The 72,089-nt window shown below is 36.5% G+C and overlaps 2 protein-coding genes, 1 long non-coding RNA gene and 1 other non-coding gene across 4 annotated transcripts; 2 read left to right on the forward strand and 2 right to left on the reverse strand.

Annotated features, from left to right (window-relative positions):
* Positions 1 to 21,964: 21,964 nt before the first annotated feature.
* LOC110756079 (uncharacterized) lies at positions 21,965 to 24,382 on the reverse strand. Its single transcript, XR_002526612.2, has 2 exons — positions 24,032 to 24,382; positions 21,965 to 22,388 (listed from the first exon to the last, which is right to left on the reverse strand). It is a non-coding gene; the product is annotated as an uncharacterized LOC110756079 (long non-coding RNA).
* Positions 24,383 to 29,009: 4,627 nt separating this feature from the next.
* On the reverse strand, positions 29,010 to 35,193 carry LOC110756060 (serine/threonine-protein kinase BSK2). Its single transcript, XM_021957444.2, has 10 exons — positions 34,808 to 35,193; positions 34,446 to 34,669; positions 34,217 to 34,352; positions 33,699 to 33,832; positions 33,380 to 33,485; positions 32,411 to 32,496; positions 31,092 to 31,280; positions 30,814 to 30,972; positions 30,313 to 30,426; positions 29,010 to 29,663 (listed from the first exon to the last, which is right to left on the reverse strand). Exons 1-10 carry the CDS (start codon positions 34,875 to 34,877, stop codon positions 29,412 to 29,414), a joined length of 1,470 nt encoding a protein of 489 aa, XP_021813136.2. The 5' UTR covers positions 34,878 to 35,193; the 3' UTR covers positions 29,010 to 29,411.
* Positions 35,194 to 44,756: 9,563 nt separating this feature from the next.
* LOC110756036 (protein NRT1/ PTR FAMILY 7.2-like) lies at positions 44,757 to 50,672 on the forward strand. The gene is made up of 5 exons (XM_021957406.2): positions 44,757 to 44,944; positions 46,059 to 46,185; positions 46,915 to 47,132; positions 48,623 to 49,185; positions 49,445 to 50,672. The coding sequence occupies exons 1-5, from the start codon at positions 44,906 to 44,908 to the stop codon at positions 50,322 to 50,324; spliced, it is 1,827 nt and encodes a 608-aa protein (XP_021813098.1). The 5' UTR covers positions 44,757 to 44,905; the 3' UTR covers positions 50,325 to 50,672.
* An 18,101-nt stretch (positions 50,673 to 68,773) lies between these two features.
* TRNAE-CUC (transfer RNA glutamic acid (anticodon CUC)) lies at positions 68,774 to 68,847 on the forward strand. The gene has a single exon. It is a non-coding gene; the product is annotated as a tRNA-Glu (tRNA).
* The last annotated feature ends 3,242 nt before the right edge of the window (positions 68,848 to 72,089 follow it).

The raw sequence follows: 72,089 nt of genomic DNA on the forward strand, positions 1-72,089 counted from the left end.
CTTCTTCCAACTACATTATTAAGAAACCAGTCAAACAAGAAGAAAATAATTGAAAATAAAATAAAAACTGAAAAAGCAAAAACACAAACATCAGAAAACAGGGAGGCAAAAGTAAGTGAAAGTGTAGACATGCTCCCTTTTAAAAAAAAAACGTGCTCGCAATTTGCGCCAGAAATGAAGGGATCCGAGAGAAAAGAGCACAGGATAGCACCCTCGAGATCCGAAGTGCTTTCGGCTCCCTCATCTGCATAAGTCTATTTAAACTCATCTCGGTGAAGTAGAAGAGCACCCCGTATTTCTTCCTGCAAATTTAGAGAAAACATCAAAAAATCCAAAAACAAAACAATGGCATCCTCATGCACTCACCTTGATGATCTTAGCCTTGAACTGTCCCTTGCACCACCGAATACGCAGATAAGGGCTCCTCAAAACCATGTCTTCCCAAACTCCACATATCATCACGGTACGGCCTCAAACTTTGCTGAGGTAATACCGAACTTTTCTGAGGCAATACCGAACAGAGCAGCGCTGCTTGGAGGCATGATTGGCAGCAAGCTCACACCGACAGATCATCTGCATGTGGCACAGAGGTCTGACAAAGCAGCGGTGGAGGAGTCCAATAATTTAACTGTTCTCCATGCGGTCTCGGCTACCAATTTGGGTATGCGATTGCTGGCGAGAACACGGGAGTGTGCCGCGATGAGCGAGGAAATAACTTCCTTGAAGGCTATGGTGGCGGACTTGCAGAAGCGGCTCTACTGTGCCAATCAGCACGTGGAAGCACTGCAGAGAAAAAATGAGGACCATGTGGAGCTGCTGCAGATTCTGCAAGTAAGAGACAATAGAGGCATGCCATGAAGATGAAGATGAAGATGAAGAAGTTGTTTTTATTTTTAATTTACTTGAATGTTTTTTTTTGTTTTTTGTTTTTTTTGTTTTTTTTGTTTTACTTTTTTTTTTCTTTGTTTGTAATGTTTGAAATGAAATAAAAATGGGTTTTTAACACTCAGAAATAAACTAACTAATGACCAGTTAAGGGCCTCAGAAAACATAGCCAGGGGATCCGGGAAGGTTGGAGGGGTCACAAAGGTCCCACTTAAAACCCAAACTTCTTAGACACCGAAGGTGTCGCCTAAAGAACTCCTAGACACTGTATTGACGGAGACGCTCACTGGAGTTACCACGAGTCAGCTAATATAAAAAATCTTTTTTAATTTTTTTTTTAATAAAAGAAATAGAAAATTAAAATTACTGAAGTAATAACAAAACAACTAAAGAGAAAGGATTGGAATACTCCCCCTTGAAGCGATTAGGTCGAGCATGATGCATTTGGAGGTCGCGACTTCTCCCACTGCTCCACACTCCCCATTCTTATGATTGAGGTTGCCATCTCTCTCCATTTTTATTAAGCTATCATAAATTGCTAAAACGAACACAAAAAACTTGAAACAGAATTAAAGGATTACGAAATATAAAAAAAAAACTAAAAATGAAAAGGAAAAATCAACACATGTCCAATTCCATGCTTCAAAGCAACAAGCACCAATGGGTTGTGTAAGCTGGGACTTAAACCCAGTTCTCTTGCTTGTTGGGCAATTGTCCTTTTCTGTTGGACTACAAACACAACTTGTCCATTAATGTCATTAACTTTAAAACTTGAAATTGTCCAGTTAAGAAAAAAAAATAAAGTAGGAAAGCCAAATAGAATCAAACAATGTTACCGATCCCCGGCAACGGCGCCAAAAACTTGTTGCGTAGATTTAGCTCCACCAAAATGGATTAAGCTGCATCCTCAACTTGTGATACTCGCAAGTGCACGAACCGTTGGTAGTATAGCATATGTAAGTGCGAGGTCGATTCCACAGGAATTGGTGATTGAATGATCCAATTTAGTTTCCCTACACAAAATAGAAACAAAAACAAAGAACATAAAACAAGGAAGAAAGAAATAAGTAACTCAAGCAAATAAGTTCCCAAGTTCAATTTAGATTAATGGATTGATTCTAGCTAAAGTATGATTAAGCCATGGTGTGTGGTCATAACCTTGTGTTCCTAATTCCCTAATTTGATCATTTGTTGTCTAACCTAAAATTAAGCATTAGGAACCCATTAAGCATAGAAGAACATTTTAAACAACCAAGTATGTATCTAATCCCTGTTGTCGAATGTCCATACATACTCTTCCTATTCATAGTTCAATTCGAATTAAAGCATGGTGTATACTCTTAATTCAAACCAAGATAGCTAACATGCAAGCCTAAATGGTGATCAATCATTCAAACTAGCATATTAACTTATAAGCATAATGAATAAGAACAAAAACCATAATTGAAACTTGGAAACTAATTCAACTTGAAAACTTAAGAAAAGAATTTACATAACAAAGAAAAATAAATTACAACTAAGAAAACATTAAGGAAACTAAGAGAACTTTGAGGAAGAAAGGAAGTGTTTGAGAACTTTGAGGAGGGAGAAGAAAGTGTTTGGGAACTTTAGAGAATTTTGGAAGAACATGTGTTTGAGAGCTTTGAGGATTTTGGAAGGGAATGTGTTTAAGACATGGGGAATTTGGAAGAGAGTGTTTGAGAACTTGGAGGATTTGGAGAAGAAAGTAGAGAGGTGTTTTGAGAACTTTGTGGATTTTGGAAGAGAGTGTTTAGGAACTTTGAGAATTTGGAAGAGAGTGGTTGAGAACTTGGAGGATGTTTGTGAACTTGGAGAATTTGAGAACTTAGGGAAGGAAGAGAAATGTGTTTGTGAAGTGTTTGAGACATGGAGACTTTTGGAAGAGAAGGGAAGTAGAGAGATGTTTGAGAACTTTGAGGATTTTGGAAGAACATGTGTTTGAAAGCTTTAGAGAATTAGAAGAAGAGAAAGGAAAAGTGTTTGATATTTAGTACAAAGAAAATTTAATAGAATGATCTTATTACAACAATTGAGAACTACAAAGGGAAACTAAGAGAATTTGAGGGAGAGAAGGGAAGGGAGCTCTAGAGAAGTGTTTGAGAGCTCCCCCCCCTTGGGGTGTTATTACAAGCTTAGAGAACTTCCCTATTTATAGGCCTAGGGGAAGTGAAAATCAGAATTCAATAAGACTAATGCATACAACACTTGAATTATAAAATCTGAAATGGTTGATGCACTTGTATTAGAAAATCTGAAATGGGTGATGCACTTGTATTAGAAAATCTTGAATTGGTTGATGCACTTCACCACTAAATCCCACCAGCAGCCCTAGCTCATCTTCATGTCACCATGACCAAGCTTCCAACCAGAAATGATAGCTCATACCTAGCTCACCATGACCAAGCATCCAACCAGCACATGCTGAGGTCAGCATGACCAGCAACTTCAAGGGCTTACAACTTGGGCTTCTCTTAATCAAATTAGGACTTTAAGCACTCTAAATTGAAGTTCAGAATGTCTTCTTTCCAGCCATATGTTATTTGGGCCAATCCAAGGTCGGAGGAAGAAGTTAAGGCCGAAATAAATTGCTAACTCATTTTCCGCGCTGATAAGATCCATCCTGAGCATGGTTCTGTGTTTGCTAGGTAACGGACTCCAGATTTATCCAATGGGGCTGAAGTTTGGATATGTTATAGTACACACCAATTGGAGCAACTTTCATGAAGAATGTGGCCTCATCCGAGCTATGTAGGTTGCTGAAACAAAGCTTGCAATATGACCTACGGAACTGGACTGGCAGGGGGCTGTAGCCATAATGAATTTGTCTTTAAGCTCTTCATCAATTCATCCAAATTAGGCCTTAACATGCTTGAATTGCATGAATTATGTTCTCCAAAGCCATCATTGTTACCTAAAGCTCAATTAACTGAAAGATAAACACAAAAAGGATTAAAAGCACAAGTTTAACTCAAAAACATAACCAAATCATAAGCTAGAAGGGTAAGAAATAATATACAATTATGAACCGATCAAACCCCAGAACAGATACAAAGGCCAGCCTATAGGTTTGAACAAACCCTTCCAAACCTAAGAATTAGGAGAAATCCACCTCAACCCGAGCCTACCTTTTCGGATGTAGAATTTGAAATAAATATTTTAAAATCGTTTGAAATAGAACACGAAAAGATAAAAAGGAATTATCTGAGTATTGAAAATGGAAATAAAATAATCTGGTTTGAAACAGCCTTTCAGAAGCATAGGCAAGATCATCTCTGGAGAGCCCATACCGCCTTTATGAAAGAAAAAAAATTCAACTGTTTCTTCTTTACGTGGTTAGATCGGTGTGCGCGGAAATATAACATTCCTGAATATAGGAGTCATATAGAAATGATAGGAAGCTCGTTCTCGACTTACACTTCCAAAGACGGGAAGTCAGTAAAAGCCGTACATCCACCCGAGATGGTGATTAAGTAGAAGGATATGATAGCTGCTCCCTACAAAGAAACCATTTTCCTTGAAGATAGGGCAAATAATTTTCGCATAGCTAGTAAAGATGATATAGGCGCAGTTATTCAGCAGAATAATTACACCAACCTGTTTCTGCAGTCTCTAGGAAAGCAAGTCACTAGGATTGAAACGTCTGTTTCTGCAAAGGAACAAAAATCCGACCCCGGTCCCTCAGAAACTAAAAAGACCAAGGAAATGAGTAGTCAAGTGTTCTTCAAACCACCTCCCTCTTTAGATAATAAAAATTTTAAGATGGGAAGAACATTGTCAGAAGATGAAAATTTTGTTGACATCCTGGCAAAGAAATTATCAGAAGTAAAATTGTCAGACAAAGGAAAGGGTCCTCAAGTGTCGATTCTCACTGAAGGGGAGATAGATGACCTTGAAACAATGTTTAAAGAAGAACAACCTGAAATTAATAGGTTAACAAATGAAAAGAAATTCACTCAAACTGCTAAGATAAAAAATTACTACCCTAGACCCACGCCAGTAGATTTATAGTTTGAGGAAGATAGAATGTGGAGTTCCGCTCAGTATGACGGAAGTTCCATAGTTGAATGGAATATTGATGGTCTAACAGAATGTACAGGACCCATCAACTAGGTTAATCAAAAGTGAAAACTTTTACCAGGAAGATGCGGTAAATTCACTAATTTACACAATTACTCTACATTTTGTAGGAACTACAGAATTACAGCACGACAGGTCTAGAGAACTCTTAATGAATCTTAAGTGTTCGACCTTGTCCCATTTTAGGTGGTATAAGGACGTGTTTTACTCTAAGGTATTCACTAGGCAAGACTGTAATGCTGACTTTTGGAAAGATAAATTTCTTTAAGGATTACCACTTCTATTCGCTGAAAAGGTTAGGAATAGAATTAAAGATAAAAATGGTGGTGTCATTCCTTATGGGTCTTACACCTATGGGGAATTATCCTCTGAAATCTGCGCAGAAGGATTAGCTCTTTGCACAGACATGAAATTAAGAAAACAGCTTGATAAGCAAAAGGCCCTAGGCAGAAAAGAATTAGGTGACTTTTGTGAACAATTTGGTTTTGAACCAATAAAATCATATTCACATAAAACATACAAGAAGGGAAAGAAATTTGGGGGGCGTAAGACTAAGAAATACGCTAAATATGAATCTAAGTCTGAACCCAAGAAGCCATATAGAACTTTTAGAAAAAAGAAATACGCAGGAGAAACTAGCAAAAAGGCCAGTAAAGGGAAGAAAGGAGTGGTCCCAACATGCTATAAGTGTGGCAAAGTTGGACATTATAAATCTGAGTGCAAAATGAAAGATAAAATCGGTAACTTAAGCATTAGTGAAGACCTTAAGCAACAACTTTGCCAAATAATGCTTAATTCATTTGGTTCTGAGCAAGATAGTGATGACGAACTAGCCCAACTAGAAAATGAAGAATTGTTTGAGTCTGACACTGAAACTAGCTTAGATAGCGAGGAAGAGTGCGCCTGTCAATTTAAAGATCTTAGAATATGTGTCTTAACGAAAGAAGAAAGTCTGATAGTAGACTTAATTGATAAAATAAAAGATCCAGAGAAAAAGAAAGAAGCTTTAGAAAGTTATATCTCGTTAGCTAGAATAGGACCAAGTAGTCCCCAACTAGCCATAACTAATATAAGACAACCAGTTGAAAACTATAGTAAACAGGATGAATGATAAAATTCATAAGAAAGAACCTACACCTAACGACCTTCAGTGCGAAGTCCATAATGTGAAAGAAGAACTTAGAGAGTTGAAAAATAGGGTTAGGGTTTTAGAACTCTATCGCCCTTTCTCAGAAAAAGATACAGAAGAAAAATCTGAGCAATTAGAGTTCGAAAATCTAATGAAGGAATTTCAAGAAAAAATAGAACCTGTAACAAGAGAAGCCCTACAAGAAGAATGGGTTAATACTATGAAATTCGTTAATAGCATAGATAAAGTGATAGCACAGAAATGGTATGCAATGATAACTATTGTGATTAATAAAACATACAAGTTTACAGTTGAAGGGCTGATAGATACTGGAGCCGATCTTAACTGTATAAATGAAGGTGTTGTACCTACAAGGTATTTTCAGAAAACTACCCAGGTCCTACACACAGCAGTCAATAGTCAAAGGATGGGAATTCAGTTTAAATTATCTAACGCTGCTGTGCTAAATCAAGGTATTTGTTTTGAAACCCCTTTTGTCTTGGTGAAAGGTTTAAACCAGTCCCTGATATTAGGAACCCCCTTCATTAATATGCTTTTATCCTTTCTCTGTTTCTGAAGAAGGAACAAGAACTGAGATAGAAGGTCAACCTATAGTTTTTGGGTTTTCTCAACCACCCAAGCCTAAGTATATTAATGAAATTCAAGAAAAGATAAAGAAGAAAGAGAATTATCTATATCATCTCAAAGAAGAAATGCAGTACAAAAGAATAGAAGAACAACTGCAAGATAGTAAGGTGAAAGAAAAAATAGAAGTCCAAAAGAGGTTTGAGAGCCAAGTTTGTGCTAAAATACCCAATGCTTTTTGGAATAGGAAAAAACACATAGTTGAATTGTCGTACGAGCTTGATTTTGATGAAAAGAAAATCCCAACCAAAGCTAGGCCAATTCAAATGAATGTTAGGCTAATGGAATTTTGTAAATCTGAAATTCAAGATTTATTGAGAAAGAAGTTAATTAGGAAAAGCTCATCTCCCTGGAGCTGCTCTGCCTTTTACGTAGAAAACGCAGCAGAATTAGAAAGAGGAGTACCTAGATTGGTGATAAATTACAAACCTCTTAATAAAGCCTTAAAATGGGTTAGATATCCAATTCCTAATAAAAGGGACCTTTTGGATAGATTGAATAAGGCAGTAATTTTTTCAAAATTTGATATGAAATCAGGATATTGGCAAATTCAAATCGCAGAAAAAGATAGGTACAAAACATCCTTTAATGTCCCCTTTGGACATTACGAATGGAATGTTTTACCTTTTGGATTGAAAAACGCACCTTCTGAGTTTCAAAATATTATGAATGATATATTTAATCCTTACACTGCCTTCACCATTGTTTATATTGATGATGTTTTGGTTTATTCTAATTCTTTAGAACAACACTTTAAACATCTGAATATCTTCTTGAAAGTTGTGAAGCATGCAGGGTTAGTGGTTTCGGCAAAGAAAATGAAACTATTTTCTTCAAAGATTCGGTTTTTGGGACACAATATTAATAAGGGACTAATAGTTCCGATTGATCGACCAATATCCTTTGCTGAAAAGTTCCCTGATGAAATAAGGGACAAGCAACAGTTACAAAGGTTCTTAGGAAGTCTCAATTACATAAAGGATTTTTATAAAGATTTGGCTCAAGATTCAAAATTGTTATACCAAAGGTTGAAAAAGAACCCAATTCCCTGGTCAGAAGAACACACTAAAGCTGTTAGGAGATTGAAAATTAAAGTCAAAGAACTTCCTTGCTTAGCCTTAGCCAACCCCGAAGCCTTTAAAATAGTAGAAACAGATGCTTCAGAAATCGGGTATGGAGGAATCCTAAAACAGAAGGTCAATAATTCAGAACAATTGGTTAGATTCACTTCTGGAGTTTGGAAACTAGCTCAAAAGAATTATTCTACTGTTAAGAAAGAAATGCTAGCCATTGTCCATGCTGTTTCTAAATTCGAAAGTGATATTTTAAATAAAAAATTCTTGATAAGAGTGGATTGCAAGGCTGCGAAAGACATTTTGTTCAAAGATGTAAAAAATTTAGCATCAAAACAAATTTTTGCAAGATGGCAAGGAATACTTTCTGCTTTCGATTTTGATATTGAATTCATTAAAGGTGAAACTAACGCACTCCCTGATTTCTTAACTCGGGAATTCTTGCAGGTTGCGAACCAGAAGTTCCGGACAAATGACTCCCGGTAAGAGCTCTTCAGCTCTTGCTAGATCATCCCCGTCTGATCCAAAGCCTTTGATGACTTCTTCTCCATATAATAAGGGTAAGGAGAAACAGATTGCTAAAAATCCATTCTGTGAGTATATGAACATGTCTGTAGCAATCATTGAAATGAATGACCTGGACAAACACCCGAATTTTCTAGCTGAAAAATATTTAAGGGATAACCTTCCTCCCTTAAATAAGCCTCGTCTTTTCTATGAAACTCTTCTAATTGAAACTAAATCTATTAATATAGTTCATCGTCATAGAGGTGAAAATACCAACACTATAGCATTCTCCAAAATCCAAATTCTAAATGTTATTTCCTTGGAAGAATGGGGTCCTAGCCCTGAAAGGGCCAAAAGATTTATCCATCCTGAAATTAGGCCATATTCATATAATTTCTGGAATTATAAAAAAGCATGGGAATATGTCTTATGTTTTCAAAATCAAAACTATTCTCATACTTAGTTTATCCAATTTAAGCTTCGAGCTCTGAAAGAACTCCCTAATTGGTTCAAGAGCTTTTTCCTTATCTGGGGTCCTACTATGGAATACCTTCCTCCTGAAATTAAGGAGTCTTTTCAAATGAAATTTTGTAAATGGAATAAAAAATCATCCTTATCAGAGGACTTTGTTCATGTGGTTCATGATAATGTATGAACTACCTTGGATATTAAAATGGGAATATGTTATCTCGGAGGACATTGATGAAGAATGGACTTATATTCCTAACCTAGTCCGAAGTATCTTAATTCGTTGGTGGGATAAATTCACTAGAGATCACTTAGTTCCTGCCAAGATTACCCCAACGATTATTCCCTCTGTTGAACCTGTTGCTGCTCAGCCTTTGGCCACTTCTTCTACCAGTTTATGTGTTTCACAAAGGCTACAGATGTTGATAGATCAGCCAGGCTCCTCTTCATCAAAGGAAGATTTATAAAAGAAAGTCCTCGAGATCTTGGATCTAGATGATGAGTCGATGGCATCAGCTTCTGCCACTCAACCTGAAGATGAGGTGGACCCTTTTGCTAATGAAGACATGCTTGACCACTTTCATCCGGATCTCTATGGTGGGCCTCAGTAATATTTTGTCTGATAAGAAGACAATTTGTACTTACTGTAATTTACGATAAAGCTTTTTACTTTTGCTTTTCCTCTGGTAAAAGCAAGATGCTCCTGCTTTTACTCTGCTTTTACTTTCCTTTTGTAAAAGTTTGCTTTTTCTTTTTTGGCCGTTTGCGTGAAAGTTCAGCCAGAATCATCAAAGTGAAGATGCCGCTCTACTGTAGGCTGCTTTGTGACCTTCTGTCTCTAATTGACACGTCGACAGCCCAGAGGCTTTAAATGGATGACTCCTCCTCAATTGGGAAGCACCGAAAAAGATCGCCTCTGAAGCAAAAATAAACTTTGTATTTTGAGTATTTTGAGTGTTTTTGGAGTGTTTTAAGTGTGTTCAAGTGCTGCTTCTGCGAAGCTTCTGTTAAGCACTACTGCTTTCCCTGCTTCTATGTAAGTTTGCTAAATATTAATGATATTACGTTTAATATCCTTTTTAATTTCTCTATATTCTTATCCTTGGTATTGGCTTTGTATGTTTGAATTCCTTATAATAATTCTGTTTATTCTCTAAGTCTCCACACTACCTTCCGCACGTAAGCTTAAAATTGATTGAAAAATTTTGCTCTTAAGAGTCTGGGCCAGTACCTGGTATATATATATATATATATATATATATATATAGAAGTCTGTAGCGAACAATCTATAGTTACAACAAGTCATTATCATAAACATAAATATGGAGTTATGGCCTAATAACAAGTGTCCATTTCCTATCATTAGTAGGATTAAATATTGTTACTCCCTAATAAGTTATTTACACTAACATGCCCTGAGGTTTTCGATGTTGTCACAAAACCCCTTGAGGTTTTAAAAATTACATGAACACCCTCTTAGGTCTTAAATTGTTTTCACAAAACCCATTTTCATTGCTTTTTCATTTAAAGATTGATGATTGTATATATAAAAAATTAGTCATATGACAAAGTTAACCTTTAAGATTAGATTGCACATGCATTCGTTGAGGTTAATTTTGTTATTTGGAAGAAGAAAAAACTATGTATGAAATCTTCAAATTTTGGATGAAGGATCAATGAGAAGAGGTTTTGTGAAAACAAATTGAAATCTCAGGGGATGTTCGTGTAATTTTTAAAACCTCTTTATGAAAACACCAAAAATCTTAAGGGGTATTAGTGTAAATAACTGCTCTAAATTATTCTTCTTTTTAAACAAAACAATAGTAAATATGTTCTTTTTTTGAAGTTAGATGCCAGGCAAGTCAAAATTGTTTGTGGCCAAAAATGTAGTTGATTGTACAGTTTGTCGGGCAACCGAAAATGTTTTCTATTTAGTTTATTGTCACGTAGTCATCACATTTGAAATTACAAGCGTTTTAGAGCTTAGGATCCCAAACATTTAAACTAAACAATAAACCCCTAAGCCTTAAACAAATCCCAAACATTAACAAAATTAACAAATGAAAGTAGTTCTAAGTTCTAACTGTGCCTCAATCACGAAGGTGTTGCTATCATCCATAATGCGGAAATGCTAATATTTACATGTAAATAAAAAGGTAAACAATATTTTACCATTTACATATATAATAATATTTTATTATTCACATTGATTTTAAAAAATATTTTATTAATAAAATTAAGGTTAATTACATTTTTTTGTCACTAGAGTTTGGCTCAAAAATCAAATTTGATCACCGTGATTTTAATTTTTTCAATTTCGTCACGGTATTTACAGTAGTTAACAAATTTAGTCCAATGCCTCAATTTGGAGAGGGTCATGCATACCCTCATAGGCCCCGTTTGGTTCACAGAACGAATTTGAGGGGAAATCATTTCCCATGTCATTTCTCATCCCTTGGGAAATGGAAGATTTATTTTCCATGTTTGGTAATGCTAGGAAAGTAACCGGGAGATATCACTTTATTTCATTTTCCATGTTTGTTTTGAGTAGGAATGAAAAACAAAGTTTGTATAAATTTTCAATTATACCCATACTAAATCAAATAAAAAAAGAATTCATTTAATGATATATTGTAATTCTAAATTGTTAATGAGGACAAAATGGTCATGAAAAATGTTTATTTAATATTGGCTCATTTTCCCAAACTTTCCCATGATGAGGGAAAACAAAACCCAAGTTGGGAGGATGGCTTCACTTTCTCCCCTACTTTCCCATGGGGCCAGGTAACGATTTCCCATGCCTGGACTTACCAAACATGGGAAAACAATTGATTTCTCATCCTCAAGTCTCATTTTCCATGAACCAAACGGGGCCATAAAGTGATTAAAATCCCTGCTTGAGCAACCAAAAGCACGTCTACTCAAACCTACAATACAAATTCGCCAAGCAATAGCATAAACGGCAGATCCGTATCGTCCAAACCCGAACCCAACGCAATCCAACATCTTCACCACATTGCACTCCAAATACATTTCCAAGGCTAACAAATGGAGCGAAATCGTTGTGTATGTGGGCCAACTATCACGGTGACGACATCGTTTCATGGCGGCTGCTTCCACACCACAAAACAAAATAACAAAGAAGAATAAGGGGGGAAATCGAGAGAATGAGATGAGATGAGATGAGAGGGGAAAGGGAGAAAAGTCGCCAACCCAGTTGGCTAGGGTTTCCTCAGAGCCTTTCTCTCTTTGTTTAGAAGTCTAGATTTCATTATTTTGATTTGATTTAGGGTATTTTTATTAATTTATTGTTTAATCAAATCACAATAAGCATGTCCTTAAAATTGAGGAGGAGCTTCTCCTTTAAACCAATGAAGTTTTGACACTTGTCAAATTCAAGCAACATTGACAAAATTTTAACAAAAGAGAAAAAAGAACATTAAAAAATTTGACAAATAGAAAGATTTTGGCTATGAGGAAATCACAATAAGCATAGTCCGTCTACAAATAGAAAAGATTTGGCTTTTCATTAGTGACAAGAGAAGACACATCCATCCATTTCCTTTTGCTTAAAGACGTTAATATGGCCACTAGATATGGAGAAAGAACCACTCTTCTGCTAGGACTGTGGATTTAAATCTTATGAAAATGGCACCACCACGAACTCCAAAAATGTCAAAATATGCCACGCCTATCAACTTGTTTAGATCCATTTATCATTCATCCACACACTGCCTTCCACTACCTAAAAGGTCCTCTAAATATGCCGCCTAGGCCTAGGGGCTTGTTTTGCAAATTCAAACAATGGCCATGGTCTAGCTAGCCAGCCGTCTAGGCCTGCAACACAAAAGTCAGTGAACTTGATCATGATGACATGATAGAAAACAAGATTCCTACAATGATTTACATTTTGACTTTGATTTTTTATCTTTTTAAATTTTATTTAACACGTACGTACGATCTCACGTAAGTTTCATGATATTATAAGTTGCATTAATTCCGGACAAAGATAGGTTATGTAAGCTTGGTAGATAGCTTGATTGAAAGCAGCGAAAGATGATAAATAAACAAGCATATAATTGGAGATGCTTTCGAAGTTTGTATCTTGAAATTTTTTTCTTCAATTCAAGTCAATGTATTATGTAATGGATGTACCAAATCCAAGACAAAAGAAGGATAGCTTGAATTTTTTTCGCCAACTTACATGTATTATGGACGGCAAGTGAATGCTCGAATCAAGACAAAAGAAGGGTACAATTAAACATCGAATCAAAAGAAAGCATGGAGTTTTTATTTTATTTTTTGGTGCACTAGTATACTAATAGACTATTCAAGTTTGGTAATCGAATGGCATTGGATTTGAGGGGATGACATTAAAATAGCGATATGTTTGGTATTATACATGAAAAAAGGGTTGGATGAACTGAAATATTCTATTGTAAGGGACTTGAAATTTTATTTATTAAGAGCATTTATTCTTACATCCTCGGTCCTAGGTACATCAAAATTGGACATAATCTTGTCCAACTTAGTCTAACATTTTGGTGGGATTTATAATCCTACTACAGTTGGGCCTAGTAGGATTAGAAATAATTCAATTCAAGTTGGATTTTAAATCATATCCATCTATATAACGTTAATCGAGTTATATGTTAGATTTTTTTTTCTTTTTTGGTTACAATATTTCTTTTAGATTTTGGTAACGGGAAATTTTATTTTATTTTTTTCTGTTTTTCTATACAAGTCATAATAGACGAGGGACTTCAAAAAGTTATCTGTCTTATGCTCCCTAAAGCGACTGCACAAAGATGGGTTCATGTTCGTTCACATCCTTCCCAGATCATGTTTGTCCTGCAACTGGTGATTGCGATTGATCTTTAATATATATTATCCAACCATATATGAAATGTATATCAGCCAACCACAGTCACAAAATAGGTGGCAATTCACTTAACTTTTCTCACGTTTGTGAATTTTTTGTTAATAATAATATAAAATTCTAATTGATCTAGAGTCTTGGCTATGATTTGCTTGACTTTTCCTCTTCACATGACACCTTAATTAAATTTCATCCAAGGAACAAATCACAATTTTTTATTATTAAGATATCATAAAAAGAGAAAAAGTCAAATAAATCATATATAGCAGAGAAAATTCAAAATTCACACCTTTTTTCTAGGACACTCTAATTCTAAGTTGGATACTCTTCTGCATACAGGGACAGAAAATTGAGGCTTATCTTATCTCACAGTGTGTAACATTTTATTAGTTTTTCAACATTAATAAAAAACTTTGGTCACCTGCTATTCACTCGAACACAAGTCAAATAATTAGATGAGCTTGTTAAAAAATACAAGGGGTCGCTCTCTCGCTACGCGAGGAGAGCCGTGCGTCAAATATTAGGGTTTAGGTTTTTCACGTTCAGCCGTCATTCCCACCTTGGCCTAACAACGCTCGTTTTCATCCACATTCTATTGCCGTTGTTGCCCTCCTCGACTTGACAGTGTCAAGTCACTTTTCTTCCACGTCGAGTCGCTGTCATTTTTCTTTCACGTCGAGTTGCTGCCATCACTCCTCTCTTCGACTCTACGGTGCTGGCCTCGTTGTTGTCTCTCTAAGATCCTGGGCGTTGATTTCGTCATTCTCTTTCTCCTCAATGCGTCGGTGTCTCTGGTGGTTGCCTTGGTATAGTGGTTTCAGCGGGTCTGCTCGTGTTATTGTGCCGACAGTCTCCAAGTCAACAACGATCATGGTGCAAGCTACATCGTTGGGGTCGACGTTCACAGTGGACGTGGCTTTCCTCACGCCTCACTCGTCGTCCGACTTGCGATCTCAAGCCTTATCTTCAAGAAAAGACGACCGTTGTCCAGAGATTTGGCGTGGGTGGCTCTTTACCTAGGGTCTATAGCTTTGATCCTCTTTTTCAGGGTGTTGGGCCATGTTTTTGGCAACTAGGGTTGTTGGGTACCATCCTTTTACCCATCTTTATGTGTTTGGCTAGTTAATCTGCGATGGGAACTGCGAATCCGAGTGATGTTGGTGTCCTTCTTAACAAACCTTTGGAGACTGGCCCAGTGGAGTCTCCTAGACGCCTTCCTTAATGTGTTCTTGGAGCATTCGTGGGCTTGGAATCCGGTGAATGCTCTTATGCCTGATCCCCGTGTTCAGGTTAAGTGGCTAGGCTAGTTTTGTTATTGTTGCGTGATGTTTTCTTCATTCTCCCCTTAACTGATCTTTGATTCTCCGCCTGTCTCAAAGACCATGTTTTCATAGGAGGTTTCTTTGTCAGTGTCGAGATGATATGGCGTGCTTAGGGGCCTTTTTATTTATTTTCTTTCCGAGCATGTTTGCGGTTAATCTCTTCTTTGTATTGCTCCTTGCATATTTCTCTTCTTTCATCACCAATTGCTATTAGAGGTGGCTGGATATGGTGTGCTTAGTGGTTGTTTTCTTTCTTTTTGGCGTATTGCATTCTCTGTTGGTTGTTCTCACTGTCTTGTAGTTGTGCAAAGGACTATGATTTCATAGTAGGACTCTTTTGACAGTTAGATTGTGTTGTAGTGTTCTCATCAGAGGTCTTTGCGTCGGAGGTCTTTGCGCTGAAGGTCTATGTGTTAGTTTGCTATTTTATTTTATCTTGCTCTAGCATTAGTCCTGCGTGACTATTTCAAACTCTCTTGTTAGTCTATGACATGTGTGGTACTTTTTCCTACCCTGAGGTTTGTCCCTCAGGAAGGTTTTAACGAGGCCACTGTTTCGTGTGATTCTATGTATGCTACTTTAATTCTATGTATGAATTCCATTTCTGAAATGAAAAAAGTCAACTAATTAGATCATTTAATTGCAACTAAAATCCAACATGTTCCCCAAATGATATGAAGAAATTTTCAATTGGCTATTTGATCGTGATGAGCTTGACCAATAATGTGTGATTAAGAGTAGTTACTGTTACATCTGAGGTCTTGTGTTAAAAAATCCTTCTCTTAATATCGCTTATATAAATAATAAAAAATATTATAAGCATGTATGTATAAGTCCTTGGTATGGATATGCACCATCCTTGCCATGATTAATAAAGTATGTGTAAAAATGTGGGTCATACTGCCCGAATGGGTTGCAAGAATATCATAAGGTATGAAAGTGCAATTGTACTTATCGTGACTTTCATGCAATGGGTATAGCATTTTTTGCTATCCTCGTCTAATAGCGTCATGGCATATAGGATAACTTATCCACATGTCATTGCATTATTGACTAGAGATAGCAAAATAGTACTATCTCCATTTCATACAAGTTTTTTTGCACACCATGGGCGGCTCTTTATACTAAGTTCCTCCTTAGGTAATGATAATAAGCCTCCCAGTCCTTTAGGCGTCTACAATACACCTGGTTCAATGTTAAGGCTTTATTTAAATGAGAAACTTTTTACAATACACTTTGTAAAAAGAAGGGAGATTCGCTATTATACCCAATATGGAGGCCCAAATTATAAAAATAAAAATAAAATAAAATAAAATAAACCCTACATGAAATGGACTTTAGAAACACACCCAAAGTCCATTTACAACATAACAAAAAGGCTTCGAACTTCCTATAAATTAAAAAACCCAAAACACTCAAAAGGGCATCAAAGTAATTTAATAATCAAAATTAAAGTCAATAGGGGGAGCTGTCATTTTTTGAGTTTTTTTTTTTTGTTTGTTTATAGAAATTAAATGGTTCAGGATTTATCTATATCACTAGTGCTAAGAATGGGTATATAACTAAATATCTCTAAAAAGAAAGCATAAATGTGAAACTTTCATAATTTCAAAAAAATTCCCTTTTTATTGAAAACGTCCTTAAAAAAAGAAGCTTAAAATAAAAAAAACAAAATGGGAGCATGAGACATAAACAAAGTCATTTTCTCTTTTGCCTATATTCGTATACTCTCAATATTTTAATCTAGCATTTTTTGCTAAATTTCATAGAAACGGGCCAACGGCCCACTACTAGCAACACCGATATTATCCTCAAATTAACCACCTACAAAACTCAGTAGGTGTAGGGTTTTATCACAAAAGACCTGGGAGATATTAGTAGTGGAATCACTCATTATATATTGTATTTATTTTTTTAAGTTTCCGATGTGGGACTTTATATTCTTCAAAAGTTTTGTTTGAGGATTGCAACAAGTACATTTTTGCAAGTATGATCCTAGAGGAATGGGGAAAATTCTCTATCATGGGCAAGGTTCCTTTTCTTGCTTTGCTGTTGAGATGATAGGCTACTTGGATAGCCCAACAACCGAACCCTTATGTGTAGAGATGCTCACCTAATCATCTAGGACATAACCCGGTTTTTGTACTTGTTCTATCCCTTTCATCAATAAAATATTATTGTTGTTTATATATATAAAATAAAATAAAATAAAAACTAAAACAGAAAAATAAAATTTTCAACCAAAAAAAAAAAAGCCAATCAACAAGGGCTAGTCATATAGGTGAAACTTTTTTAAAACTCCCAAAATACCCTTAATTAAAGAATGGTTAACGAAAGGGTTGAATGAAGTTGCCAATAGCCACATACATATTTCGTATTTTAAAAAAATAAATAAACAAACCCACATACATAATTTACTCTATGCAATCAACTTATCATAATGTTAATTTACATACATAATTCACAAAAAGACAGTCTTTACAGGAATTAATTTCTTGAACCAAACTTTGGCACCAACGAATTTAAAGGTACTAACAACAAAATGGTGCTTTCATCCGTCTTGGATGACACACAACCCACTTCACCACCCTATACATTAAAAACCCTAAAGCTATACTATAAGACAAAACCTTGTGAAGCCAAAGATATATATGTGGAAGAAGCTGATTGAGGGCAGAGAATACAATATGACAATGGAGCAAATATGAAAGACAAAAATGAGGTACGTACATGATAAAGGTGTTGGCTTTGCAAGGTGTTTGCAAGGTGTTTGAGTTGAAATTTAATCTCACATTGAAAAACTAGAGTTTTTATGAGCCCTTTTAAGTATGGAGGCTAGAATGAAGGGTTATTGTGAGAGATTATAATGAGGGGGTCCTTAATAGCCGTTCAATTCAGTACATAATTATTATTGGACTGTTGAATTCAACCCCCTCATTGTAACCCCTCATTATAGAAGCTCTCATTTATAAGACCTAGTCATGAATGTTGATTAGTTTGGGTTGCGTCATCTAAGTGTTTCAAATGAGTGACTTGTGGGTTTGACCTAGGAATGGCAATGGATTGAATCGAGGGTGGGTATGCAATTCTCATCCCCATCCCCGTTAAGCTTTTTTCCCTCATCCCCGCCTTCATACCCGCAATATTCATATCAGGGATTCCCCATCCCCACCTTAGTTGGGGAATGGATTCCCCGACCCTCCCCATTACGGAAGAAAAAACCAATATATAACTACTTTGTTGAAAGAAAAAAAAAATACTAAGGCAATATAATGAATATATATATAATATATACTTATAAGACAATATAAGAATGTTTATATATTTACTGAAAGTTAACTAAATAAATAAGTAGTGTGGTTTAACATTTGAATAAATTACATAAGTATATAATATAATAATTGGGTTAATTAGGGATAGTAATTTTCCCCGCAGTTAAGGATCCAATGAGTAAAACATGACACTTATATTTGGGATCAGATGACTAACTTTAAAACACCTTTGATAATCATTTCAGTTTCTTTTCTTTTTTTTTCTTTTTTCTTTTTTCTTTTTTAAGAAATTGAAAATAGAAAACTTGTTTAAAGTTATTTGGTAATTGATTTCAGTTTTATGTGGAACTTGGAAATTGAATTTTTTGGGGGTCAAATTGTGAATTTGAGATCATAGAATGAAAGTGCATATTACAAATAGTTAGTAGTATTTTTGGGTGAATTTTTTGGAGTTAGTATGATTTTTTTGTGAATTTTGGATTTGGAGGTCCCAAGGCTTGGACTGGGTCCACCATATGCAAGAGTCGAGTGGCCGGGTCCAACTCGGGAGGTCCCAAATACTAAGCTTTGATAATTGGAGCGCAATGCATATATGGTGATGTAAAATTAGTGAATGAGAAAGGAAAGAAAAAAAAAAGAAAACAATTTCAAGTTGTTCTTCAAAAATAAAGTTTGATTTTGAAAACTAAATTTCACTTTTGTCAAACAAAAAACAAAATCTATTATTAAACATGTTTTTAATATTTAATTTTCAGTTTTCCTAAAAAGTGAAAACGATAACTGAAAACTAAAAATGAAATAGTTATCCTTAATCACTAAACAAATGGGCCACGTAGACTTTCCCAAACCCACACAAATGGGCTTTGAACCGTAGCCAAATTTCAACACCTCTCACATACTTGGAAACACAATATATCTTAGATGGAAAGTATTACACCTCTCACTAATCATGTTGCAATTGTTTTTCCTTTCTTTTTCATTCAAGTGATTTCTTACACCATGTAGTACAAATAGAGCTGGCAAACAGGTTGTGTTAATGGGTTTCGGGTCGTGTTCGTGTCAACCCGTTAAGTTAACGGATGACAAATACTAAACCCAAACACGACCCGTTACAATTCGCGAATATCCGACACGACCCATTAAGAATAAACCAGAAGAAGGGAAAAAAAAAAAAAAAACTATCATAGCACGGCTTCTCTACCCAGCTAGCCAACACGCCTTCTCTGTCCTTTTTCCCCCAAACCCCAACCCTAACTTTGCTTCCCTCTTTCCCTCTTCATTTCAATCTTCTCACCCCAAAACAATATATATCTCTCTCACGGATATCTTAAAACCCAACAACAACAGAAACTGAGAAAGAAAGAAAATTCAAAATTAATTGAGAGAAGCAAAACCAACAACTCTAGAACCAATCACCCTCTGTGGAACCCGACCTAGATACCTCCTCCTTGATCCCTAGCTGGGCTTGTTGGTGGACTCTGGTGGCTGGGCGTGTGGAGTCCGTTGAGTGGAGAGAAGAAGAGCAAAAGAGAAGAAGAGAAGGAGAGGAAGAAGAAAAGGAAAAAAGGAAAGAAGAAAAAGACAGACACAACGGAAAGAAGAAAACTAAAGAGGAAAAGGTGAAGAAGAAAATAAAAGAAAAAATATTTTGCAAAATTACAAAATTAACTCCCCCGCTTTCGACCCAACACGACCCGTTAGCTTAACGAGTTCACCCGTTTTCAACCCGACCCATTAAGCTCAACTCAAATACTGATAATTGCGTGCGAATTCATGTCGTGTTAACGGATCGTGTGCAATATTGCCAAGTCTAAGTACAAATAGCCAGAATTTTTTTTATTACTTTTTCTATTGTTTATTGTAGTGATTCTATTAACTTGGAATTTTTGCATAGAACAATTTTATACATGCCATGCGTGTGATGGCCGTTCTTGTTTGGCAAAACTTGTGTGTAGAAATTATCCAGTTAATAAGGATTCACCCATAAATGTTGAAATGATCCAGATAATAATCAGATTTAGCTAATTTTTTGCATCAATAATTTTTAAACGAATACCTAAAAAAGTGAACGATCCTACAGCAAAGACCTAAAAAAGTGAATGATCCTATAGTGAGGTCCTTATATACGGTCCTTATGTAAGGTCCTATCTCTTAATCATTGGATTAAACTAACCAATTTGATCCGACGGCTAAGAAATAAAGCCTCACCTAAGGACGCTATATAAGGCCCGCACTATAGAATTCTTGATAAGGCCCAACCCAACAATATATAGGATCCCCATAAATAAGACCCTTTAAGAGCAAGTCCAGCGAGGGGCTGAGCCCAAGGCTTCGGGGGGAAGGCAAAAAAATGAAGCTCCAGCGGTTAGCCCAAGCTCGGGCAACCTGGGGGTCCCACCAACTCGGGCTGGCCCGAAGGCTAATTCAGCCTGAGAGCAACTCCAGCAGCAAGGGCAAGGGGAGGGCTAGGGGGGGCAAGCCCAAAAACTCGTTTCCAGCAACAAAACCCAGCCCGGGCAAGTTGTGGGACCCAGCAAACTGGGCTGGCCCGAGGGCAAGGCTGGCCCTAGGTCCAAAACTCGGGCAAGCTGACCTCATCGATGACGTCATTGCTACAGTACGCTACAGTGTGCTACAGTGCATCGCTACAGTGCCGCGCACAGTACTCTCTGCCACGTGGCTGCTGCTGGGCTCTCCGATTCGATTTTTTCCAGCAATCCAACGGCGACGATTTTTTGTGCAATAAAAAATTGAAAAAAAATCGAAAAAATGTTTTAAAAATTCCAAAAAAATACTAAATTTATTTTCTATAAATACCAACAAATACTCTTCACTTTTAAAAAAAAACCGAAAATCTTATCTGATATGAATAGTATTGACACGTAGGAACCCAAAAATCTTACCCGAAAATATTATCCAAAATAATTGTTTAAGTAAAAAAAGTTGTGAAAAAAACAAAAAAAAATGAATAGTAGTTGCCATGGCAATGGTTTGTTGCTGGAAACACACGTAGCTAAAAAAGGCAATGGCAGCCACTATTCACGTGAATAGTGTCAGCCCTAGCCCCCCCGCCATGGCAAGGGTTTGTTGTTGGAAATGCTCTGAGGTCCAACTCGTGGGTTGGGTGACGTCAGTGCTACAATGCTCGCGCTACAGTGATTGTGCTACAGTACTCGCGCTACAGTGCCGCTAAAGTCCATGTGTAGCGCTCTGGGCTCTCCGATCAGATTTTTTACTCCAATCCAATTGCAGCCAATTTTTGTGCAATAAAAAAATGAAAAAAAATCAAATTTTTTATAAAAAAATTACTGATTTTTTTTTCTATAAATGCCAAAATTTTATCCGATTTAGATATGAAATTTATAATAAATATTGACACATACGAACCCGGAAATCTAATCCGAAAATATTATCCAAATTAATTATTGAGGTAAAAAAATTTGTGAAAAAAACAAAAAAATGAATAGTAATTGCCCTTAGCCATGGCAACGGGTGGAAACACAAAATATACTATTTGCAAGGGCAACTACTATTCACGTGAATAGTGGCTGCCCTAGCCCCCCCTTGCCATGGCAAGGGGCAAATGGGTGGAGTTGCTCTAACACAAGGCTCTGAAGTGGCAACAGATTCCGAGTTGAGACTTTTAAGGGGAACTTTTAAAATAGGTTAGAAAGAAGCCAGACAGATAAAAAACCCAGACAGAAATGCATTTCCATTCATTGTCCCAAGGAACTGTTAGGTTTATTTTACAGAATATGTAAAAGCTTCCACGGAATACAAGTCCATACACACAGTATCACTTGATTATATCAAATACAGGAAGCGCTTCCAGCCTAGTCTTTAAGTTCTCCCATGGTTAACAGGTAAGCCTCCAACTTCGGGTGACTGGGTGTAGGAAATAGAGATCAGCTCCGACCTGAACTTATCTTCACCATCAGAAACTGTCGTTTTAACCAGAGCTCCACCATTCAGCTTTCCAGATGGGAGATTTGAAGTGAGAATCTTCTCTGGTTCAGGGTAAGAAATGGCAATAAGCGACTCACGAGTCACTTCTTCAGGGGCCCCGTTTCCAAGTCTGGCTTTATCCATAAAATGTCTGATCTGCTTGGTCTGCATGCATCCAAACATATAATGTTAACTGGAACTAAGATAAAAATGGCTGACAAGGAAAAGAGATTATAAATAAGAATACAGCTTCAATAAAAGACAGTAAACGAAAGTTCCAAATATCTCAATTAATAATGTCACAAAGTTGTTCATTTTACGATTGAAATGCATCCCCGTTCACCAGCCAAAATCAGGGGAAAGATCAACAAATTATGAGAGGGCTAATGGCCATGATGATTCAAGTACTTGTACTTTATGATCTTCTTGGAATATACACCACTTCAGTAAATCTGGGCTTCAATAAATCAAAGCCAATGTACAGCCACAAAGTTACATGTTATCACAAAACAACAAATTGCATATCAACTATTACAGCCATATAAGAAAATAGTATTGTACAAAAGTTTCAAACAGAAGAATTCAGAAATGCATCCTCAAAACCAAGAATTACTGCTGAGCTCCATATTATTCAAACAGCAAAGGGTCCAACTGGCAACTACAAAAACAACAGGACATCATATAGAATCACATAAACAAACAGCAATAGAATACAATGGAAATCAACCTTGAAATATTTCTTTTATGACTACAGTAACTCCTGTATTAGGCTCAAGACATCAGCGTAAGTTCGTTTTGTTTATGTTTGCTAGAGGTCTGTTCTCAATTGTTTCTGGGGTTGCTCTCTAATAATGTAACTACTCTGAATAAAGAGAAACTAATAGCTAGAAGCAATGGTTCAGTCCTTACACAAATTAAATATATTGTATTGCTGTGAAAACAGATAATAGTAAACCAGAAGAAGCTAGTGAGAACTAAGCCCCAACAAGCTAGAGACAATCAAACATGGAGTCCCACCAAATTGTACTACAAGTTAACCAACATATCAGATAACACCACAAACCAACCATTCCTACCAGCAGAAAAATGTGATTTGATGTTTTCCGGCTTCATACAGTCGCATCAATCAACAGAAAGGCATCCTACTAGGTGTTGAAACCAACTGCCAGCTAGAAAACACCCCATGATTGAGGCCCTACCACATGGTTTAAGCTATTAAACCTCAAACTACAAGATATATGAACGAATACAAAATCAAGGAAAAGTGATTTTACTGGGAATACAGACATAAATTATTACATATAAGATATAACATAGAAAAGAAGTAAAAATTTAAAATTTTTGGTACAACCAACAACTACAAGCACCATGTACAAAGAGGGCAAAACCCATCTCTCTCCTAATTAGTTTGTATGTGTTTCAAGCTACATAAGTATATCTCCTTTCAATAATCCAATTAACCTCAAATCATCACTTCAAAGAAAACAATTTCTAGATTTGACCTTCCAGCATAACCATAAAAATTGAAGAAAAAGACTTCAAATTTTAACAATATGGAAAATTAGCCACCAACCCATCAAAGCGATGAGAAAAATATGCAAAACCCATGTCTTGTTTTCGAGACTGATCAAGAAACAGATTCAATTCAAGGAAGAATCAGAGAAAAAGCCAAGAGGAATTCAAACTAAACAAATTTAAAATATGGACATCGATTCAGAGAAAAAGAGAAAGAGAAGCCCGAAGAAAACACTTGAGAGAGAGAGAGAGAGAGAGAGAGAGAGAGAGAGAGAGAGAGAGAGAGGACTTACCGAAGAGTCGGAGGCGTTTGAGGAAGAAAGGCGTTTGGTGAATGGAGGTGAGAAAGTTTGACCTTGCGTATGTATATGTCTCTACACTCTGTCTTTCTTTACTGATTTTTTTAAAGAAGATGAGAAGGAGACGTTGCAAGTTGGCTTTAGAGAGAGAGAGAGAGAGAGAGAGAGAAATGCCGCCTCTTTTTCTCCGTCTCCAATTCGATCTCTGCTTTGATTTGATTTGATTTGTTACCCAAAAAGAAAAAAAAATTTGCTTTTTTATAGACTCGCTCGTAGAACGTTCTCGAGGCGTTGAAAACGAAAAGAAGTTGGTCAAAGAAAAAAAAAACCCCCAAAAGAAGTGTTTTTTTCGTTCCAACTAAAATATGTTTTTTTCGTTTTAACTGAAAAATGAGTCTTTCGGTTTCAGCACACGTTTTATGTGTGCTTTGATTGCAAAACAAAATTATAAATTCCAAATTTTAATTAATTATTTTTTTGCTTGAATAACGAAGTATAACTAAAAAGGGATTTTATTTCTAAACATGTCAAATTTCAGTCTAAAAAATTACCAACCAAATTCTATTCATGCCCTAAATGAACTAATGGTCTGTTTACTATATACTTTAACCCAACAATGAGGACATTTTAGTAATTAGCACCACTCCTATCTGAATTTCATATGATTTAGTAAACAATTTCAACAGGAATACGGAATCTAACTCTCCTCAATCCATATGATTTAATAAACAACTTCAATAGGAATCCAGAATCTAATTCTCCTCAATTTAATTCATCCTGATCTAATTACGATTAGTAAATATACCATAAGTTATTGACTACTATATTAGATTCTAGATAAATACAACGTAGAGTGTAATTGTATCGTATGATAAATATAATCTTTTAAGCAATACTATTTTTCTCTCAATCATTTCAATAAGTAGCTTAGAAACAATATAATATGGCTTCAGGATCATTAATTTCCTCTCTTTTTTTCTTTCCTTTCCTTTTATTTTTTATTTTTATTATTTTGGATTCAATTTTAATTAACTAAAACATCCCTGTTGAATTTTGTCCTTTTGTCTCAACTAGCTAGATGCTTCTTCTGTTGTGATAAGGTATCTTATTAATTTAATTATATGTAGACCTCACAAAGCAATATTACCTAGCTAGCTCCAGCTGGAGACCTCAAAGAGCAATATTACCTAGCCAGCTCCAGCACAGTTAGTTCAATAATATTAATACAAAGGGTTAATCATTTTATTAGTCCCTGAACTTAGGTCCGATTTGCATTTGAGTACCGTAATTTCCGAAGCTGGTCCTTCAACTTCAGTTTCGTTAGGACAAATGATCCTTGTGTTAATTTTGTTAACTTTTCTGTTAAATACAAGAGCAAAATGGTATTTTTATATCAAAATTGATTAAAATATAAATAAAAAATTAAATTAATGGGTCGTAAATATTAATTTGGACAGCTGAAAAAAAAAAAAAAAAAAAAAAGATCATGGAGGTAGAAAAAGGTCAACTTTACCCATTCCCACGAACCATATTTCAGACACTTAAATGAAAGTTTAAAAAGTTTTATAGCCCCAAAATTTGAACACCCAAATCGACGCCACCTCTCCACCTTCTCTCATAGTTTCTTCAGTACTTATTTTCCTTCCAACTTTCTGAGTTGTGCAGTGGTGGGGTTTTGGTAGGGGCGGAGTTTTGGTTTGGTGATTGTGCCATGTTGCACGTGTAAAATGGAACATGCTTTTGAGCTATGTTTCCCAGAATCCGAGGTCCTTGTGGGTTGTGTGAATAATATGTCGGTGGCAAGTACATTCATCGGAAAAATAGAAAGAAAAAAAAAGCTAAATGGAAAACAGAAGGAAGATTGAAGTTTCAATGTATTTCAACTTCATTCAATCTGATTTAGAGTTAGTACTGTCAATTCGAACCCATTTCTACAACAATAAGTAGAAGTTGTTTGAGTCCGAATACATTTTTAGCATTCTGTTCTTTTAGTTCTTACATCAGAATCTATCGTTTTAACCATTCAACTTTCCAGATGAGAGATTTGAAGGGAGAATCTTATATGGTTCAAGGTAAGAAATGGCGATAAGCGACTCACGAGTCACTTCTTCAGCTGCCCCGTTTCCAAGTCTTGCTTTATCCATAAAATGTCTGATCTTCTTTCTCTGCATGCATTCCAAACATAAAAATGTTAACTGGAAAAAGGATACAGCTGCTTCAATAAAATAAAAGATGTGCATGAAAGTTCCAAATGTCTCAATTAATCTAGGCCGAAGAAAACACTTGAGAGAGAGAGAGAGAGAGAGAGAGAGAGAGGAGTTACCGACAAGTCGAAGGCGCTTGAGGGAGAAAGGTGTCGGTGAATGGCGTTAGCTATGTTACGTATGGCCTGTACCGTGTTGTCTTTCTTCAATTTCGATTTATTACCGAAAGAAAAGAAAACGCTTTTTTTCTCGGGTCGTTGAAAACGAAAAGAAGTTGGTGAGAAGAAAACGAAACCCCCAAAAGAAGTGTTTTTTCGTTCCAACTGATTTTTTTTCTTTTCTTGTTATAACCGAATTGCAAAAAACATATTATAAAATCCAAAATCTGTTTATTTATTTATTGCTTGAATAACAAAGTACAACTGAAAAGAAGATTTTCTTTCTAAACATGTCTAAAAAAATACTGAATTATGAAAATTAACAACGAAATGGTATTTTTAAACTTGTCAAATTCTAAAACAAAAGAAAATTAAAGTCCTAAATACGTAGAGTATAACTGAATAAATGCCAAATATACCGTATGATAAATATCATTGTCTAGAATACTTATTTTTGAACATCCCTGTTGAATTTTGTCCGTTTGTCTCAACTTGGATGCTTCTTCTGTTGTAAGAAGAAGGTATCTATTAATTTAATTATTAAATAATTTCTAATGTGAATGAAACATGAGGTTATCATAATTAACTGAAAATTAATATACGACACATGAAACTTGTGCATATATAATTTAAATAAATTATATCAGCATGAAATTTGTGGAAGAGTTCAAAAAATAATCGACGACCAAAAGAAGCCAAGTCCACAACAAAACCCAGAAAAGGTCCGCAAAGAAACAAGACACAGCAGCAGATAGTCAGAATTTCAGAAAGCTCCAACTCGACTGGAGCCAATACACAGCAGCCTGGCAACAGGACCCACCAATTCAATAAGCCAAAATCAAGAGCATGTTAGGCAACTGTTTCCGAAATTGAAAGGTTAAAAACGTTTTTTGACCAATGACGGACCTATTAAGGCGCAAGGAGATGCAACTGCACCTCTTTTTGTCGGAAAATCCATAAGAGGTGTTGCATATTGCACCTTTGCTCAGCCTTAGAGTTGCAACGTAGGTGTTCGACGAGATGCCTAAATGAAGTTTTTGTTTTTAAAATTAAAAAAAAAAAATCTGGCCAAAACGACATAATAGGGCTTTAATAGGGTTTGCACAATTCCTTATGTAAGTGGGATTGGGAATTCTCTTTATAAATGACCAATTTAATATCACCCAATTTTATCAAAGTGTGCGTGCATCACAAGAATTTTGCGTTTTTTTTTTTCTTGTTGAGTATGCCAATCTAAAGTAAGTCGGATGCATATTTTTTTCTTCTTGAGCAAAAGCCAATTTTGTTTATTCATTGTTTTTTTTTTTTTGTTGAGCTTTTAGCTTTTAAAAATTGCACCTCTACTGAAAAATTCCTGGTTCCATTAGTGTTTTTTACTATTAAAAATGTTTTTGCTATTTTTGGGCAGAACCTTTTTTTTGGGATAATTATTGTTTATAACTTCGCGATTTATTTTTATTCTTCAAACAAAAATTTTACTTTAATTAAAATAAAAACTTGTAGGTCATCATCCCACATGACTTGAATTATTTTGTGACTTGGTGCCCATCTCCTCTTGTCTTTTTTTAATTTTTTATGACTTGGTGCCCATCTCCTCTATCTACTCATCTTAACTTTTCTTGGATTCTCTGCATTTCCTATATTTCCTCATTTTTTCCTTGAATTATTATCTGACTTGGTGCTCATCCTCTCTTATCTTGTTGCCATTATTTTCTTAGTGGAAATTTCCCTTTACTCTACACCGTATCTTCCTATATCTTATCATGATTTGTTTTTACTATTTTCTAAAGCATATTTAAGAAGAGTTAGGATTTCCAACCATACGCACCATAATCTTCAATCTCATTCTTTTGCTTCACAATTAAAACTTTTGATGGCTTCCACTGGCAAGGTATTACAATGTTGCACTCATCTGGGTAGTGGCTGACAATTGATAGGCACGCGACGCGAGGACCCCTGTTCTATGTTTGTCTTCGCGTGGGCTAGATGATGCTGAAACATGGGCTCCACGCGAGGACCCCCCCCCCCCCCAAAACCAAAACACATGCGTTGGGGTTTTTTGTGCTAAAAATATGATAGTTTGGGTTTCCACCCTGGAGATGGCCTAAAGAGGGTTGAAGTGAGGCATCCATCAACTCAAATGCGAGTGTGAGTGTAATTATTTATTCACTAGGGGAGTTGACTGTTTATAACCCTTGGAGAAACAAGAGATGAAATATCTCTTTGATGAGAATGATCTTCATGGGTTTGAGAGAAGGTGTACAAAGGGTGTATCCTATTGGATATGGGCTCGGGTTTAGGCACATAAGCCCAACAACCACCTCAGGAACAACACAATCTCCTCGTTGTCAAGGCAGTCAAAATAGATTGACCGAAAATGCATTTTACCCTTTATCAAAACCAGCTTGGCACAGAACGCAGAGGGTGCTAGGCTGATGGGGGTGTAGCTTGTCCATGATGTACAGTCTTATGTTGATGGCTAATGATAGTAAGAGTGCATATATGGGGGTGAGATTGAAATTGTTGCATAAAATGTACGTCTCTCTCGATGTCTGGCAGCCGAGCAGGAAGACCTAAATTTCAATGTGAAATTTTTCACTAACACCTTGGTAGTTAAAAAAAAGAGTAGCTCACTGATTTTTATGCACATTAAAAAAAAAATACATTTTACCAAGTAGCTGGTACTCCCAGAAAAGGAGATTCATGGGTATGTTTCTTGAGGGTTTCTGGGTGTACTTTCTCTATTTACACAAAAATCCAAGTTAGAAAACTGAATTTTGTAAATTTGATTGAACAGCTGATTACACATCTAGTTACTTATTTCTCATCTGAAATTTTGGTTATACGAACTACTTTTCCAACTAGACGATGAGGGTGTCAACTTAAAATAACCCTCAATCTAAACCAAACCTGCTTACATTCGATCATGGACCCTAAGCAGCAACAGCATCAGGGTGAAAAGTGGCCGAAAATTCAAAGACCTTGGCACCACCATCTCCTCAGCTTCATAATCTAATTGCGCCAGCTGTTTTGCTTCTTCACTTCAAAGGAAGCTCCGTCGTTTAACATGTCCTGAGCATCAGTTTCCATTCCCAGTTTGGAGAGGGCAAGAGCCTGCATGTAGAAGGCAGTTGGCCACTCGGGCAAGCACACCTGAGCTTGCATGGCATCTCTCAAAGCTAATTCTGGCTGTCCATTCATTAAGTAGGCGAGGGCTCGCCTCACAAATACGGTACCCGAAGGAACAGACATCATGGAAACCAACTGTGCAAGTAACAATGATCAAATATTAAAATACAATTATAAAGATAGAAATAGACTGATATTTTCAATTTTTTTTTGTGCTGAAATATATGACATGTCTGCAAGTGCTCACGGTTCAGGTTACCTTTTCCTTATATTAAGCCTTAAATGTGTTTGTATTCCAAAAAACAAAAATTGCTTAAATGTGTTTATAAAGAAGTAGTTCGTTCCCCAGAAAATCTTTACTGTGGTCTGTGGTTCATCATGTCCCCCAAATAGAAAGATTCCTTTGGACTGTGTATCAAATGGTAACCGGACAACAATCGCATCAGCGGCACCTCCCATATGGAAAGTAGTAGTTTCTGGATAATTTGTTTGTCATTTTCTGCTCGTATGATTTTAAGAGCCAGAAAGATTTTGTAAAAGGAACTATTCCACTTTAATTGAAAAGAAACAAAAGAGTTTTTGGAGCACACATCACACTCAAAGAGAAGGGTAGCATATGAAAAAATAAATTCTTACATGCAAAAGATGCTTTAAGGAACATGGCATCCCCATTTCAAGATTTTAATATCGGAAATTGCTAACTAGAGCAGTACATCATAGGAATCAAATTCTGCTTTAGAGAATAATAGTAAAGGTAACGAACAATAGAAATTAAAGAAAATACCTTTGAATAATACTCCACAGCATTTTTAAAATCCTTGTCTCTAAACGCAATATCCCCAAATTTCTTGGTATTCAACATATCTTGCACTTGTTGTGTCCACTCTTGAAATGACAGCTTTAAAACACATTTGCAGTGAAAGGGATCATTATATAAGATTACAACTCACAAGCATTTATAAATGAAAACTAAAAAAAATAGTCCTATAGAAAAGCAAACTACTAAGAACATAGTTTAAGACAGAAAACTATATTTAAAGCGATGTGTTACAGAGGCTAAGCAAAACTGATGTCGACCATCAACCAAGTTTTAGGTAAAATAGCGGCATTTGCTCAAGAAACTTTACTTAATGGAAGAAGGTTGCCTTCTTTAATTCTTTAATATGGTAAGATTATCATATTTAAGTTATATATATACATACATATATATGTGTGTGTGTGTGTGTGTGTGTGTGTGTGTGTGTGTGTGTATGGTTCACCCACGTAGAGAAGAAAAGAAACTCACTTCATTTTCTGCACCCTCTTCATCTCTATAACCAGTTTTTAGCAAAATCTCATGAACTGCAGAAAGGTCCATCCGTACACAAGCCTTTCCAAGGGGAGAAAGCATGGTTGGCAGCACCACTGGAGTTTTAGTTAAACCCATTAGAACAAGTGAGGCAACCTAAAATACCAATGTGAGCAAATGAACATCTTAGTAAGCATAAAACATGAGAAGTAATTACAAACCAAGTTATCACAAAATCCTAGCTTTCAATCAGGCACAAAGGCTCTTCAAAATACCTCTGTCTGCTTTTGGAGGGGGGCTACAGCTGAAAGAAGAAATGTGATCTCTGGTCGATCTTTAGCCTCGTATTGAAGACATTTTGAGGCCAGTTCAACCAACTCAGTTGCATCTTCATTGGCATATTGTCCTTCTAAGGATGAATCCATTAATAATAACAAATTTTTTCCCCTTATCAAGTCCAGTGCCTAGGAAACAACAAGAAAAATAATTCCGCAAAGTAAGAATTTGTACACGACATGTGTGCTCCAATCGTTAAAGACAATGAAACACCATAACAATTGATGATTCCATGACATCGAAGAACAAACAGTCTTACACATCATTAATTGCAAAGAAAGCTATATGCAGTGCTTAGACTTGCAGCAAGTAGACAATAGTTAGCAGGGTAGCTACAACACAGTTGGTTACTATGTTGATGGGACTTGTTGCTACTTTATTCACAACCAACTATATGGCCCTCAATAGTTTCTCAACAATGAGGCTAGGCTCAAACAGTTGTTTAAAGCATCAACTCATTTGAAAAGACAGTGCAGCCCTTGGTACAACATAAAATTAACAATGGTCAATTTTGTTGGTCAAGTCCATCCCTTGGTACAACCATAAAATTAACAATGGTCAATTTTGTTGGTCAAGTCCATCCCTCGCACATTATGGAGCATCCATTGGTTTTTCATTTTTGTTTATAGCTATTAGATACCTACGTACTCCATTATTTCTGTTCAAGTATTTAGTCTTCATTCCATATGCAGATGGTGTAAGTACTACCATCCCAAGTTAATATAAATGTAGGCATATGATTAGTCCATAAGAATTAAATGTCAAAACGTGATCCAATTTAGACAACAATGAGAGACAATGCTTGTACCTACTTGTGGAGCCGCAAAAATTATGTTTGAAACAATAGGAGGATGACTATTTAGGGAAACAATCTCGTATTACTTATAAGTCAAACTATTGTCTCTTTAGTATTACCCTCGACAACTTATCTTTAATTCTTTTTCTTTTTTTCAACTGAAGATCTATTTGGTCTATGATATGATGCTGCCACTGGAGGCTCGTAATGTAACACTCTTATCCTTTGTGTTCGGAGTAATTTTAGCGGGGGTTGGTTACTACCACTGCCTCTGGAAATATTACCCCTCTTACTCTTGCCTTATTGCCTTTTCATTCACTCTCTTTAGATTCTCTAACAGCAGATCGTCAGCATGATTTGACAATAAATATAAATATCACATGATTGAACTAAAGAGTGAAAATTCCATGAAGCTTGAGATAGTGAAGAAAATTAAAGATTAAAAATGTGAAGGATGTATACATGGCTAGGAGGGATATGTTTTCCACTCAAAAGGTCAAGAAGAACAGTTCCATAACTGTAGATCACACTCTCTGGAATGACCCTACCTGCAAAAACCATACATTTTATTATTTACAATAGATAATGGTATTTGTTTTGTAACCATTATCTGAAACATACCATAAATTATCCTATCATTCTGCTACCAGTTCACTTTTCAAGAGTTTAGGGATATTTCATTTTCTGCAATATTGTCTGACTGGAATGCTGCTTTGTTTTTTTTTCAGTTTCATTGTTGTAAAATGTTTTATTGGAAGTCTTATCTATTGGTGTCGTTGGTCTTGTCAGTGGAGAAAGCAGGTTTTAGTTCATCAGGCTCAGTGGATATCTTCTCCACCACATTTTACTTCCTCTTTCAATTAGTGAAATTCAATTTTATATCCAAAACAAAAAGCAAAAAAAGAAGAAAAAGAGACTTAATTGCATTGTTATCATCAATGGCATTATTATTTTTAACAAGACTGATCGTGTAACGAAATCAAGAATGGGAGGTTGAAATATTTCCTTGAAATCAGGCAAGAGACTTCACTTTCTTTGGAAGGCAGGGAAATTGAAGCTTGCTTAGGGGAACTAGAGAATAAAGCCTCTGGGACTTTCGTATTGGTAAATGGTAATGCTCAAACCATAGGATGCACATCATAACAAAATGTGAGTTTCAGGAATATTTTTCACATCTTGATTCACAATATTGCTGTTCTGACTTCACCAGTTAGAACCTATCATGTTAAGAATCTCTCTGTGATAGCTTTTTTTTCCCCCATTTTCTTTTGGGTTTTAACTTTTGAGTAGAACCTATCATCGTTCGACTAGTTATTTTATTTTCTGCTCTCATGAATATCTCTAACCATTATGACATAAGATCAAATATCATCATATTGAAATCTTGTCACAAATATGAATCTAATGCTATATGCTGAAAAAATGGCATACCTGTCCGCAAAAATTCAGGTGGAGTATAAGCCAAGTTAGTGCTATAGCTTTTTCCATCTCGGCTATTTTTTATCAGACCAAAGCTAGACAACCGCGGGTCACCATCCTATGATCCAATCAAAAATTAAGTTCAACAATAATTAGGGTAAGTTCAATATTAACACCACAAAATATGCTCTGTCAATGTGAACGAGAGAATCAGCTGCAGGCACTCAACCAGTTCAGAAAAAGGAAGTTTCAGTAAGGCCCTATCTTGATTCCAATCATTAGGTTTTGAAGTCAATGAAGCACTAAAGCATTGTGTTTGAATATTGTGTACCTCATCAAAGAGAACTCTGTATGCATTTAAGTCATGATACAGTTTTCGGTTTTCTGTATTGCAATGATCAAGGGCTTGTGCAATATAGTATGCAGCTCTCACACGCATATCCCATGGCAATGGCTGTTTCTCCCCTACAATAAATAACATGTGAAAGAAATTATTACACAGAAATACCTATAGCACGGACCCTAGCAATAGCACCAAATACTATGGACATCTCATTTAACATATGTAACTTACGTATAGAACACTTAAGATACACAATACTTACACCAGAAAAAGGACTATTGCTAGAGCTAAGTGATTAGTTAGAGTCCTTGGATACAGCTAACCATGTTGATTTATGATTGGTGATCACTTCCAAATAAAGTTGCAACTCGACGATTGACCCAATCAAAACTAAATCATATTATATGTTCCAAAATTATGAGGCTTATAGAAAATTAGCAACACTACTATTGATCTAAATAAATAGTTTATAAGCAGAAATATGCATAAAGAAGATAAAAACATACAGTGAAAGAGGTGCTTTGAGAGAGTATCATTAGGCATGTACTCTGCCACCAACAGCCTCTCATCTCCCTCAGCACAACACCCGATTAAATTCACCAATCGTTTGTGCCTAACCTTGCCGACCCCAGCAGCCTCCGCCTACATACAATCCAAAAAAACCTCATCAGTTTACACTCACTTACGCAAAAACACAAGCACATAAAATAGACAACCTCAGTGGCAATGACATACCAAAAACTGATGTGGGTCGGGCCAAGATTGCTTAGAAAAGCGTTTAACGGCCACCAATCGATTATTGCGAAGCTTGCCTCTGTAAACAACATTGGGCGCCTTCTCCCCACTCTCGGAGACTATAAGTTCTGAGTTGAACCCATTGGTGGCTGCTCTTAGCTCTGCTAGACTGAACTCTTTGAAAGCAGGAACTGCTTGTTCATCTTCTAATTCCTCTCCATTAGCTTTCACATAAAAACAGTTATTGTTCAAACGCTAATCAATTGTTTTTCTTGTTTAAATCATTTTATGACAAGAAAATATTGGAACTTTGAAGCCCAGAAAAGGAAATGAAAAGAGTAAGAGAAGCAAAAGATAAAAACCTGGATCTGGGACAGTAGGGTCTTGGTCTGGGGAAGGGAGGTGTGCTGTTTTGGACTGGAAGCAGCCCATTGCTGAGTGCTACATGCCACCACTGCTTGCTTTCTTTTTGTTTCTTTGTCAAAGTCTATGGAACTTGGACCAGCTGCAGTGAAGTGGGTGTTTTTGTGTGTGTGAAAATGGAGGAAAAAGTCAACAAAGAGAAGTGGGGACTGAGAGTGAGAGAGAGAGAGAGAGAGAAAGAGAGAGAGTTATGTTTTGGTGGGGTTGTGGGTTTGAGCCGTTCAAGTTCAAAATGGGAAGCTGACATCAAATCAAACTCAGGATTCAGAGGAAGACGAAGACGCACATGATAAGCTGACAACAGCACGTGTAGCGAGACCGAGGAGGATCCATCCAACGCGCATTTAGAAAGCCAGAATTGTAAAAATTGCTCTTTTAACCTAAAACCCAAAAGCCCAAAACAGAACCCACGTACGTCAAAAGTTTGTCAATGGACCTGCGAGTTATCAAGAGGTGTATTTGGGCGGTCAATAAAATAACTTAGGCCCTGAACCAGGCGAACTTCGGCCTGATTTTTCCAGCAGCAAACCCAACGGGCAGAATTGATCTAACAGTCCAGATTTTTCCAGATTGATTTTAACGGGTCAAAAAAATATCGGACAGTCCAAATTAAAATCCAATCGTTAAAAAATTATCTAAATCATATCCAATCCTAAAACTCATCATAGTCATTCATTGGGATATTTGTAAAAATGTCACCTGAACTTATACCTTAGTTTCAATTTATCACCTGAAAAAAAAGAAAAAAAAAGAGAAATGTCACCTGAATTTCTCAAAATCTATAATTTATCATCTAACTTTAACATAATCTAATTTTTCATCCATGATTAAGGGCATTTTAGTCTTTTCATTTTTAAGGGTGGTTTAAAAATGGAAAAATCATTATACAAAACTGTATATTTTTTAAAATAAACCATTAAAAATCAAGATTCTTTCCTACCAAACATTAAAAAATTGAAAATTGCATTTTTTTTCCATCCCCCGGTCGTCTCTCTCTATTCTCCTTTCCTCCCCAACTACACCTCCCCTCTCCTTTGTTTTTTTTCTCCCCCAAGACCTGAGCACCCCATCCCCACCTGCAACCCACCCCCCACCCTCTCCCTCTATTTTACAGGGGCAGGAAAAAAACCGCAATAAAATAACAAAAACACAATAAAAATTAAACTAATGTAACAATGGTAAGATTGGTGAAGGAGTAGTAGAGTACCAGTGGATTCAAATACACTTCTGAATCGTGAAAAATAATTTGAAGGAAGTAAAAAACAGAGACTTGGGTTGCAGATGAAGCCCAGAAGCATTTCATTTTGTTTTTTGTTCCTTTTAACAGAGACGATAGAAATGGCTCAAATGAGAAATGCGGAACTACCTGAGTGTGGTTTATGTTGGTGGGTTGTAGGTGGGGATGGGGTTCTCAAGTCTTGGGGGAGAAAAAAAACAGAGGAGAGGGGAGGTGTGGTTGGGGAGGAAGGAAGAATAGAGAGAGACGACAAGGGGATGGGAAAAAAAATGCAAATTTCAATTTTTTAATGTTTGGTAGTAAAGAATCTTGATTTTTAATGATTTATTTTAATATATATACAATTTTTCCATTTTTAAACCACCTTTAAAAATGAAAAGACTAAAATACCCTTAATCATGGATGAAAAATTGGATGATGTTAAAGTTAGATGACAAATTATAGATTTTGAAAAATTCATGTGACATTTCTCTTAATTTTTTTTTTTTTCATGTGACAAATTGAAACTAAGGTATAAGTTCAGGTGACATTTCTACAAATATCCCTCATTCATTTGTAAATAATCAACCAAAATCAAACTTTTCCGTTCTCACTTTGTTAATTGCGTTCAACCATAAAAAAAACACAAAAAAGCAAAGAATGTAATGCCCATATTGGCCCGTTTAGTGGCTCGGCACAAGCCCGGTATGGTGCTAATGGGCTAGGGCAGCTAGCTCAAACTGGACTTTATGAAAATCCTTGTTCTTTTTTTAAGGCTTATTTACTGTTTCACTCTTTGGAACAGACACTCGGTCTCATTTTACCACCTCAAACTAAAAATTTCTCATTTCACCTCATCAATCTCTAAAAATTGCTGAAATTTTCTCACTTTACCACTTCCGCCCATTTCCATCCACAAAACCGTTAAATGTGATGACGTGACATGAACTTTCTAGTAATTTTAGTTCCTTATCTTCTCTATTCTCTCTCTCCTCTTTCCTCCCAGACCCAACCTCCATTGCACCCCACCCCCACCCCCACCCCCACCCCCACCCCTCCTCTCTCTCCTCTCTTCTCTCCCCTCCCCTCGCCAGACCAAATCCCCATCCCAAACCTAACCCTCCATAGAATTACTCAACACACCTAAACCACTACCACTCAAAATTTAAAAAAAAAATTCTCCTCGACAGCTACTCCCCATATTCTCTCTTGGCAAAGATAATGAGAGAGAGAGAGAGAGAGAGAGAGAGAGAGAGGCACGGAGAAGAGATAAGAGATAAGAGGGGAAGGGGTGGGGTGCAATGGGGGTTGGGTGGGGGAGGGGAGAGAGGCAGAGAGGAGATAAGATAGATAGCTAAAACTACTAGAATGCCTATGTCATCAAGGACGGACCTACCCTTTAGCTAACCTGGGCTATAGCCTAGGTAACTTTGTCTTTTTTCAGCCTAAACTAATATACTCAGCCCAGCCAATAGACAACCACGCACTGCACTCTTTTATTGGTTGTGGGCCACTTGGGTGCTCCACTGTTATGAGTCTATGGTCATTTGTTTTGTTTTGTTTTTGGACTTTTTCTTCTTCTTTTTTTTTTTTTTTTTTTCTTTTGCAATTTTGCACTAGAAATATTAAGATATAAGTCAGGGTCAGTTACTCAACCCTAAACCTTCTCCTTTTTTATTTATTTTTGGTACAAAAAGGGCCAAAGGCTAAGCCCCCATTTTTTGGTTGAAAATACCCCTATTTTCTTTTTTGATAGAAAATAACATATTCTTCACTTCACACACTCCTACTCGTAGAAAACAAAAAAGAGACATGTACTAGATGAATTTTATGGGGTAAAACTCATTATGTCCTCTTGATTAGGATATATTTTTTTTGTGATCAATGAAATTCACTCGAGTTGAGTTTTCTAGGTTTGTGCATAATGTAAATTTAGCTCACCCCAATTTGAAATCCTGGGTCTGTCCCTGTATGTCATGTCAGCACCTTTAACGGTTTTGTAGACGGAAATGGACAGAAGTGGTAAAGTGAGAAAATTGAAGCAACTTTTAGAGATTATGGGGGTTAAGTGAGAAAATTTCAATTTAATAAGGTAAAGTGAGACCAAGAACGTCCGTTTTAGAGAGTGTAACAGTAAATAAGTGTGAAACCCCATATTTTTAAATATGTATATTAATTGAGTTTTTATCAAAAATAGCCAAAATTTACCCCCTACTTTCATAAATGTCAGTTTTGTAAAAAACTTTCAAAAATAACCAAAAACCCACTTAAATAGACTCAAATGCCCCCAAAATTAAAACCTACTTAAAAGTTAAAACTACTACCATTTGATTATATATATATTTTTTGGACAAATTCGGGAAACATTAGGAAAAGGAAATCGCACTTGTGGATCCCGCTTCCATCTTCTAACCATCCATTCCATTACTCACGTCCTAAACCCTCTCCATGTAGAGCACTGATCACATACAACACACACTTTTATATTCAAGTCCAAGTAGCTAATTCCTCAAGACCATCTTGGTTGTGCAAAGTTTCTGAGAGAACACTATATAAGTTTTTTTTTTTGAATAAATAAAAATTCTTCCATCATGAACATTAAAGAAGCATGATGGATTCCAGTAAAAACAAGAAAAAGAACCATGTTGTCCAGTAAAGGGATGAACAGATACGGATCTGATACTACAATATTTAAGAAGACACTATGCAGTATCATATCATGTATATATGTATGACTCACTTCATAAACAAGTCCAAATGATTATAAGCATATAACGAGATAGTTAAGGATCAAAACCTCTATATATATATGTTGTGGACTGTTAAGATCCCATGAGCATGACTATGCTTGGGCCCGCATATGTTTATTAAAAAAAATGGTAGACCGAACAAAGAAGCAATTCAGACCAAAAAAAAAAAAAACAAAGAAGCAATGGAAACCAAAAAAATAACGGCACTTACCGTACAGGGAGTTCGATTAGTGCTGCAAATGTGCCAACTAAATTCTAAATTTTTATCTCGTAGGGTTTTGCATTTTAGATTTATGTGGTTTTAGCTTTGAGGGCATTTGAGTCTATTTAAGTGGATTTTTGGCTATTTTTGAAAGTTTTTTACAAAACTGACATTTATGAAAGTGGAGGGTAAATTTTGGCTATTTTTGATAAAAACTCATTAATATTTCATGAAAATTAAATAATTATAATTATTAGTTTTCATCACTATATATATATATATATATATTAGTTGTATGGCAAGCCAAATGATCAATATAGCTATAGCCTATCAAATCTTATTATATGGCTTTAACTATATCAATTCATTTCAACCTTATTTAATATTCATTATATACACACACTTTACAAAAGCATTTAGAAAGGTTTTTTGTTGATGCTTACTAAGCTTTCTCTTATAGATTGACGTGTTGCATTATGGAGTCCTCAAAAACCAATTAAAGCATGAGGTGGTGTATATTGGCATGAGGTGTAAGAACAATAGGTATTCTTATATATATAAACCTAATTGGAAAGTGCTCACTAAGCACTCTACAAAGCCTATACATAAGGCTATTTGGGGTGGTAGTTTACCTTCAAGCCACCCAAGTAGTCTAGCAACCTATAGGCTAGGTATGTGGCACAATATTAAGCTTCATCTATATATCTTTGCCGACTCTAGCTTACTATCAAATCATATCCAATCGTTAAAATAATAATTTAAAATTATCTAAATCATATCCAATCCTAAAACCCATCATAGTCATTCATTTGTAAATAATCAACCAAAATCAAACTTTTCCGTTCTCACTTTGTTAATTGCGTTCAATCATCCAAAAAATAAAAAAAAGCAAAGAATGTAATGCCCATATTGGCCCGTTTAGTGGCTCGACACAAGCCCGGTATGGTGCTAATGGGCTAGGGCAGCTGGCTCAAACTGGACTTTATGAAAATCCTTGTCCTTTTTTTAAGGCTTATTTAATGTTTCACCCTTTGGAACAGACACTCGGTCTCAATTTACCACCTCAAACTAAAATTTTCTCATTTCACCGCATGAATCTCTAAAAATTGCTAAAATTTTCTCACTTTACCACTTCCGCTTATTTCCATCCACAAAACAGTTAAATGTGATGACGTGACATGGACTTTCTAGTAATTTTAGTTCCTTATCTTCTCTATTCTCTCTCTCCCTTTGTCCCTCTACCTCTCTCTCCTCTCTCCTCCCAGACCCAACCTCCTTTGCACCTCACCCCTACCCCTCCCCCTCCTCTCTCTCCTCTCCTCTCTCCCCTCCCCTCGCTAGACCAAATCCCCATCCTAAACCTCACCCTCCATAGAATTACTCAACACACCTAAACCACTACTACTCAAAATTTATAAAAAAATCTCCTCGACAGCTACTCCCCATATTCTCTCTTGGCAAAGATAATGAGAGAGAGAGAGAGAGAGAGAGAGAGAGAGAGAGAGAGAGAGAGAAGAGATGTGAGATAAGAGGGGAAGGGGTGGGGTGCGATGGGGGTTGGGTGGGGGAGGGGAGAGAGGCAGAGAGGAGATAAGATAGATAGCTAAAACTACTAAAATGCCCATGTCACGTCAGCACCCTTAACGGTTTTGTGGACAGAAATGGACGGAAGTGGTAAAGTGAGAAAATTGAAGCAAAACTTTTAGAGATTCTAGGGGTTAAGTGAGAAAATTTCAGTTTAATAGGGTAAAGTGAGATCAAACGTCCGTTTTAGAGAGTGAAACAATAAATAAGCCTTTTTTTAATATAGCAAAATAATCAACCATTTAATTAATCACTTAATCACTATTGCAAATTCATCATGAATATTAGCCAAGGAGGACCATCGTGCAACCAAAATTACAAATTTGTTGAAATTACAAGCACAAGAATTAAAGTGGAGGAGTCTAAAGTAAAGACTACTCTACACTAAGAAACAAAAAAAAAAATGTAATTCCACCAAAATTGATAGGGCCTCACAAACCCTAGACACAACAAATTTTCAATGCTGAATCATAATTTCGGCATAGTCAATAAATCCCAAGATTATCAAATCTTGAGAGTGATTATCACTTGAATTCATATATTAAAGTCAAAAAATGGTTATCCAAGACAAGACAACTAATGAAAAGGCCATCAAACAAGTTTGAAAATCTGCAACCAAATCGATTAAATTCAACTTGCTGACACAACAACCGGGACCCAACACCAAAAAGCAAAAACAATAACAATAACAAAAAAAATTATAAAAAAATTATAAAATTTTTTTAAAAAAGAAATATCTAGAAAGAAGGTGTATATTTGCTCGTGCTTATTCATAAGCTGCTTAATCTTTATCACGTTAAAAAGTGATAAGCAACAAGCAACATGTTTCAATAGGAAAGAGCCGTGCCTGAATTTCATAGCAGCAGCTGCTTTTCACATGCACTTATTATAAAAGCGAATCTGGACTTCAAGTCTAACCCTATACACAGCTAGGGTTTAGCTTTGAAAATTATGCATGAAAATGACTGGTTGAATGCGAACAAAGAAAAAAAATATAGAAAAATTGTAGCTTTAAGCATGACATTGACTTTAAGTTGTCTCCTTGGACATAAGCCACCCACCACCATGGATCCACTTGAGCACTCATAATATTTAAAACATGTCTTTTGATCTGATAAAAATATCGCAACTTGCCAGATCTGGTATAGTTTAGTTCAAAGTTTGTCGAATTCGTGTGGAGTTATGCACTGGCTGAAGTGGGAAAAAGTTGTTGCCAACATTGAGTTCCACATTAGAATACATGGAATGTGTCATGATCCGCTCTATTAAAATATAAACTCTCTATTTAAATACAAGGTTTTAAGATGACATATACGTATGTAACTTCGCCATCTACTCGGTGTTAAAAGCCCTACAAGATTATCGTGTATCAAGGGGATTTGAACTTATCATTTCAATTATAAAAAAAGAAATATTATTAGATTAAGAGCGAGTTGGTGTACGAGACGAAGATGAAAAAAATTAAAATACTTCAACATGTTAAGAAAGAACCGGTTCATTAATTAACGTCTTGAGCACTCAAAATTTCATGGAAACAAGGTTTAAGGGAAACCAGGAAAAACAAGAAAAACTTGCCAATGTTTCTTATTTTAATTTTATTAATTATGATGTTTTGAAAAATCAAAGAAATTGATAAGGTTTACAGGTGTACCCAAAAACCAATTCAAACAACTATTGGTTGCAAACTTAAATACAGAAATACTTTGAAATTGCTTGACGTATAAGTTATACCTTATAAATCATGTAAAACAAGTTTATTAATGCCTCAAATCATGCGCATTTTAACTGATTTCTTGTTTTAATGATACTTCTTTTCTCAGTGTTATAGAAGAAGTTTCAAATTTGAATCCCACGACCCGAATCAAAATCCTGTAAGTACACATGAAATTAACGTGCCAGCACCTTGACTAATAATCTATTGATGCATGCATCCTCAAGAATTAATGAAGATTAATCCGAGTGTTTAAAAACCAGATTTCTTTTTGAGTGTTTTTTTCCCCCTCTTTATGTAGAACTTTCTGGTGTGGCCCTCAAACCAGAATGTCCATGTACTCTGAACTAAGAGCGTCCACTACAAATTTAAGCTTGACTGGACCGGCTGCTTCTAGCTCTTAGCACCAAAGGAACTCCTGGTCATATTTGGCAATTTTTAGCATAGAAATTTATTTGTCCATTGCACCCAATAATTCTATTCTAATAAATAAATAATATAATAATTTAAAACAGAACATAATTGGAGAAAAAATGTATTTGTTCAGGCCAAATCGACTGGCTGCAAAATGAAGTCCACAAGACCAAAAAACTCCTCATTATTCACTCCAATTATTTTCTCTCTTCTTTTTTTTTTTTTTTAAATCCAAGACGATGACATTTTTAATTAATTTTGTCCTATTTTTCCCTTATTCAACCCCATTTTCATTCTCATTCGTTGATATTAGGGTAGGTCGTCCATACTTTTCAGCTTTTAATCATAGAAAATTTAGGATAAGTCCAAAATTAAGAACATAAGTTGGATTTAATTGTCGCATTTATTGTCATTGATATAATTCCATTAAATTTTCTGCCAAATAGGATTACATTCCTTTTTTGTATTTTCTAATGTAGAAATTTTTTTTTTATAAAAAAAACTAACTGTTTACTTCAATTAATGTCTCACAAATATCTTACCATACTTCTATCACTACCATCTCCATGGCCAAAACCTTTAAAAAAAACTTTGCTATTACCTAGAATAAAAATATTGACCGTGCAGATAATATCAGTTCTTAAATTTACAGATATATTGACCCGTATTTTGACTACCAATCGTGACTACCAATTTGTCCAGGGTTAGTACATAGCTAGGTTAATTAGAGTTTATTTTGGTTAGATTTAATTTAATTAGGGATTTAAAACACTTACTAGCGTTGGGGGATGTCATCCTTACTTGTTCTTCCTCTTCTTTATTTTGGATCAATATTAATGAAAATTAAGTATGGGTTCCTCTATTAAAGGCCGATATCATGAAAACCCTGTGCTATAGCCTACGTGGGGTATTTTTTTAAGCCCAAAATATCTAATACAGCCCCACCCGAGCCTACTCCTAACACCCCTTCAAGTAAGGTAGTTTATCCCATTTTGAAATTCTGGAACCGTCTATATATATATATATAATTTATTTGAGGGACACCCTTGTAGGAAGCACTCTGTATTGTATTTCATTAATCCAAATCGTCTATTTTGTAGATACTCATTCAAAGATCATCTCTACAAAAAATCACTTGAATCCGATATCATTTGACCACTCAATTGAATTATTGAAATTTTAGTACTTTCTTAAAGCACCGTGTTCATTGATTTTGTAGGACACAATTGGATATCGAAACGGTTTCCAATTTGTCTAATTTTTTGCAAGGATAATATATGAATGTAGACTTAAAAAAGAGATGGTTTTAATCGTTGAAAAAATATTTGTAGGGGATCCTAAAGGGTGTCTCTCAAATAAAATTATTCGAGGGATCCCCTAATAAAAGGGGACTGATATATATATATATATATATATATATATAATAGGGTTAATTTGGAAGATATTTTCATAATTGGCTACTCTCCATTTTCCTTTAAGTCGGGCCATACATATGTTTTACGGTCAAATTAAGTCCTCAAAAAGTAGCCAAAAAGAAGTGGACAATCACGCATATATCATGTTTGTTGGAACATCAAACTCGCAAAAAGAAACCACATACAAAAAAACAAAATGGAACACCCAAAAATTTGGTGAAAAACAGTCGTGCAGAAAATTAACAACTCATAAAAACAGTAGAGCCATGTTTCAAAGACGTCGATATCAAAGACAGCCTCACGTGAAAATGACGTGTTGTGTTGTGTTGTGCTGTGAGGAGGAGGATGACTGTATCCAACAATGTCACGCTTCTTTTTACCCTAAAGCCTGAGCCCGTCCCGTTCTAATTAGTCCAGTCAATCCAATCCATCTACATGTTTCCTTCCTGTACATTTCCTTCTCACTTACTCAGTCGACCAATTTTCCCGTGAACAGCTGGAGCTCTTTGTCTTAGTTTCCACGTACCTTTCCACATGTAATCCTAGCCGTTCATGTAATCTTGCCACCTCTATATATATCCCCCCCACTCCTATTTCCTCCCCACCTTCGAACAAACACTTCATCTTTTTGTTCCTCCAATAATATTTGATTCTTTCTCTCTCTCTCTCTCTCTCTCTCTCTCTCTCTCTCTCTCTCTCTCTCTCTCTCTCTCTCTCTCTCTCTCTTCAAGGTTTAGCCAAATACATGGCAATGGCCTGCTTGAATGTTTGCAAAGGCGACCAGGTTAGTGAATGTATACCATATTGTATATATTAAAGATATATATATATATGCTACCTTTCCATATCTCTGTGTGGTGCATGCAGCAGTTGTGTGTGTGAAAACACGTGTATATGAAGATCAAAGATCTTAATTTACATATGTGATGTTATGCATACGCAAAAAAGAAAATCTTAATTATATATAATAGTTCTGTAAGATAGCTGTAATGTAAAACGAAAGTGCACTGATAACAAAGATATATATCACTGAAAAAACCATTTTTATGTGAAGCCCAGCACTACAAGCCCTAATTAGCCTATAAGGAATAGAATTCCGTGGAGCTAAACCAATATGGACAAGGAAATTACAAAACGAAATGGAGAAGGAATCCTACTTACTCCCTACAATAAGAGATCTTGTCATCCTCTGTATATGCAGCCCTCACTCCTACTTCCTCCCTACCTTCGAACAAACACTTCATCATCTTGTTCCTCTCTCTCTCTCTCTCTCTCTCTATATATATATATATATATGATGATGATTTCTGACGAGTGATGTTACATGTATCACATTTACTGATTATTTTAGAAATTGATGACTAACATGCATATTAATTGAGGCATAAAAATCGTATATACGGCAACTCGTTGAAGTTTTGCATGCCTCTATGATCAGTGGGTAGTGAATGATATTCTAGGAGTGAGACGGCAGATGGTTCCAAAAAAAGAATAAGGATCTTAATTATATATAATAGTTCTGTAAGATTCACTTGGTAAGAGATGGAGTACTAGTGTAAAACGAAAGTGCACTCATGACTAAGATATCACTGAATTCAAATTGTATTTGAAAGCCTAAAATGACACGGTGCATTATTCATGAGTGCTAAGATACAGATATTACCTTTTCCTTCTTCATCTCCATTAATTTGTTTTTTTCTCGTTCTTGGTATATTAATTACCTTTTCTACGTGATAATTTAACAATATAACATGTCAAATTGTAACACCATCGAAATTTGGTCATTAGGGGTTTTTAGCAGAGTGCGTATCAAAATCATTGATTTGAACATAAATAAATATTGCATTTAGATGGATAATTTATAGTGCTAATTTATTGTCACAAATTCAAATTTTCAGGAATATGTTGAGGAAAAGAACCAAAAGATCAAAGAAGTTTGTACCTTAGATGGAACCACTGATTGGTACGGTCGTCCTGCAGTCCGAGGGAGAACTGGAACATGGGTTGCTGCAACTCTCATATTAGGTATTTAACCCTATCCTTAATTATACTAATTATCAACACGATTAGTTTAACTATCTATTTTGCTTTATCTCGTTCTGAGTTAGTTGTTTGGATGAAAGACGATCATGTTTGGTTGTCTTCCATTTTAAACGATGATGTAATATTTTCTAAATTAATACAATTTACGAGGTTCCTATAAAAGAAAATTGAATTTTATGTATTTGTGAAGAAATTTTATTATCTGATTAGTTGGACAACCAAAATCATGTGATACTTTTGAGGTGTTTTCTCTTTTCCTTTCTAATGATGTGATACTTATGATTTATAATAGATGACTTTAGCTAAAATCAAATCAACAATAGCTGGTTTTTTTGACTTCTAAGCACAACTAGTTTGCCCAAGTGGTCCAAGGAGAAGGGTGGGGGGATGGATAAATTTATGCGTTACGATCACATCGCCACGTGTTCTCCTATCAACGGAGTACGATGTCACATATCGTTCTTCTTCTATATGTGCCCAGCCTATTATTATGTGACCATGGCCTGTTCTCCATTGTTAATCAATAAGTGCTTATAATCATCAATTTTTTTTTTAAAGCACACAAATTGATTTATATCTAATCACTCACTAATTATGATCAACCACCCTAAACAATTGGTTAATTATTGCGTATCAGAATCAGCTTCTTTTTTTTATTTTTTATTTATTTATATAAATTTCATAATCTGATCATGATGATCTGATCATCAGTGAATCAAGGGCTGGCAACGCTGGCATTCTTTGGAGTAGGAGTGAACTTGGTGTTGATGCTGACGAGGGTGCTGGGCCAAGACAACGCAGAGGCTGCAAATAATGTCAGCAAATGGACTGGAACTGTTTACCTCTTCTCTCTTCTTGGCGCTTTCCTCAGTGACTCCTACTGGGGGAGGTACAAGACTTGTGCTATCTTTCAACTTATTTTTGTCATTGTAAGTTATTTGCTATACTTGCCATTCAAAAATACTATTCATCATATTTTTCTGATTTTTATTAAAAATTAAAGTGCTTCATTAAAAAAAAAAAACATTGGAAGCTGCTTTATAGAAGGGCTTATTTGGGAGTGCCAGAATCACTTACGGGAAGAAACATCTCCCACGTGCTTCTTCATATAATTACTTTAAGTGATTTTAAGCAATTATGGGTAAAATCACCTCCAATGTGTTTCTCCATAAATTTACTTAAAACCACTTAACATGATTACATGGAGAAGTGATTCTTCATAGAAGTGATTATTGGCCTATCCAGAATCACACTCCTCGAAGCTTTTATGATCCAAAAGTACTTTTAAGTTTTTCTGCCAAATACTATATAGTGCTTTTAGCCTTTTAAGATGCCGTGCCCAACAAGCCCTCAATCTCAAATATTTGTATGGAATATATTTATTCTCTGTGAATAATAGGGATCACATGGTTTATTGAAAAATAATAATAATAAAGATTGGTGTGACTACCTCTTCTCTCTTCTTGGCGCTTTCCTCAGTGACTCCTACTGAGGGAGGTACAAGACTTGTGTCTTTCATTACGTACATCATATGATCATATTTTTATGTTTTATAGCCAGTTATTTCTCGAAGCTTTTATGATCCAGAAGTACTTTTAAGTTTTTCTGCCAAATACTATATTAGTGCTTTTAGCCTTTTAAGATGCCGTGTCCAACAAGCCCTCAATCTCAAATATTTGTATGGAATATTTTTATTTTCTGTGAATAATAGGGATCACATGGTTTATTGAAAAATAATAATAATAATAATAAAGATTGGTGTGACTACCTCTTCTCTCTTCTTGGCACTTTCCTTAGTGACTCCTACTGGGGGAGGTACAAGACTTGTGCCGTCTTTCATTATATGTTACATCATATGATCATATTTTTCTGTTTTATGGCCAATTTGGAATTTGCTTTTGTAGGAACCACTTCTGCTTATAAATGCTTTTATTGAAAGTGCTTCTATTTGAAGAACGTCAAAATTTTTATTAAAAATCAAAGTGCTTTTTTCAAAAAACACTTTAAAAGAATTATTCTAAAACTAAGCACCACATTTTAAACAAGATTAACTACATCTTTTTATCTCTCCTCTATTATATTATATATAACATATATAATTTATAATAAACAACTTATAATTGAAGTTATAGTTCCCTCTAAAACAAATTAGACATGACTAAATTATAAATATTTAGCTCTAAACATGTAATTATTGAATACTTGGGTGTTTTATATACTTGTATTTTCTACTTCGCCCCCCCTAACTTTACAATTCTAGCTCCGCCCTGCCCTTATGATAAAATAAAAAAATTCAACTCTATAGATTGTCTTCCCTTTCCTCTTCTTTAGGTACATTGTGTTAAACATTATCTATATTTTTTTGTAAGTATATACTCATGTAAATTTGTTTGTTTGTTTGTACTTTTTTTTTCCACAGGGTTTGTCGTTGTTATCACTATCGACCTACATATTCTTACTCAAGCCTAAAGGCTGCGGTGATAAAAATTCTCCATGTGGAGACCACTCAGCCTTTGTAATCGGATTGTTCTACATCTCTATATACCTTATTGCCCTAGGAAATGGAGGCTACCAACCTAACATAGCTACATTTGGGGCGGACCAGTTTGATGACCAAGGGGACCCCAAAGAAGGGCAGTCAAAGATAGCCTTCTTTAGCTACTTCTACTTGGCTTTAAATCTTGGCTCTCTCTTTTCAAACACAATCTTGGGCTACTTCGAGGATAAAGGAATGTGGACTCTAGGGTTTTGGGCATCCACTGGCTCTGCTGCCACGGCATTGGTCCTGTTTCTTTGTGGTACTCCAAGGTACAGGCATTTCAAGCCTCAGGGCAACCCTCTCTCTAGGTTTTGCCGGGTGATGGTTGCTGCAACAAGAAAATGGAAGGTTGAGATGACGCCAAGTGGGGAGGATTTGTATGTGGAAGATGGGAAGGAATGCTCTCCAAATGATAGGAACATAGTTCACACCCATGGATTCAAGTAAGTTCATATGCTTTTTAAGATTTTTTTTTATTTTTAGGAACAAATTATATTTTTAATAGATATCATCAATAGTCAAACGAATGTGTGCAGGACTGCTTTTGTATGAAACACTTTTATGCTATATTGTTTTTATTAAAACCACGCCAAAAAAAAAAAAATCACTAATATACCAAAAGAACTCCAAATATAGGTCTCTTAATTCAGTAGTTTTAATAAATGCTAAACACAATCCATATGTTTTGATTATTTTCACCAGATTCTTGGATAGAGCAGCAGTCATCACATCGAAGGAGATGAACGACATGGACAACAAGGGAGCTCACAATCCATGGCGCCTCTGCACAGTGACACAAGTAGAAGAAGTGAAATGCATACTGAGACTCCTCCCAATTTGGTTGTGCACAATACTTTACTCTGTAGTTTTCACTCAAATGGCATCACTCTTTGTAGAACAAGGTGCTGCAATGAAGACCACCGTTTCAGGGTTCCACATTCCCCCAGCCAGCATGTCAAGCTTCGACATTCTCAGCGTAGCGGCTTTTATCTTCATCTACAGGCGGTTTCTCGATCCGCTTTTTGGCAGGCTTAGAAAGAAAGGACTCACTGAGCTTCAAAGGATGGGGATTGGTCTTGTCATTGCAATCATGGCAATGGTTTCAGCTGGAGTTGTGGAGCTTTTCAGGTTAAAATATGCAGTCAAAGAATGCAACAATTGTGAAAGTCCAAGCTCATTGAGCATATTTTGGCAAGTTCCTCAGTATGTGCTTGTAGGAGCATCAGAAGTGTTCATGTATGTTGGTCAATTGGAGTTCTTCAATGGACAAGCACCTGACGGGCTGAAGAGCTTTGGGAGTGCACTTTGCATGACTTCAATATCACTTGGGAACTATGTGAGTAGCTTGCTTGTTACAATTGTGATGAAAGTTTCTACCAGAGATGAAATGCCAGGATGGATCCCTGGAAACCTAAACAAGGGTCATTTGGATAGATTCTACTTTCTCTTGGCAGCTTTGACAACGGCTGATCTTTTGGTGTATATATTATGCGCCAAGTGGTACAAGTATATCAAGTTTGAAGGAAAGGGTGGAAATAACAATGGCGTGCACGATATTGGGCAACCTGATCCTGGAGTCTGATAAATTGATTTGGTTTCATCAATTTTTGACTGAGTTCGGTGGAATTGATGCTACGTCGGGTAATAAATAGACGGTCTGAAAAGAGGTAAAAATTATTCTATGTGCCGGTTATATCTTTTTGACAAAATGCATAGTGGTCTTAGTATGGAGTAGGTCTCATGTATGTTGTGAGAGAGATCATATATAGGGACATGGGTCTAGTAGAGTTGCAATGATACTAGAGAAATGCCTTTTTCATTTCTCCATGTTGAGCACAAGGTGTTGTAAACAATAATATGTAAAATATAATGTAACCTTTCATATATATATATACCCTACTATGTGTAATATAATGTCTTTCCTTAATTACTTGAAAGGGGTTTGAACAAAAGTTGGTCTTCCTTAATTACTATGTGTAATATATATATACCCTACTATGTGGTGGACTTGGTCTTCCTTATTTATTTTTCTATTTAAACAAAAGTTGGTGCTATTCCCACCCTCATTCTTATTTTCCAATTAACCACTTCTTTTATAAAAATTGAATTAGAATTTTGTTATGTTATAAAATTACCTAAATAGATATTTCTCTGTTTGGATGAGGGAAAATAACTTAGAATTTAGCCAAAAGTATGGAATTTAATAGGAGAAATTGACAATTTACTTATTTGGCAACTTAAGCGCGGAATTTATTAAATGACGCGCGGAAAAAGTCGTGGGAATTGGGGCATCAAATTCCCGAGTTTAATTTCCACTAAAATAGGCATCATTTCACAATTTCCGTATTGTCATTTACAAACTTCGACATACATAAATCCAAACATTGAAATCTTCAATTACTAGAAATTGAAATGATGGAAATCTAAATTCCGTCATTTTAGAATTCTATGTAATTTTCAATTCCTTCATCCAAATGGAGGGATGATAGGAAATTACTAGCAATCCATCTAGCATGCCCGCCCCTCTCGGATGTGCAAGTTGTACAACCGCATAAGGCCCCAAGCAAAAGGCCTCCAAAGGAAGATATAAGCCAACAATTAACGAGTGAGCTAGAAGCATAGGTGAAAAGAAAAAAAAAATGCGGGGAAGGTTTCGAACTTAGAAACCAAAGAACATAATAACATCAACAAATTAAGAACCCAAACCATATTTGGAGAATTCTAAACCCTAACATGTAAGATGGTTTTAGGTCAAAAACCACCTCTATGACATGGTTTGCGTTCATAATTTTCTATTGTTATTTGTATCATCTTCATTATTCATCCTCTGCATCTCTAATGGGCTCTATAATGCTCATACATTATAGAGAGAAATTTAAAAACTCAACTCCAACCACAATTTTGAATTAGGCCAGTTAGTGTGTCTACTTTCTTGCATCCGAGTTCAAATTCTCATTCTTCTAAATTAGAGTAGTGAGTCATATGGATGGTGTTGAAGCTTTGAGATGATGGGCTATTCTCTGGTGGGAACTTCTTTTTGCAAACCTCTTCTTGAGAACACCGTTGGATCAAATCTAACGGCTGCTAAGAAGCAATTGTAACTGAACATGTCTGAAACTGTTCCACTAGAACGCGGCCTCCACCCTCCAAAACATATGTATTTTGCTCTTGAAGACCACAATATCTCCCTCCAAAAAAAGTTTGTTCTCTCTGTCTATTTGTGTCTCTGTTGGTCCTGCAAATCTCACGACCTGGTGCTTCGGGCCGTGGGGATCTGCGTCAACACGTGTCGTCCTTCTTTGGTGCGGTACGGTTGTGCGCGGGCGTGCCAGCACGGTCTACCGTGCGTTTGAGGATGGTGCGATTGGGTGGATAGATGAGTTATGCGCTTGTTTGAGTTTAACTTTCTAATTAGAGCGATTGTGGCCGAGAGAGGAATTGATCTTGGCCGTCAGGTTCATGGCCTGAGCTACAAGGCTGTTGAATGATGGTGTTGATGGTGGGTTTTTAGGTGATGCTCCGGCGCGTTGCTGGGTAACAACGGTCATATGATATATGAGATGAATGAGAGAATAACAAGATGGTGCTCCGGCGCCTTGAGAATTAAGGGCCGTATGATATATTGATGAATGTATTTTCCTACAAGCTGTCACTACTCCTAAGAAAACAAGTAAAGGTATTGAAAGTGCATTACAGGAAGATAAATGACAGAAGGTAAATGACAGGAAAATATAATCTGCTCCGTGGGAGGCTTGTGTTTGGTGTTGAACCCTTTAGACGTAGTTAGAGCCCGATATTTATAGGAGAAGTCCTGAGGAGACAGCAAGGCTGAAAATCTGCATGATGAGGTTGATCATAGATAGTGGGTAGTCGAGTCGACATTTGGGAACGTGAAGCATGGTGGTATGACCCCCATAAATCCCGGCCGCCGCCCTGATCGTGGGTTCTGCGTCTTGGACCTTGGAGGAGCATTTAATGCTGTGGTCTGATGGTTGGTGACTTAATCTTACAAGTCGTAAGATTTTTGCACCTAATCACCCTGATTTCACTCACCATATCCTGACTTCAATCACTTCCCCCTTTCCCTTGCACATTAAATGCTCTTAAGTGGATCGTGGGCCCTCTGCTGTAGTCAGGGGCGTTACTTCATTAAATGAAGTGTGGGACCTTGACGCCACTTGACTTTCCTATTTTGGCCGTGTATCTGAGGAGTTATCACTCCCTTCGTCCGAGCTTACCAAGGCCGTGATGGCTTTGCCTTCACAGCTCACCTTTGTTTCACGAAGGGAAGCAAACAACGACTTGCCACGTTTGGCTTATGGGCAGGCGCTAGGGCCGAGAGGAAGCTCCTTTGGCTTCAGTCAGTTTTATCGGCTGAGATTTATCTGGTTTGATGATTGTGTGTCCGCGCATTCGTGAAGCCTTGAGGACCCATCTGGTTACCAAAAAAATTGGTGAGCGTGACACCTTGTTAGAATCTTTGAGCACGATCGAAAGTGGCGTTGACTTCGAATACTTGAGGATTCGAGACCCTTTGGTTCTGGAGTCGTCGGTTTAAAGTGTTGGAGCAAACTGGAAACTTGCGTTGAGTTGGAATCGTTGAGGAGAGGATGGTCAAAATTTTTTGGGGGTAGATGTGCCGCTCTAAATTGACGACATTATCATATTTGTTGAAATTTCGAAGCTCAAAATCAGTCACAAGGTAAGCGATATCATGTATTTGTGAATTCCAGTGGAGGAAATTATATAACTCAGTATATAGGCATGATTTGGAGTGAATTCGAGTAGGCTGTTTAATGTTCACTAGCGACTCCAAATGGTTCATAGCCTATTTCGTTTCAAACTCCATTATTTCCTAATGTTTGATAGTTTGTTTGATATTTGTTGAAAATTTGAAGATCAAAATCACTTATGAGATAACTGATATCCTGTATTTGTTAATTTTAATATACTTGAGGAAATGTTTTGACCAAGTATATGGGCATAATTTACGCTAGTTTGGATGTAGGTTGTTTAAGGTTTCAGTAGAGACTCCAAACGGCCTCGTAGGTGTAGCATTTTTATTCACTAATGGGTTCATAGATTATTTCGTTTCAGACTCCATTATTTACTAATGTTGCATAGTCTATTTGTTATTTGTGGAAATTTTGAAGATCAAAATCACTTAGGAGATAACTGATATCCTATATTTGTTAATTTCAGTGTACTGGAGGAAATGTTTTGACCAAATATATGGGCATAATTTACGCTATTTTGGATGTAGGTTGTTTAAGGTTTCACTAGAGACTTCAAAACCCTTCTTAGGTGTAGCACGTGTATTCACTAATGGGTTATAGCTTATTTCGTTTCAGGCTTCATTATTTACTAATGTTTGATAGTTTATTTGATATTTGTTGAAAATTTGAAGATCAAAATCACTTACGAGGTAATTCATATCCAGTATTTGTTAATTTCAGTATATTGGAGGAAATGTTTTGACCAAGTATATGGGCATAATTTACGGTAGTTTGGATGTAGGTTGTTTAGGGTTTCATTAGTCTCCAGAAAGCTTCGTAGATGTAGCAGGTAAATTCAGTAATGGTTCATGGCTTATTTCGTTTTAGACTGAATTATTTACTAATGTTTGATAGTCTATTTGATATTTCTGTGTTTATATTTTGCATATTGTATTGTGGTTAAAATAAATTTGAATGGTCTTTGAACACATGTGGCAATATTATTATGATGGTGATATGATTTTCAGGGTTAAATTGCAAGAATTGTGAAACGGAGTCTGAAGCAGAGGTGACACTGGAAGTTAGTGTGGAGTTCAAACCAAAACTAGGACTTGAATTTGATTCCCTTGAGGATGCGTTGAAGATGTATAATCTGTATGCACTAAATGCAGGATTTGGTGTTCGTTGTTCTACAACCAAAACATCAAGTGGGATAGGGGAGATAGTAAGGAAAGAATTTGTATGTTGTAAACAAGGGACAACCAATATTAGGGGTAAGAAAAGAAGGCGAGGATGGGTTCGAACTGGTTGCTTGGCTAAACTTGTTGTTTTGTTGCCATCTTTGAAGAATAAGTACATTGTTGTAGCCTTCAAGGAGGAACACAACCATGAAATGACAACATACGATAAAGTCCATTTGTTGAGATGCCACCGTAAAGTTACCGAGTCTGCAAAGGCATATAATGCATATCTTTCCAAAGTTAATATCTCAATACATCAACAATTAAGCCTTCTTGAGGTGCAAGCGGGTGGAATGGAAAATATTGGATTTTTAAGGAAAGATGTCTATAATTACCAAAGGGACATGTGAGCAGAGGTGACTGGCCATTATGCAGATCTTCTTAAGGAGCATTTTTTGGGTGAGCAAGAAAAAAATGAATCATTCTATTTCAAGATAGAGGTAGATTCAGAAGGACGGATGGTTAATGCATTTTGGGCAGATGCAAGGTTAAGATGAGTTTATGGGAGTTTTGGAGATGTGGTGGTATTTGATACGACTTTAAACACCAACCGCTATGGCATGGTGTTTGAGCCTTTAATAGGTGTTAATAACCATCTTCAGACAATATTGTTTCGTTGTGGTTTCCTAACCAGTGAAAGCACAAAAGCATTTGTTTGGTTGTTTGAGGAATTTAAGAAAGCCATGCCATGTGAGGCACCCAAAATGATCATTACCGATCAAGATGCAGCCATTGCAAAGGCGATTGCAGCAAGTCTCCCTACAACGTTCCATAGATATTGCATATGGCATATAATGAATAAGTTGACCGAGAAAGCCGACATAGCAGAATGTTTTTTAGAACTATGCAATTGCATATGGGATATGGACACCAAAGAAGAATTTGATGCGAAATAGGATGAAGTTATCACAAATAATGGACTGAAAGAGCATATGTGGTTGAGCTCAATTTATGCCCTGCGGGAGAATTGGGTTCCATCATATGTAAAATATTTGTTTTCAGTTGGGATGTCAAGTAGTCAACGGGCCGAACGCTGCCATTTGTTTTTCAAAAAATATATTAACAAGAACAACACGTTGATGAAATTTATAGTACGTTTTGAAAGAGCTCTTGCTTCATTGAGGCACAAGGAGTTATTGGCTGATCATGTTGATTAGAACGAAAAACCTCCAACTCCACTTCTCACACCAACGCAACTTCAAATATGAGGCATTTACACAAGGGGAATTCTTGACATCTTTGAGCGCGAGGACTTCGAAAGCTTTTATGCTTCTTTGAAGTTGTAAAGGAAGATGAGACTCACTGCACATACAAAGTAATTCAGAGGGTATAGCCGGGGGTTATACGAATAAAGGAGTTTGTTCATGATAAAGATATTGATCAAGCTTTTTGCAGCTGTCGTGGATTTGAATTTCGTGGAATTCTGTGCCGGCACATCATATCATTTTTAAGAATGAAGCAGGTTGCGTATTTGCCAGAGAAGTATATATTGGAAAGATGGATGAAAAGTGCAAAGTCTGGTGTAGTTTTTGATAAGGATGACAAAGAAGTTAAAGATAGTGTTAATGGTTGTATTTTGGTTAAGAGATCGACATTGTGCAAAGTTGCAGCCGATTTAATTGATTCGGCATTGTTGTATGATGAAGGTCTTGACTTACTGCAAAAAAATATTTGACGACATTCGTGGGAAGCTGATTAGCTTGGCGTCATCAAGAGCTCATGTTGAAGAAGCCAATAAAGAGGGCGAAACTAGTTCTGCCCAAGTGAGAATGAAAGATCCAAACCGAGTAAAATCAAAAGGTTGTTCGAAAAGAGTTAAAGGACAACATGAGAAGGCAGCGGGACGACATAAACGTCGATGCACTGGGTGTAGGAAGAGTGGTCATGATAGAAGAAGATGTCCAAGACTTGCGATCCCGTAAGCAAATGTATCATAGATTTTAGTTGAAGATATTTCCTTGTAACGATTTGTCATTGTTTATGCATTGTTGTTTCGATGTTGCAGCTCTTCATCTCATGAAGCAGACATTGGTGCTCTAGTTGCTGACAATATGCAGCCTACTCAGAGGACGCAGAACAGTGAAGGTACTCAGCCAAGTGTGACATAGGCATTTGTGCAGGAGTTTGATTTAATGTACGGACCCTAAGTTTGAGTATCTAGTGATAGCTATTGCCGTCGTGTTTGAGTATCTTAGGATATCATTTTGAGTAGCTAGTGATACCTATTAGCAGTAGTTTGATTTAATGCACGGACAGAGTTTGAGTAGCTGGTGATGCATGTTTCCGTTTGAGTAGCTTGTGATACGTGTTTGAGTAGGTAATGATACGTATTGGCAGGAGTTTGATTTAATGCACGAACAAAGTTGAAGTAGCTAGTGATGCATTTTTCCGTGAGTAGCTTGTGATGCGCATTGATGTTCTTTTTGTAGTAACTCGTGATATGTTTTGGCGTAGCTAGTGATGCCTATTGGTAGGAGTTTGATTTAATGAACAAACACTGAGTTTAAGTAGTACCTGTTTGTGTTGGTTTTGAATGTGTGACAAGCTTTTGTGACACTCTTGTAAATGGTTCATGTCTAATAGTCAGGGTTTTTTTTTGCTTTGTTGAAAATTAGGGATAATGATACTGAAGGTTAAATCGACAGATGACTTTACGTATGTGGAAGCCAAGCCATTATGCTTCAGTAAACTCCAAAAAGGTTATGGTGTGGTTGGGATCATGAACAAATCTATGGTTGGTAAACTGGAATTAGAAAGAATGAAAATGCATGGCACATGTTTTATTAAACAATTCCATATTGAATAGAAAAATTATGTTTTAGTAAAGTAGTGTTGAACATTAGCGATAATGATACTGAATGTTTTGAGATATGACATTACGTATGTGGAAGCCGAGCCACTATGGTAATCAAGATGTTATCATGATTACTTAAAATTGAAATTTAACGTAACCACAAATAAATAAATATTTCACATGTACAAATCTAATGTTTTAGTAACTACTTTTTGAAACTCTGGATGATTCTATTAATTTTCCTGATTTTGGTCATACCTAATAATTTAATATTTTACTAAAATATTATTTATTTATTTATAGAAATCATTCACATACTAGTTATTGGTGGAGTAATAGAGAAAAAATAGAAGTGAGATTAGTGGAAGAAAAACATGGAACAACTTTTTCTTTTTCTTCCTTCAATGTACTGGGAATCGCTTGGGCATATTGTGTTAACTCTAGGTTCTTTTTGTTTATACACCACCCAGTCTTTGCCCCTCCAAATGAAATCACCGAAGGCCATGCGGAGTACGAAACCACTCATCGACGAGTTGATGTTATATTGTATCCCTTTTAGCCACCAACATCGTGCCGCTATGCGATAATGACGAATAGGGTGTTTGGTCTTGACAGAATTGACTGAACGTGTATAAGTTTTTATTACACTGCCTTTTTCGTTTCTCAGCTTACTTTTTGCCCTGTAATGAAGTTGATATTGTTGTTAAAATCCAGCATGCATTTTTCTGCAATGAAGTTTTATAAAAGTGAATGTTCAACATTTGGTATAGTCTAACCCCTTGGAAATGCACATAACGCCATTTCCAACATAACAACAAAAAAAAAATTAGTTAAAAAAACATGACCTCATGATACACACCCTAACACTAATAGAGAAGAAAAAACTCAATAACTTTAATTAGGGATTCATAAGGAGATCACTAGTCATGCATTGTCATTAGTTGTTGAAGATGTATAGTCACCAGCTCTTTGGTGGCTGTGTTGGGTTGGGTGGACACCGCTGGAGGTGGCAGCAGATATTGTTATGGTGTCCCAATCAATATCTTTGTGGGCATCAGCAGCGATGCGTCGGAATTTTTCGAAACCGTCGTTGAAAGTTGCAAGCATGGCCTGACGATGCTTGTGGCCCATTTTGTGGATGGTTGGGTTTCATACATGACATCCTCTTTTGTCATATGCAAATCCTCAGCTTTAAGCTTTCTTCTTTGAGCACGAATTCTGTGCTTCTCTCTTCTGTAACGAGCTTTGTTAACTTGCCTAGTCAAAAATGCCAACTGCCGCTTTGCTCCGACACACTTTTCTGTCCAATAATGGACCATGGAGGAGTTATGGGCCAGTTTGTTGCTACTCACCCGAAATATTTGATGACAAACATACCGCAGCCGCCGCTGAAAAATGGTAACAAACCGTGAATAATTCCACAATTTGCAACTAACATATGTTAACTATTTAGGTGGAAAGCTACTCACCCGCCAACTTGTTGGGGAGCATCCATTACCCAATGAACTGGCCACTGACCTATTCGCAGAGGAGAATCGCCAACATATCCAGTTTCTTGTAACAATAGAGGGATCAATTTCGCAAGTGGCTGCACTTCCCTTACCAATATTTGAGTCCTACACAAATCTATGTTCGAATCGTACACAAATATTTCACTAACTTGTTAAATCTAAAACAAGACCGACCTAGTGCTTCTGCCTTACAAGGTTGTATGGTAGAAAAACCTTCTTCACGGACGACCAAGGTTTACCCCACTTAGGTAATTCGCCGTTAACCATTTTGACAAGAGCATTGGTATGGGTCCTATCGTCCTTTCCCCCATAAAGGCGCATATGCTTCAAATTTAGTGCAGCATACTTCTGCATAGTGGCAGACCAGTTATTCATCAGTTCAGATACACAATGAACTAATTCAGCATGCATAATTATGAAAGATACATACCTCGAACATAGTGTCTACTATCTCCCTGTTTGAACCCACCAAGTTTGCATATCTCTTCTGCCGTTCTCGTAACAAATACAATCATATGTCCAAGTTCTACACCAACATGTTATTTCAATCTTAACCCAATAAATCTTATAATAGCAGTCATTTAGACACAATGCAAATACCATATTACAACATGAATACAACAACAATGAAGTTGCTATAATGAATTTCTATGCATTTCTCTACAATCCTTTTTCTAATTTATTGGGGTCTTTAACATTATGTACTTCTTATACTTTGACTAATGTCCTCTCACCACCCAAAGAAATATCAAGTTTCAATTGCTCTATAATCCGTACTTTGACTAATGTCCTTTCACCACCCAAAAATATACAACACTGAAATCTCATATTATGGTGGAGTAATGGTAATCTCTATACTTACCGTGTCATCCAACCAACCGTCCTTACTAAAAAGGCGAACAAAGAAGTCATGTGAAGCGTTCACACTGTCTTCTCCATATAATCTCACATGCGAACTGCAATTGTCAACAATTATTAAAATTAAATCAGATTGACCAAGTTCCATACTAGAAAAACAAATCAGATTCACCAACAACTCAATAAGGGGTTATAACACAGTCATTTGAATTTCATTAAAGGCCAAAGCAGGATTAACTTACTTTTCTTCTTGTCCCCATTCCCACAAGAATTTCACCGTCTGTAGAAGGGAGTCACGAGGAACTGGCTTCAGGGGGTCAAAAGTAAGACCAACTGTGTCCTTCCCAATATTCAGAACCTCTTGCCCTTGCCACGGAGTGTCCTTTCCCACAGACCTTGGCCTTTTCATGGCAGGCCCAATATTCGTAGTCTGTCCTCGACCCCGCTTTTTCTGGACCTCAATTACGACATCCTCAACAAGATTGTTATCCTCATTGGCATCATCCTCTTCAAGTAATATTTTCCGCTTTCGACAAGGGTTTTGAAGAAAGTTAATAAGGGTAACACAAACCAATGCAGGATCATCCCAGTTTATCTTGGGGGAATATATTCCACCTCTCCCTTCTCATTTTCTACACCATCCTCTGCCTTATTAACTTCATCTCCAGCCTTCTCATCTTCATCCTCTCTTTCCTCTTCCTCATCCAGTTTTACATCTTTCCGTTCTCTGTCTTCAACCTTTGCCTCACCTACACCCGCTTCCTTATCTACTCGTTTCACCTTTACAATAGATGGCACAACCACATTTCTACCTTTGTCGCCCATCATTTTTCTCAAAGTAGTCAATTCTAACCCCATAACTTCCATCCTATGATTGGTAGAGTTCTTGAAATATACAAAATTCTCCCATTGCTCACTCTTTTCGCGATGCAATAGTTCAATCTCATCCCTCAAACGTTGCACAACCGAGTTTACTTCAGCAAGGTCAGTACATACTCGAGGACCCATACTAGGTGCATCGACTTCATGAAAATCACATCCCCAAGTCCAGTTTTTTTGCCTCATCTCAAGTGCACTTGGTCGTGGGAGGCGCAACAAAACAGGCTGTCACAAAGACACAGTTAACATGTCATATTCAATACACTTAAAGAACTTGACTCATGAAATAAATATATTATTCAGCGAACACCTGAAAAATATAAGCGTTCAGCTTTCTAAACTCATGGGTTTTATTTGTAGATTCCCACCGACAAATACGAGAGACTAATTTAGCTTCGTCCTTCCGCTTATAATATCTGAGGGGCACCATTTCCAATTCAGGAAATAATTCATACGCCCAAATCTACACCAAATCATTTTTAAAGTCAATACTTATTTATGAACTTAACTTTACAAAACATAAATTATGAACTAAACGTTACCTGGAAAGCAAAGCTCAATCCCTTTATACTCCACGCTAGTCTGTTAATTCTTTTACGTTTCTCTTCCTCCACCTTTTTCTTCCCTTTTTTCACTGACCTCTTCACCTCTTCTTTTCCCTTTCTCATCATCCTTCTCATCCTTCTCTTTTTTCCCAGGACCAAACAACAAAGAATCTTGGAGGTTCTCAAACGATATAGAACCTCACAGAAAGTTGTTGAAATCTTCCATACTATGTACCAAGGGTAAGTACTCCTCGTTTATCCTAACATTGGGGCTTTCCCCAATATCACAAACTCTACAAAATATAACATTCCCAATTTGAACAAGTCCTCACTTCCTATTTTGGAGTTTAAGAAAGCTTTTTCTAAGTCCTGTAACGTAACATGATTCTTGTTGCTAAAATGAGCATTAAGCAGCCTATTCACAGCATCATCTGCAGCCTTTATGGAAGGCTCTACTCCAAATTTCAGACCACTAACTAGGCAGAAGTCTTTTGAAGTGAACTGCACCACATTAGACCCTATTACATAGCTAAACCCATGCATTTCCTTCACACCAAGTCTAGCGATGCGCCGAAGGGCCAAACCATGCACCAATTGACCACTAAATTGAATTCTATCCATGTCCATTAAGTGCCCAAAGAAGGTCCCTCTAAATCTTCTCGTATGTTCATCATTGAACTGCAATGTAAAATTAGACAGTACTGTACTCGGCACACACAAATTATTCACCCTCGCCGAGTACACCTCTGATTCAGGTAAACACAGTTCCAACCCAGATTCCATTTTATACCTGCAACATATACCATTTACCCAAGTTAATATATATCCATATTTATACTACTCACACTACAAGCAACACATTAACATACTAATATGATACCCAAATTCATACTACTCACATTATTATCAATACATTCAGATACAGAATTGGATACCAATATCCATATTACTCACGCTATAATTAACACATTAACATACTCATATGATACCCATATCCATACTACTTACTGTAAGACCCGTGTCTTGGGGAAACAAGAACGGTGAGCAATCCCACATCGCTCGGGGAGGGAAAGGTGAATTGCTTTAAATGTGTGGGCACTTCTTTTGCTAGCACGAGGCCTTTTGGGAGCTCACTGGCTTAGGATTCTTAGGAACTTTGAAGTTAAGCGAGTTAGGGGCTAGAGCAATCCCAGGATGGGTGACCCACTGGGAAGTTGATCGTGAGCTCCCAGAAACAAAATTGTGAGGGCAGAGAGGGGGGCCCAAAGCGGACAATATCGTGCTAGGGGAGTCGGGTTGTGACCAATGGTATCAGAGCTGGACCCCGACCGAAAGTGTGCCAGCGAGGACGCTGGGCCCCAAGGAGTGTGGATTGTAAGACCCGTGTCTTGGGGAAACAAGAACGGTTAGCAATCCCACATCGCTCGGGGAGGGAAATGTGAAGTGCTTTAAATGTGTGGGCACTTCTCTTCCTAGCACGAGGCCTTTTGGGAGCTCACTGGCTTCGGATTCTTAGGAACTCCGAAGTTAAGCAAGTTAGGGGCTAGTGCAATCCCAGGATGGGTGACCCACTGGGAAGTTGCTCGTCAGCTCCGAGAAACAAAACTGTGAGGGCAGAGAGGGGGGCCCAAAGCGGACAATATTGTGCTAGGGGAGTCGGGTCGTGACACTTACACTATACACAATCTCAACTAGAGGTGTCAAATGGGACGGGCCGGCCAGCACGGCACGAGCCCAATGCCCAAAGCGGACAATATCGTGCTAGGGGAGTCGGGTCGTGACACTTACACTATACACAATCTCAACTAGAGGTGTCAAATGGGACGGGCCGGCCAGCACGGCACGAGCCCAATCCTTTTAAATGAGGCACGGCACAGCACGAGCACGAATATTAATGGGCCGTGCTCGGCACGGCACGAAAACTTGAGCCGGGCCGGGATCAAAAAATAGGTCCAATGGACTGGGCTGGCCCATGGCCCGACATGGGCCTGGCTTGGCCCAAGCCCGCTTCAAGCACGGCACGAGCCCAAGCATGAGCCTAAGCCCGGTCCATTTAGCTTCTTTTTTTTTTTTTTCTCAAAAAGTCAAAATGCAATAATTTGACATCTAATGTCATTTTTTATATGTTTTTTAAAAAAAATCATAAACATATATTTGATGTCTTTCATTTTAGGGAAATTACTTGGGTCTTTAACTAATTAAACATATCAACTACAAATTAATTAAACAACATTGGACTTGATATCTAATCAATACATATGACATATACGCTTTATAATCAAAGCAAGACATTTCTTCACATATAAAATAGTAAGTTGTTTAAAGATGAAAAGTTGAAGTGGACTTTGTGGAGTTGGACACTTTTTGCCCTCCGCCCCTTCATATTGTTTGGATGTTTGATTGATTAATGTTTTCAAATAGTTAATCATTTCTTGCCTCTAAGTATATTTTTAATGTTTATAATTTGAATTATCTAGTGGAAAAAAAAATCAAGTGAAAAAAATTCAAATTAAATGGGTTGGTTCTTGGGCCCGAGTATGGCACGAGCACGAGCACGGGCACAGCATGAGCCCGGCCCGGCCCGTTTCAATGTGGACATGGGCCATGGGTCGGGCCGGGATCAATGATTTTATTAAATGGGCCGGCACGGCACGCCCCGATAAATTAAATGGGCCGGCCCAGTACGGGACGAAAATGTTAAAAGCACGAGTTTAAATGAGACGAGCCGGCCCGGCACGGCCCGTTTGACACCTCTAATCTCAACCCATATCCATACTAACACTATGATCACATAAACATACAGAAATGATACCCATATCCATACTACTGACACTATTATCAACAGATTCAGATATGCAGTCACACTATTTTCGGTGCTAAAGGAAGACTAGATTGTATTTAGATGGTGGTCGGTTCAGACTTAAGAGTATTTTCTTTTCCATAAAACATAAATGACATCCTCAAGTAACAACCATCCTTGGCATTGTAATAGTTTCCTACTACACCTTTCTAGGCATCAAATGTAAAAGTTATTACCACATTTTCCAAACTATCATTATTAGTCCTAAAATAGACATCCACCCAATCACATATATTTTTATAAACTATATTGTATATATACGCTGCATTGTTGTCTCAAACCTAACAAACCATATTTTCAACCATCCACAAAAGGTCATTACAATGTAATATATAAATACAAAAATTCTTCACAATGCACACATGCATGCTGGAGTGGATGCACGGACATATCTTTTTGCAGAGTTGTCTTCATTCTAGGGTACTAAAGGAGAACAGAAAGTAATGCACACATGTCAGGCATGAGTAATTCATAAATCCATACTACTCAGTGTTATCAACTTATTCAACAGAATTTGATACCCATATCGATACTGCTCTCACTACAATCAACACATTAAGATGCTCATATGATACCCAATGTTGGCGCTAAATCTGAACAGATAGAGATGAGTGCAACTTACAAATGAGATGGACGATCGAGAGATCGATTGAATATTGGATGCCGATTCTTCCTGTCCTTGGATGCTGATCCTGAATAGAAAGAAGTCGAGACTTGTAAGGTCTATGGAACCGGTGTGGAACCAGCCTAAGACCCTCCGATGCCGAAGTAAGTTTGTTGTTTCAAGAGCTCTTGCGGTTGACCATATAGAAGTATAAAAGTCAAGCTGAAAAGTCTTACCCCTGTATTGTAGTGGAAGTTGCCTATTTATAGAGGGCATTTAGTATGCTCTTAGTGCTCATTTTCGATGTGGGACTCGTGGGAGGGCCTTCTGAGGTCGACACGAGTCCTTGGATATTTTGGGCGGGTACTTCGAGGTTGATTCTCTACAATCGGTAAGGGATGCCGATTGTAGACGAGTTGGGCTCGTAATGGCTGTTCGCAGCTTGGAGACAATGCCATCGGTGGCCGATGCCGATTGTCCGAGGCCTTGGGTACTTGTTGCGTAGATACAGCTGCACCAAAATGGATTCAGTTGCATCCTCAACTTGTGATACTCGCAAGTGCACGAGCCGTTTGGTAGTATAGCATATGTAAGTGCGAGGTCGATCCCACGAGGATTGGTGATTGAAAGATCCAATTCATTTTTCCTACACAAAACAGAAATGAAAAAGAAAGGAAATAAATAAAACAAGGAAGAAAGAAATAACTAACTCAAGTAGATAAGTTCCCAAGTTCAATTAGATTAATGGATTGATTCTAGCTAAAGTATGATTAAGCCATGGTGTGTGGTCATAACCTTGTGTTCCTAATTCCCTAATTTGATCATTTGTTGTCTAACCTAAAATTAAGCATTAGGAACCCATTAAGCATAGAAGAACATTTTAAACAACCAAGTATGTATCTAATCCCTGTTGTCGAATGTCCATACATACTCTTCCTATTCATAGTTCAATTTGAATTAAAGCATGGTGTCTACTCTTAATTCAAACCAAGATAGCTAACATGCAAGCCTAAATGGTGATCAATCATTCAAACTAGCATATTAACTTATAAGCATAATGAATAAGAACAAAAACCATAATTGAAACTTGGAAACTAATCAAACTTGAAACTAAAGAAAAGAATTTACATAACAATGAAAATTAAGTAGAACTTGGAAAAACTTAAGGAGAATTTCAGCACAAAGATCTCATTATAACAATTGAAAACTAGAAAGAGAAACTAAGAGAATTTGAGGGAGAGAAGGGAAGGGAGCTCTAGAGAAGTGTTTGAGAGCTCCCCCCCTTGGAGTGTGTTTACAAGCTTGGGAAACCTCACTATATATAGGCCTAAGGAAGCTGAAAATCTGAATTAAGTATGGCTAATGCATACAACACTTGTTTTATAAAATCTGAAATGGTTGATGCACTTCACTAATGCATACAACACTTCCATTATAAAATCTGAAATGGTTGATGCACTTCACTAATAAATCCCACCAGCAGCCCTAGCTCATCTTCATGTCACCATGACCAAGCTTCCAACCAGAAATAATAGCTCATCCTGAGGTCAGCATGACCAGCAACTTCAAGGGCTTACGAATTGGGCTTCCCTTAAGCAAATTAAGACTTTAAGCACTCAAACTTGAAGTTCAGAATGTCTTCTTTCCATCCATATATCATTTGGGCCAATCCAAGGTCGGAGGAGGAAGTTAAGGCCAAAACAAATTGCTAACTCATTTTGCGCGCTGATAAAATCCATTCTGAGCATGGCTCTGTGTTTGCTAGGTAACAGACTCCACAATTATCCAATGGGGCTGAATTTCGGCTATGTTCTAGTATACACCCATTGGAACAACTTTCATGAAGAATGTGGCCTCATCCGAGCTATGTAGGTTGCTGAAACAAAGCTTGCAATATGACCTACGAAACTGGGCTGGCAGGGAACTGTAGCCAAAATTGAGTTTGTCTTTAAGCTCTTCATCCATTCATCCAAATTAGGCCCTAACATGCATGGATTGCATCATTTACTATCCAAAGCCATCATTATTACCTAAAGCTCAATGAACTGAAAGATAAACACAAAAAGGATTAAAAGCACAAGTTTAACTCAAAAACATAACCAAATCATAAGCTAGAAGGGTACAAAATGATATACAATTATGAACCGATCAAATACCCCCAAACTTAGATTTTGCTAGTCCTCGAGCAAAACAACACAAAACAAAGTTAAAAACAAAACAAGAAGTTAACTAGACCACTTTCGTAGGTAACTCGATTGCATTGAGCGAATGCAACAAGCCTTTAAACCTCTAGGCATCCCTAGTAGGAGGAGTTGTGTCTCCTGAGGGTTTAACAGTTACGATACCCACAAACGTTTTTCTAACTCTACAAAACAAAATGGTTAGAAAACTTATTAGATTTGTTAGTTCTTAAGCAAAACCAAAACCAAAAACAAACATAAAAATAAAAACAAAACACAAAACACAAAAAACAAAAAAACAAAATCAAAATAAAAACTCAAAACAATCTTTCCGAACATTTTGTGAAGAGAAATGACTCATGCACATGACTTAAACGTTTTGACAATAAAAGCTCAATTTTAGACATTATTCACAAAGCAGCAAAGTTCAAAACATAATATGCTCAAAGTGTAGTAGTGTGATAGCCAAATGCAACAAATTCCCCAATCTTAGTTTCCACACAATTTCAAAAATCATACCAAGCACAAATGCAACTTCAAATCTCACCAAAGTTGTCCTCTCACAAATGAATCACTCAGAAGAGGGCTACAATGCAACACTCAGTTATAGACATGGGATTAGAGTTAAATCATAAGGTACTTAACTCAAAAATAGGAAGATGAAGAACTTGCATTAATATGATCTCAAGAAGGAGGCCAAACACTTAAAAGTAGAAAAATGAATGCAATTCAACCACATGACATTTAAGATCAATTTAGGTCTTTATTATAGGTTGTAATGGGGCCAAGGGTGTAAGGTGAGTGAGAAATGAAAGGTATGGATAATACAAAGTCCAAGGAACTCACAATGTAAGAGCATAAAAAAAATTGTTTACAAGACTTCGAATCATCACGATTAGATTTTTTTTCTTTTACATGATCAAAACTCCTTATACCTTCATTTACAATGATTTAAACTCCTTTCCAAACACCAATGAAACCCAAAAACAAAATTTCATTCAACTACCATTTAATCATAACTTTTTTCTTTTCTTTTCTTTCACCAATTGTGTGATTTTCTTTTTTTTTTCTTTTTTTCTTCTATGTAATATCCCTTCCCAAACTTAGCATGAAAAACACATCCGAATTAGAGCTCATGAGTTCCTTAGAAAGGTAAATATTTGTTTTTCGGGCTAAGGCGAGGAAATATAATTGGTAAAATGAAAGAAAAGGTTTACATGTAGGCTCAAAATGGTTAACAATGGAAAATCATGCTTAAGCATGCATAAGGTTAGCTTGAAAGGCACAAACGATCCAAAGAAGGCCTTAATATCATTTCTTTAAATGTCATGAAATCAAATTGCATAAGAATGAATGACTTTTAAGTGTTCAACCAAATCAATGAATAATGAGATCAAACAACAACTTTGATGACAAGAAAATAAGAGTATGTGTATAACACTCATGAAATGAAGCACAAGGCTCAAAAGCTCACATTATATGGTTATATAAGTCTAATTTATGCTTGATACAATTCTTTGGGTCATGCAAATCCTTTAATTGGAAAATTATGAAACAAATGGCAAGTGCAAAGAAGGTTTCGAACATATCATGCTAGAACGATGCCAAATTAATTAATTAATTAATTATTATTTTTTACAATAAAAATTTACAAGGAAAAAAATAAATAATAAATAAAATTCAAATTTTTATTTAAGTCATGCAACATTTATCACAATCTCATCAAATGTGTTCGGAAAGTGACTAAACAAGATTTAAAACAAGAAAGAAATTTAATTTAATTTTTTATTTATTTAAAATTTTAAGAAAAACCAAGTTTACTTGCTAAACTCCAATAAAATGTGTCCGTTGTAGTCTAGTTGGTCAGGATACTCGGCTCTCACCCGAGAGACCCGGGTTCAAGTCCCCGGCAACGGCGCCAAAAACTTGTTGCGTAGATACAGCTGCACCAAAATGGATTCAGTTGCATCCTCAACTTGTGATACTCGCAAGTGCACGAGCCGTTTGGTAGTATAGCATATGTAAGTGCGAGGTCGATCCCACGAGGATTGGTGATTGAAAGATCCAATTCATTTTTCCTACACAAAACAGAAATGAAAAAGAAAGGAAATAAATAAAACAAGGAAGAAAGAAATAACTAACTCAAGTAGATAAGTTCCCAAGTTCAATTAGATTAATGGATTGATTCTAGCTAAAGTATGATTAAGCCATGGTGTGTGGTCATAACCTTGTGTTCCTAATTCCCTAATTTGATCATTTGTTGTCTAACCTAAAATTAAGCATTAGGAACCCATTAAGCATAGAAGAACATTTTAAACAACCAAGTATGTATCTAATCCCTGTTGTCGAATGTCCATACATACTCTTCCTATTCATAGTTCAATTTGAATTAAAGCATGGTGTCTACTCTTAATTCAAACCAAGATAGCTAACATGCAAGCCTAAATGGTGATCAATCATTCAAACTAGCATATTAACTTATAAGCATAATGAATAAGAACAAAAACCATAATTGAAACTTGGAAACTAATCAAACTTGAAACTAAAGAAAAGAATTTACATAACAATGAAAATTAAGTAGAACTTGGAAAAACTTAAGGAGAATTTCAGCACAAAGATCTCATTATAACAATTGAAAACTAGAAAGAGAAACTAAGAGAATTTGAGGGAGAGAAGGGAAGGGAGCTCTAGAGAAGTGTTTGAGAGCTCCCCCCCTTGGAGTGTGTTTACAAGCTTGGGAAACCTCACTATATATAGGCCTAAGGAAGCTGAAAATCTGAATTAAGTATGGCTAATGCATACAACACTTGTTTTATAAAATCTGAAATGGTTGATGCACTTCACTAATGCATACAACACTTCCATTATAAAATCTGAAATGGTTGATGCACTTCACTAATAAATCCCACCAGCAGCCCTAGCTCATCTTCATGTCACCATGACCAAGCTTCCAACCAGAAATAATAGCTCATCCTGAGGTCAGCATGACCAGCAACTTCAAGGGCTTACGAATTGGGCTTCCCTTAAGCAAATTAAGACTTTAAGCACTCAAACTTGAAGTTCAGAATGTCTTCTTTCCATCCATATATCATTTGGGCCAATCCAAGGTCGGAGGAGGAAGTTAAGGCCAAAACAAATTGCTAACTCATTTTGCGCGCTGATAAAATCCATTCTGAGCATGGCTCTGTGTTTGCTAGGTAACAGACTCCACAATTATCCAATGGGGCTGAATTTCGGCTATGTTCTAGTATACACCCATTGGAACAACTTTCATGAAGAATGTGGCCTCATCCGAGCTATGTAGGTTGCTGAAACAAAGCTTGCAATATGACCTACGAAACTGGGCTGGCAGGGAACTGTAGCCAAAATTGAGTTTGTCTTTAAGCTCTTCATCCATTCATCCAAATTAGGCCCTAACATGCATGGATTGCATCATTTACTATCCAAAGCCATCATTATTACCTAAAGCTCAATGAACTGAAAGATAAACACAAAAAGGATTAAAAGCACAAGTTTAACTCAAAAACATAACCAAATCATAAGCTAGAAGGGTACAAAATGATATACAATTATGAACCGATCAAATACCCCCAAACTTAGATTTTGCTAGTCCTCGAGCAAAACAACACAAAACAAAGTTAAAAACAAAACAAGAAGTTAACTAGACCACTTTCGTAGGTAACTCGATTGCATTGAGCGAATGCAACAAGCCTTTAAACCTCTAGGCATCCCTAGTAGGAGGAGTTGTGTCTCCTGAGGGTTTAACAGTTACGATACCCACAAACGTTTTTCTAACTCTACAAAACAAAATGGTTAGAAAACTTATTAGATTTGTTAGTTCTTAAGCAAAACCAAAACCAAAAACAAACATAAAAATAAAAACAAAACACAAAACACAAAAAACAAAAAAACAAAATCAAAATAAAAACTCAAAACAATCTTTCCGAACATTTTGTGAAGAGAAATGACTCATGCACATGACTTAAACGTTTTGACAATAAAAGCTCAATTTTAGACATTATTCACAAAGCAGCAAAGTTCAAAACATAATATGCTCAAAGTGTAGTAGTGTGATAGCCAAATGCAACAAATTCCCCAATCTTAGTTTCCACACAATTTCAAAAATCATACCAAGCACAAATGCAACTTCAAATCTCACCAAAGTTGTCCTCTCACAAATGAATCACTCAGAAGAGGGCTACAATGCAACACTCAGTTATAGACATGGGATTAGAGTTAAATCATAAGGTACTTAACTCAAAAATAGGAAGATGAAGAACTTGCATTAATATGATCTCAAGAAGGAGGCCAAACACTTAAAAGTAGAAAAATGAATGCAATTCAACCACATGACATTTAAGATCAATTTAGGTCTTTATTATAGGTTGTAATGGGGCCAAGGGTGTAAGGTGAGTGAGAAATGAAAGGTATGGATAATACAAAGTCCAAGGAACTCACAATGTAAGAGCATAAAAAAAATTGTTTACAAGACTTCGAATCATCACGATTAGATTTTTTTTCTTTTACATGATCAAAACTCCTTATACCTTCATTTACAATGATTTAAACTCCTTTCCAAACACCAATGAAACCCAAAAACAAAATTTCATTCAACTACCATTTAATCATAACTTTTTTCTTTTCTTTTCTTTCACCAATTGTGTGATTTTCTTTTTTTTTTCTTTTTTTCTTCTATGTAATATCCCTTCCCAAACTTAGCATGAAAAACACATCCGAATTAGAGCTCATGAGTTCCTTAGAAAGGTAAATATTTGTTTTTCGGGCTAAGGCGAGGAAATATAATTGGTAAAATGAAAGAAAAGGTTTACATGTAGGCTCAAAATGGTTAACAATGGAAAATCATGCTTAAGCATGCATAAGGTTAGCTTGAAAGGCACAAACGATCCAAAGAAGGCCTTAATATCATTTCTTTAAATGTCATGAAATCAAATTGCATAAGAATGAATGACTTTTAAGTGTTCAACCAAATCAATGAATAATGAGATCAAACAACAACTTTGATGACAAGAAAATAAGAGTATGTGTATAACACTCATGAAATGAAGCACAAGGCTCAAAAGCTCACATTATATGGTTATATAAGTCTAATTTATGCTTGATACAATTCTTTGGGTCATGCAAATCCTTTAATTGGAAAAT

This window comes from Prunus avium, chromosome 2, assembly GCF_965620075.1.
Source record: "Prunus avium chromosome 2, drPruAviu1.hap1.1, whole genome shotgun sequence".
NCBI classification, from domain to species: domain Eukaryota; kingdom Viridiplantae; phylum Streptophyta; class Magnoliopsida; order Rosales; family Rosaceae; genus Prunus; species Prunus avium.

Coding starts and splice junctions, on each gene's coding strand:
- LOC110756060 (XM_021957444.2), bottom strand. CDS start 34,877: ATGGGCTGCTTCCAGTCCAAAACAGCACACCTCCCTTCCCCAGACCAA. Junction 30,973..31,091: donor CCCTCCAAAAGCAGACAGAG/GTATTTTGAAGA, acceptor TTGGTATTTTAG/GTTGCCTCACTTGTTCTAAT. Junction 29,664..30,312: donor CTGTGGAGTATTATTCAAAG/GTATTTTCTTTA, acceptor TTACTTGCACAG/TTGGTTTCCATGATGTCTGT.
- LOC110756036 (XM_021957406.2), top strand. CDS start 44,906: ATGGCAATGGCCTGCTTGAATGTTTGCAAAGGCGACCAG. Junction 46,186..46,914: donor TGCTGCAACTCTCATATTAG/GTATTTAACCCT, acceptor TCTGATCATCAG/TGAATCAAGGGCTGGCAACG. Junction 49,186..49,444: donor GTTCACACCCATGGATTCAA/GTAAGTTCATAT, acceptor TATTTTCACCAG/ATTCTTGGATAGAGCAGCAG.